This window comes from Garra rufa, chromosome 23 (assembly GCF_049309525.1).
Source record: "Garra rufa chromosome 23, GarRuf1.0, whole genome shotgun sequence".
Lineage (NCBI taxonomy): Eukaryota > Metazoa > Chordata > Actinopteri > Cypriniformes > Cyprinidae > Garra > Garra rufa.
Window position 1 is genome coordinate 9,868,068 of NC_133383.1, and position 61,981 is coordinate 9,930,048.

Consider the following 61,981-nt stretch of genomic DNA (forward strand, 5'->3'; position numbering starts at 1 on the left):
GATAATGCATTGTTTGTTTTGCTTACGGCCACATGTGAATGAACGTTGCGTACACCGTACATTTGTACTTTTTGCAACATGACAACATTTTGACATCTTGGAATGAGTGATAAACATCTGCGCATGTACTCTGACGTAACATTAGGAATTAGCGACAACGTATGATGACGTATAACAGTGTTGTAGTGGTGTCCCATTTCTTAGGGGAAATATTTTAGCCCTTCTCCTTTACACTTTGTTTCAAGGGACAAGGGGAAGGGGCGAGGGGTAGGCGGAAGGGTAGAAAATAGAATTGGGATTGGGCCTTTGAGTGGTGAGAGGATCGTAACATATCCGCCTCTGATTGGCCATTGCTATAATGTAATCAACAGAAATGTCTATGATTGGCTATTGAATGCTGTGAAAACACGTTTCTCCACATATGACTAGTGGATGAAAAGACCCGAACCGCAAATTGAAAGGATTTTTGTTAAGTGTTTTTGTCACGGATCTAAGCGTTAACAGACAGCATCCCAGTCTATCCGTACAGCATTTCCGCATGTTAAAAACTGAGGTATAAGCTGGCCTGCTATATGTTTTTATGTCCGACGAGAAGAACAAGACTGGTACCTTTCTTCAAAGCGCATAGAAGGATTCAGTGTGTTTTAGTTTTGTCATCTTAACCCTCTGGGGTCTGAGGTGTTTTGGGGCCCTGAAGAAGTTTTGACATGCCCTGACATTTGTGCTTTTTTCAGTATCTTAAAAACATATGAATGGTTAAAGTCAGATTACATTGTAATCAGCACATATTGGGCTACAATAATATGCAAGCAACATTAATGTGCATGTTTGTGTTTTTGAGAAAACTATGTTTATGCGTGGTTATTGAAAATCTAAAGTTTTGAAGTCACTGAAATAAGGCCATGAACGACTTATAGGACATTTCTTTACAAGACTTTAGATAATTGGATGTCGTAGGTTAGAATTTTTTCAACCAAATGATGTGAAAATCATCTCGTTCACTCGTTCAGAGAAAACAATATATTGATTTAAATTTTATAAAACATGTTTTGTGATCGAAAGGGATTATTCATAGGTGTGGCAATGGCCCATGAATATTTAGCAATTCACACCTGAGAGACAAAAGAGCCCTCCCTAATGGCCCCATCAATGCCTGACTTCACTAGCAGAACAAGAAACAATGTGAGAAGATTCAGAGAATGGAGTTTTAGATTATTTTTATTTTATTTACTACACTGTATAAACAAAACATACATAATGAACGTCAAAGACACATTATTGAGCTCCCTCATCTAACCACACGGATGTGCACAGACTTTGTGGCATTTCTGAAAACTTCTTCTGAATTCTGTTCAACAAATGAAACAGGAAAAATCTTACCTGCTATTTTGCATGCACACAAAAAAAGTCAAAAACTTTTTTTACACTAGAATATCAGTGTAGTTGAACATCTCAAGTTTCTAGTGCTCTCACAGGAAAACAGTTTGAAGGGACTCAAGGGAAAGAGGGCAGGATTCACTTTTGAGCAGGTTTGAGATCACTACAAAAACAAAACAAATCAAAAATCATATCAGGATCATCTGTCAGAATACAGTCTATACTCTAGCATTTGTACTAATGTAAAAAAGGACATGTAATATCTGAGAAACTAATAATTATCGTTTAGCACTATATTACTAACAAACGTGATGTAAACACACATTCAGTGTAAGCACTCATATTATATTATATATTATATTTCACCCTACTGTTGTACAATAAAATAAATAAATTAATAAGTATGATTCTACAGTCATAAAGATATCGTCATAAATGCATCTCACAGTCATAATCACATCGTTTTTCTAGAACATTATAAATATCCTGCCATTGTGTGAGATGCAATCAAACGTACTTCATAATGTTTCATTTGATTAAGTCAGGAATTTTAGTTTGGAATAAGTCTAACTAGTAAAATGTGTACATGTTTTGCCAAAGGAAACAACAGCGAAAGCTAGTAGGAAAATGAAAGTAAGACTTACTCATGTAAATGTCTCCTCCTGTTGGGTTTGCGTCGCATCACGTCCTTCTTATGATCGTGGTAAATATAAGTCTAATTCCTCACAGCATATCTTAATTCAGGAACAAACTGTAACCAAGATGAACTTGAAGTCATGTTGCTTTGTTGCGGTGATGTGGGAGTTTCCTCGCATACAGATACTCCGGTCCTTGCCGCGCCTGCAGCACATGGCTAATTTGCATGGCAAAAGATTTCGCGATAGTGGGCGCGGTCACATTAGAGATAATTAGTTGGAACTGGATAGACTAGACATCTCCTTGGTTTCATATAGATTAATTTATCACAGATTATTGGTTTTTGATCAAACTTACTTCGTTTAAAAGCATAAATCTCAAGCTTTCAGTAGATACCACTTTTCTGTTTGTGTGCTGAGTATTCACCGAGTTTGAATGATTTAAGTAACGCATTTCTAAAAGCAGTTCGCGGAGACAGAGAAAACAGAAATCACCCTGTTTGTTTTCTTTATTCTAAATAAAAAAGCACAACTTTCTGCTGTTCCTGTGAGTGTGCACAAATAAAAGTACACACTTTACAGTTTCCAATGATGTATATCTCTAATTTGTATGACTAAAACTGACAGAGCATTTTTAGTGTCTTTTGCGCTGATCTTAAAAAAAGTAGGTTGGTCACGCCGGCGTGACCGTCGGCCCCAGAGGGTTAATTAGGTAGTTATTATTATTATTATTATTTTTACATATTTAGTGTAGGCCTATTTATATTATTCTTTTTTTTTTCATTCTGATTTTCTCTGTTCTCAGAAGCGCTGTTCATGCGTGATAATTTGAGTATATGAATGCAGTTTTTGTTGTTGCTTTGTATGCTGCTGTTTGCACGTTAAAATAAAACATTTGCTTGTATTTTTATGTATCATCACAGATGCTCGTGCATTCTATTTTTAGTTTAAACTAATTTATTATTCTAATTTTATCAGTTAATATATAATATTAATATATAACGAGCAGCGGTTGTCGGTCAGGAAAATTTACCGAAATGATCATCCCTGAAATATATTTACCATCAGGTATGCCAGCAAAAACACTAACTTTTAGACAACTTAAATGTGCATGCCTTCAATTTGTGTCCTTTCACATTGGTGTCTGTCTTTTAACTGAAAAGTTTCAACAATAACATGAATACACAAATCATTTATATATTTTTTCATATTTAAGTAAAATATCAGTGATTTAAAAGTAAATAGGGAAGCTTTGAAAGCCTTTGAAGCCTGGAAACAAGCCATGTAGATGTTTTAGTATGAGTTTAAACATTGTTGCTATATGATTGGTTTTAACTAGTCAGTTTCTAAGCAGTAGTACTTGGGGCAGTCGTGGCCTAATGGTTAGAGAGTCGGACTTGTAACCCAAAGGTTGCAGGTTCGAGTCTCAGGTCCGGCAGGGATTGTAGGTGGGGGAAGTGAATGTACAGCACTCTCTCCACCCTCAATACCACGACTGAGGTGAGTCCCTTTGACCGAACCTCGCAGGGCTGGGTGTGTGGGTGTGTGTTCACAGTGTGTGTTAGTTCACTACTGTGTGTGCACTTGGATGGGTTAAATGCAGAACACAAATTCCTAGTATGGGTCACCATACTAGGATCTTAAATCTGGCCATTTAAAATGCTCGCGTGACGCCGGTGTATTCCAAGGGAACACGGAAAATACATTGACATAGGAAAGACATGATTAGTAGGGGGCAGTCATGTAAAGCACTGAACTGAAGCGGCAGCAAACATCTCTCTAAGCTAAATTTGTAGCTTGTTTGTACGGTGACCTGGGGTCCGTTCTTCGTACCTCGCTAACTAAGTTAGCTGGATTTGATTGTTGACGATTTGGCATGATCTTGGATTGTTTGGTTCTTCGAAGCTCATCCTGGACTTGCTGTCATAGCAACAGCTCTGCAAGCTTAAACCTCCTCTGGAGCAGGTTTATTTCATGTAAACAGGATTTAGGCTGCGCTCCTGGCGGGTTATGATTGGTTGAAATGGCGAGGTCACATCTGATTGGTTAAAGAGCACGACTGACGCGGACTTACTCACGTGGGAAAAGAAAAGTATCTTGCAAGAAAGTGTATATATATGACAGGTTCCAAAAAATATTTGCAGCACAACTGTTGATATTATCCAACATTGATCATTCTAATAATAAATCAGCATATTAGAATGATTCCTGAAGGATCGTGTGACACTTAAGACTGGAGTAACAGCTGATAAAAATTCAGCTTTTCATCACAGGTATAAATTCTATTTTAAAGTATGTTAAAATAATAATAAAAAAAACATTATTTTATATTGTAAAAACATTTTGCACCATTGCTGTTTTTTCTGTATTTTTAATCAAATAAATGCAGCCTTGATGAGTATAAGAGACTTTTTTAAAGACTATTACAAGTCTTACTGACCCCAAACTTTTGAACAGTAGTGTATAAAAAAATAAAAATATAAATAAAATAACATATCAAGGAAAAAACATGTAACACGGGCAGCATTAACGCATTTAATGTGTTCACAACTTTTTGCCAGCCCTCTCTCCTTGCTTTTCCAGCCTTTGCAGTGTTCCCTTGCGTTTTAAATAAACTCTGAAACTCCTGAAATCCCTCAATCAAGAGTTCTTGCTCTGCTGCAGAAAAATACTGAGCGCGCTCCTTCGTCATGTTCGCCGACCAATCAAAGAGTTGCCGATCAATGTTTCTACTATCGATACGTATCCCCTTTTAAGCCACCCAGTGATCTCAAATAACTTCATCCAGCTATACTAATCATCAACAACAGGTGCGTTCGGAGAACCGGAATAGCGAGCTCATAGTTAGCGCGATGATTTGATCTTAGATGTGTCATTTGATCTTGGATGTAGTAAGCGAGGTACGAAGAATGGACCCCTGGAGGGGACATCTTCTTCGGACATTATTCGCTTATATTCGTTAATTTTCCTTTCATTTCGATAATTTTAACATTCAGAATCAAAAAGATAAATGCTGAAATGCCATTAAAGCTTTGATTAAGCTATATGGCTGGGATTTTTACTGGAATGCAGTTATTAGGTTGAATATAACATATTCAAATATATATATATATATGTATATAATATTCATTTTATTTCATCTAATTAATAGATAACCTATAGTGTTTCAATGACGAGTGAATCATTAGTTCCATTTGTAAATCGTTTATGGTCACACAGGGGCATAAATACAATCAAAAAGTCAAAACTTTATTGGCATAATTGTCGTTTACAATAATTGCAAAATAAATGGCAAATAGCATATATACATAAAGTTATTTATATTAAGCGATTCAAAATAAAAACATTCAGAATGTTTTGTAAAGAGATCAAAATAAAGGTGAAAATAACGAATATAAACAAATAATACAAATATTATGGAAAAAAAAGGATGTCAGTTAATGGACAAGACTCTGGGATGCATAAAATGTTGCTTGTGAGGCTATTAAATTTTAAGTAATTTATGTAGGCTAATGTTTATTCATGAGAAACTTGTGAATGCTGTCTACATTGCGCACAGACATCATTAGCATATACAGCATCGCCTATGTAATTATTTAATATTGTATTAATTTCTACAGATATGATAATCATATCTATAGGAAGCTTTAATTTATTACTTAACGAAATAAATTGAAAACAAAAACTCGTTTATGTAATCCGTAAAGATACATTTCTCTCTCAAGGCGAGTCCAAAAAGGTTTTGTACTCGAGGAGCGGATATATTATGCTTGATACTTCAAACTTCAAAATCCCCCAAAATTTTGTTTGCCTATGTCACAATAAGAGATAAATCCAGCCCTGTAAATGATGCTGATTTTTGTTGCCAAATTGGTTTGGAAGCGTTGTTGAATAAACAAGTAAACTGAATTTCTATGCCTGTATGACTGACAATTTTATTGACCACTGAGAAAGCATTGATTTGGTATATTGATGGTTCATACCATGTAGAAAAATTACATTTAGAAAAATAGCTAGTAAACTACTTTTGCCGTGTTGCTGTAGCTTAGCTTAGTTAAGGAATGGGAAACCACTACAACACTGTTATACGTCGTCGAGCGTCGTCGCTAGTTCCTAATGTTACATCAGAGGACATGCGCCGATGTTTATTACACATTTCAAGATGTTGAAAAAATGTTCTAGCGTTGCAAAAAGTACAAATGTACAGTGTACGAACCGTTCATTCACATGTACACATCTGGCCGTAAGCAAAACAAACTAGGGCTGTCCCCGACTATGAATTTTCATAGTCGAATCAGAATTTTCGAATCTTTCTATAGTCGACCGATAGTCGAATCATCTAGGCTTATGTGCGTGTGTGAATGGGTTGGGAGGGGCACGACACTATAGTCTTATTTTATTTTATTTTATAAGCGACCAAAACTGCCTGCCAACTGACAGACAAACTTATTTAGGTTTAAATAAAAACACAGAACGCGTCTTTTAGTTCTAAAAACGTGAGGCGCACAGCACTGCCTTTTTTGGTGACTTTTAATGAAAGAGCAGTGTGCTGCGGTTTTTTTATGTTGCTAAGCAACGACCAAAACAGCGGTCCTGTCAGTCAATTCAAAGGATTATAGCACTAGCGCTCTAAAATCTTAGTTTTTTGCTGTTAAGTAAACTGTCATATTAGCAGAAACCCTAAATAATACAGCTCCGGGTTACCCACGATAGACACCAAAGGTTTCTCCACCGCGAGGCGCAGCAGGTGGCGAAAACGCGAGGCGCCGGGCGCACATAAACAGCGTGCAGAACGCTCACTGCCAACAGAAAACCATTCAAAAGACGCGCCTCCAACTGCAAAAACGCGTTCGGTGTGATCGTCGCCATCCCTGCCGTCAAGATGGTCCTCAATCCTCATCTCGTTATGCATCAGGGAAAGTGAAAATTAAATTAGTCACAGGGGTGGTTGGATTTATTCACAAACACGTTAAAAATATTTACTGAAGGCTTCTTTCTTTTCACTTTTGTTTTTACTGCATTATCATAATCAAAGGCTGTATATAACTTAATATAACCGTACAAAACCAGTAGTTCTGTGTGCAATTAGACATTGAGCACCCCCGTATTGGCAAAATGGTATGATGCTCGTTTCACCCGCGAAGATTCGACTGTGAGATCGGTGGTCGAATCAGGCTCCGCATATCGATGCATCGAATCTTCGACTATTCGGGGACAGCCCTAAAACAAACAATGCGTTATCACATGCACGGCAAATTGCAAATCTGTGGTGCCTTGAGAAGTGGGTAAATGCTTCATTTGTGAATTTCCTTTTGAACTTTTCATTTGAGCGCATTCGTTTACTGGATCCTTGGACTGAAATGTCTACAGGGGTTCACTGGTTTAAGAAATTTCTGATTGTAAAAATCTTCTTTTTAATTGTAACGTATTTTTTTCAACATTATGTACTGATTTAAATGACTGGGGTGTGGGAGACAAGGCGGGGGCAATTATCAAATACATTTCAAAGCAAGCTGGCACCAAGGTCCTGATTGCATCATCGCTGTCTTTATTGGGTGTTTTAAGCAATTGTTTCGATTTATTCACATATGAGTGGATGTGGTGGACCGCCATGATTTTGGTTAATGCAGGACACTACTGACTAATGCGCATCATAGGGGATTTAAAAACTAGGTGTACGCAAAGAAGCCTGATATAGGCCGTACACTGTACCTGCGTATACGTCCACTACACACCATTGCAAATTCCCGCGCCACATGGCCTTTCATGTTTCTAACTTGCAGTCAAGTGTATATGACATAAAAAATATATTTTGTAATATCAATCAGTGCAATAAGTGCTATCTGCTAGCAAACTTTAGCGATTTTTTGCAAACGTTTATTTACAGAACAACACCATAAACACAAACACAAAATTGATTTATACATATAATGAAAAAATTTCATAAAAATCCTTATAAATGGCTTAAATTACCTATAGTAATGAGTCTGCTTGCTCGAGTGAGCAGGCATGTTGGAAAATGGAAATTTCTCTTAGCCCTTCGTTTGAAGTGAGGTCCCGAAAAATCTTTGTTTGGAGGGCTATCTGGCCCTTCCCCTTCCCCCTACCCCTCCAACTAAACGAGAAATGAGACACCCCTAGCACTTCACGTAAATGCGCCAAACGGAGGGGAAGGGCAAAGTGTAAGAGGGTAAGGGGTAGAATTGCAATTAAGCCTTAGTGTAGTGGAGCTTCATTTAATGAAGAGTAACTGTAAGCTTAGCTCACTACATTTTCTAAGTAGCTTGCCCAACACTGCTGGCCACTGCTGAAGCATTTTATTTAATGCATCCGGTTTTAACACCCCACACCCCCCACCCCTGGAGCCAAGCCAGCTCTTCTCACCTTTATTCATATGTTGGGGGGAAGGTGAAAGGTGAAATGGCAAGTTTAAAAGTGACACGAATGACCCTCATTAAAAATTGTGCGGTTAGATGTTTGAAGGGTTGTGAAAGCCGTAAAGTCCAAAACACAAGAAATATCTGTGCTGAGTTACTCGTTTGTTGCGCTGAATCACATGCAATTACAAAATACAATGCTCTCCAGTTTTTAATTTAATTTAATTTGTTATGCCTTTATTCTCAAAATACACTATTAGGATCTAATATCGCTACAACTTTGCACACTTTACGGCAACGACTTTTTATTATCTTTTTTGGTTTTTGATAACAGATTCTTAACAATGCCAAAAAAAAAACTTATTTATTCAAGTGGTCAGAAATGTACATTCTATTTTCTTTTTACTCTTTAGCCAATGCTTAGACATTTTTAAACAACTTTAGACATTGACTACGTTTACTTGCGCACGAATAATGCGATTATTTCCAATAATACTACAAAATAATGTTGATTTTGTTTGTGAATGCACACAAATAAACGTAGACCCTTTACAGTTACGAATAATGTAGCCTATTATTCTTACCTTTACGAGCAAAAAAGTCGGCATATTTTAAGATGTTTGCAATACAACATGTCCTGTAAGGCGCGCGGTAGTCTCCTCTCTCCGCACAAACAATATCCTATAGGATATTAGTCTAACAGCGCACATCTATAGGTTTAACGTTTAAACTAACATTTAATTATGCTTGAACTGTTTAATATTTATAGATTATATTTTAGGCAAGTAGCCATGATTTAAGAAGTCTAAATTGATCAAGCATAACAACTCATGTTCTGCCGCTGGTCGCTTGGTCTAAAAAAAAACGTATATTTAACGTGGAAAAAATGCTCAATGTTTTTCTAAATTAACTTAATAAAAAAACGAAACGAAAAATAATAGCATTTCTATTAGGCCTATATATAAAACTATTTTACTAACTATTTTAATAGCTGAAAAGAAGCATAAGCTGTTTTGGGAGAAGTGGACTAAAAGACGGACTCAGGTCGGAGTCAGTCCAGACTCTTACCAAGAATTCTAATAAGATGTCAGCAATTTAGGGCTCTACACAAGACAACGACAAAACCTTTGCAAAAGGAAAAAGACAAAGGAAAGGAAAGACTCCAACACTGGACAGCACCATGCGCTCCCTGAGACAAGATTGCGCGCTCAACTTTAATGAATGCATAATCAGAACTGTGCATACTTTAACCTTAATTTAAACATTAAACGAATTAACACCACATCATATCAATCTTAGTGATGTTTTAATGAATTAAATGTAGCCTAAACTGCGCTCACATGACGCGTGTTGCAGATTATTGTGACAGATAGGCCTATGTGCAAACAGCACGGGACAGCACTCTTCCATCTCAGCTGCTTGTGGGGCAAAACCGGGGATAATCAAAATTCTAAAGGGGCTATAGCCCCTGTGTAGCACCGTCCCTGTCTGCAGGTGCGTGGCATGTCTTCGTGTAAAGTCACGAGCACATGCGCACTCTGGTCAAAGCAGCAATACTGCGATTAAGGTACTTACATGCCTGTATATTTCGATTAAAATCAGCGTGCGCCACCTATGTTAATCCGATTATGCTTGCTGTGATTATGAGTTTAATCGCATTATTGATCGCTGCTCACACAAGTTAAAAGAAACTGAACTGAACATTACATGAATCACAGGAATGAACGCACCCAATTTACACCCCCAATGTCTAAAAAATGCGGCATGTTTAAACTAATTAGCTTTAAATCCTCTTAAAGGTTGTATCAGCGATTTCTAGCCTGAAACATAAAGTGTCAAATTCAGCTGACCTTTCATCACGATCCGCTCGCTGCCTGCCCCATAAATTGTCTGTGAAAAAAACGTGTCTCTCTGGTCAGCCTAGGGTCCGAGATATGCCAAAAAAAAAACAATCGGCACTACCAACCTTTCCACAGATAAACAAACAGTGTTCCAACCAATCAGCGTCAGGGGTTTGGTCTTGTGGACTTTCGCTCCGCCTCCCTCACATCCCTGCACCAATAGGAAAGTCCACAACACCAAACACCTGACGCTGATTGGTTGGAACACTGTTTGTTTATCTGTGGAAAGGTTGGTAGTGCCGATTGTTTTTTTTTTGGCATATCTCGGACCCTAGGCTGACCAGAGAGACGCATTTTTTTTCACAGACAATTTATGGGGCAAGCAGCGAGCGGATTGTGAAGAAAGGTCAGCTGAAATTGACACTTTATGTTTTAGGCTAGAAATCGCTGATACAACCTTTAACTTGGAGTACCTCATTTTGCAAACTGGTCTCTGGCTCATGACAGCGGCCTGCTGCTAAGTCTAAACACAGCTGATGTTAGCACTCCGATGTTATAGAATATACAATATTATTCTAAATGTTAAAGGGGTCATCGGGTGCAAAACTAACTTTTCCATGTTGTTTGAACATTAATGTGTGTTGGCAGTTTGTGTACACAACCACCCTACAATGATAAAAATGGGGCCATGTTGCAATGCTGATTTTAACAAGATAAAAGGCTTTTTTTACACTACTGTTGAGAATTTTTAATCAAAGTATATTATAGACTTTTCATTAAGACCATAAAGAATCATGTGAACTTGTGGAAAATGGGAAAAAGTTTTACACTAATGTCTTTTGTGATTGGTCAAAACATCCCCACACAGTGCATTGTGGTATCATGAAAAACAGTAGTTAAACATATTTTCTTGTAGATTGGTGTTGATGGTTTGACCAGAGATTTTAAGGTATGCTTGCTAGGTGATTTAGCTTTGGAACATTCAGAGGACAATTTTTTTGGTCAAAATCAAATTTGGTGAATCTATCCACTTCAAACAGTTTAACTGAGTTGAGTCATACATTTTGAAGTTTCCATTTAAAATAGTGAACATTGTGAAGATAATTATTTATTTTTGTAAATTTGCTCATTTTGCTCAGCACAGGTCACACATGATTGAGCTCTTTTGATGGGGTTGGGAAAATTATTTCACCAGCAATGAACAGTGAACAAAAATGTTTGAAAAACAACTTCAGCTTTATAGAGGGGATGTAGACTGGTAAGAGAGAGGTGAACCAGGAAGGTGCAGAGCCTGTGGAATGCTAACATAAATGTCTTTAATTGGTGCAAAATATAACTGGTAGCTGTTGCAGAGCTGCTACATTATGAAGCATTTGTAGAAGCTTTATTGCACACAATTTTGAGAATTTAGCAAGATACTTTAGGAATAAGAATACACAGCATACAGTATACAAATGCCAGATAAACAAACCATTTTTAGTGACATTGAGCTAATTTCTATTTCTGCATTCACTGTTTAATGAAATACATTTATATAATTACTATCAACATTTATATTAATTTGCAAGTTCAAGTTACATTTTTTATATCGCACCTAAAAAGCAGTGTGTGCCAACCAAGGTGTTGCAAAATCTAAACATAACAAAAAAAAAAAAACAAACATAAAAAATAAAAGCATTATTTATTTGGTAAAAAACAAAAAAACAAAACAGGAATAAAAGACTAATTTGTCCACTTATTGGATTTCCCTTTTCACATTTTTGTCTCTTTTATAAGTTTTGCGCTGCCTTGGAAAACAAGGCATATTAGACATTATCTAAAAACACCATTTTTGTTAAGTAAAAGTAAAATGTGAGTTAATAACTTTAATATTACATTTACATTGATAATTGAATGGTATTCCTATACCTGAACACATGAATATATTTCACATAAGCTGTAATTTTCTGGTATTGATCTCAGAGGTTGTGCTTGGAGTTCAAAAAAAAAAAAAAAATTAGAAAAATACCCACCCCAAATCATGAATGATCTGTAATAATGTCCATCAGAGAGGATGCTGGCTGAAAAATTCTAAGAGTTACAATGTGTTTAACTGATATTTTAAACCAGCGGTAAAATAAAGCATAGACAATTGGATTCAGACTTGAGTTTATATAAAAGGTCCATGTTAGAAATGTCATTATATTAGAAGAGATTGCTGTGGGTTTTGTTAGAGAACAGATGTAGAATGGAATCCAGCAAAGCAAATAAGCTGTCACAATGATTCCTAATGTCATTGCGGCTTTACTTTCAGATTTCCTCTTCAAGGAATCTTCATTTACACATTTTACACCATTCATTTGAGCATTAATAACTTTCACTTGCTGTTGCACAACATAAAATATCCTCAAATATGCAGTGATGATCACAGTACATGGAAACAAAAAGGAGAAAATCAAATCAATAAATTTCCAAGTGTTAGTAATCAAAACAATACTACTGGCCGTAACACAGTGTTCTGTCTGATGTGATAAAATATCCATTACTAATTACATACCAGGTATTGTAAACTAAACAGCAAAACCAGCTGAGACAGATGCTTATTAAAGTTTTAGTCACTGTTATTTTTTGTGGGTATATTAGAGAGTAACACACAGCCATATAGCGATCCACAGCAATTAAAACTAAATTACAAAGAGATGTAGAAATAAGCAAACTAACGATAATCACAAACAGTCCACAGTTGGTGTCACCGAAGTACCAACATGTCTCAATTTGCTTGATACCCTCTATGGGTATCACAATAAGTCCAACAAGCATATCAGCCACCGCCAGAGAGAGAATGAGCAGGTTAGTTGGAGTGTGAAGCTTCTTGAAGTGAGAGATGGAGATGATCACCAGCAGGTTCAGAAACACAGTCCATGCTGACACCAATAATACAAACATGTAGATGATATTGTATTCATGCCTAGAGTGCTTCCCCTTTATACAAGATGAGTTGATGGAAGGAAAGCAGTATTGATTCCCATGATTGTCTGTCTTATAGGCCATGAGTGGGTCTCCTCCTGTTAGGGAGTATTTCTTCTCTCCTTTCTGTTCTTTCATTTATAAAGTGTCTGGCTCATACTAGCCCACCCATCTACCGCCCACTCTGATGCTGCATAATTATATAATAATTTTCTTTCAACGCATGTAAATTCTAAGGGTTAACAATTTTTGGAACCTTATAACTCTTATTCTGTGGGCATCATATTTTTATAATTTATTTAAAATCCTCTCAATCTCTTTGACTACACTGTTAATTATTTCCCTGTTAAATAACAGGAAATTACTGGCAGTAGGGTTACCATTATTTTCCTGTTACTTTAACAGTCAATTACTGGTAATGTTTTTTACAGTGCACTCCCCGTAATGTTTTTCAACAGGAATTTACTGTGAATCACAGAATAAAACAGGAAATAACTGGCAGCAGTGATACCATTATTTTCCTGTTAAATCACCATTTATTTTGTTTCCATTAAATATTAATCATGTTTAGCATAGTAACGTGTACCACTGATTGGTAGACATATTCTAGCTTGAGATAATACAATAGGCATAATCCATCAGATACAAGTGAAAGAAAACAAATAGTTTTGTTGAAATTAACTTTTTTTATTTTAATACAAACACAGAAAGGTAAATGCATACAAATGTAGGCACACATGGATCAGACCAATCACAGATATCATTTTCATTGCTGACATCTGTGGTCGCTGAACGGAAAATAACAACTGTGTCTGTCTTAAACTAGCAAAGACACTTGCGTTTGGCTCTGCGCTGCGTCGGTGCAAGATAGGGCCCTAAACCTCAACATTTAATGTTCCCTGAACTGCTGCTAAAATTCAGCTAAAAAACTCAAACCAAGGATATACACTGTGACTCCTGGTCACATAAAAATGTTACACATAGGCTCAGATTAATCACAAACAAATATCATTTTCTCATGTTCATGGCTTAAAAAGTAGCAAATACATTTTTAAACCCAAATACATTGTTCATTATAACAAAATACTGAACCTCAACACTTACTGTTACCTAAACCACTAAAATTCAACATGTATGAAAACATTCAAATAGGGCTGCAACTAACGATTATTTTAATAATCGATTAATCTGTCGATTATTTTTTCGATTAATCGATGAATCGGATTAAAAAAACCAAGGGATTTACAACCCTTTATTCAAAAACAGAACTAAAATCTTTAGAAAGTGCACGAACATGTTGCTCCTTGAACTGTTATAATAATAATAATAATAATAATAATAAAATAAAAATGGACTAACACAAAAAACATACACATGTATGCTTTACATCTGCCAAATATATAGACTAAATAAACTAAAATTACTATCCGTAAAGACAGCGGCTTGCTTTGGTGTACATGCTCCATTTCCCATCAAGAAGCCTCTCAAATTAAATTCCTCAGTGCGCATTAAAAAAGTCATATGACTTTGCACGCTGGAACGGGATAACTTGACTAACTTTCTGCTACATTCATTCTGCCATGGCGGTGTTTAGTGTCCTGCCATCAGCAGCGACCAGCTGGAAGAGTTCCGCATTCAAATGCACGCAAAACTGGCCTCAAAGCCCAGGCAAAAGTAATTACCATGAATGTGTCAAGGCAAAAATTAAGAAAATATTCGAATTACTTATTAATAAACTAGTATTTTCTGATTCAGTGTTGCAAAGATGAAATTGACGATCCTGCCATCTGCTCATTAATGCCTAATGCATCTTTATGGATTAGCTAATGAAAGAGTTTTGTTTTCGATTTTAATTATTTCGTTTTATAGTAAAATAATAACTTAAAGCTTTCTATAGATATTGTGTTTGTGAGGGGTTTGATTACCTGGGTTACGGTTAATTATTGTGAAGCGCTCCTGTTTAAACCAAAGATATCAAGCGTATTCTGTTTGTTTTCTTTAAGAGCACATTTTGTTGATACTGTTAGCACACACAAACTAAGGTAGACCCTTTACAGTTCCGGCCCGGGTGGTAAATTACTCTTACCTTTATGAGCAAAAAAGAAATTCCACATTGCACTGGCGTCTCCATGCGCTGCAAAGCACGCTTCTCTCCGCACAAACTTTGGATTTATATTGATTGAATGATTAAACTAATATTGTGATATGTTTTAAGTTTTTTATATCAATGGATTTTAATTTAAATCGCGATGAATTAAGCAGGCTTTTGATCTGTCTGCCGATGTTTGCTAGGTATAACTTTAAAAAACAAAAACTTGAATTTAACAAACAAAAAGTGTTCCAAATATATCTCTAAATTAACTTTATAAACTAAAGGAACGAAAATAAATGTAATCAGTTTGCTATTAAAATCAGCAGCTGTGTAATGAGGAAGAGAAAGAGAAAAAAAGACAGTCGGACTGGAAATTCAGTCGGCCAAAAATTGATGTCGGACATTTTTTACAAGGAATGTTTGTTTAATAACCTATATAATATTCTTAGGCTACTTTCTTAATTAAATATATTATTTCTTTGATTTATTTTAGCGTTTTAAGGCTGCTTGTTAGCTGACTGAAGTGTAGGCTATATATAAAAAACAACGTGCCACCGTCACAGCCCTATTCAAAACTGAGACGATTTCACCTCAGCAGAGCTACTCTTTCTCCTTACGGTTGTGGTATGTACAGACAGTGTTACAAAAACTATAGAAGTAGTTTTCTCCATCTCCACTATCCAACGACCCGTACACCAGCTGTTTTGCGATCGAGCATGGGCAGCATTGGCTGCCAAAGTAGGCTTAAATATCAAACATGTTTGATATAAATCGGGGCAGCATATATGTATAATGTAGAAACGGTGCTTTATGCTCAAATGTTTTGCGCATAAGTTAAATTCGCATTTTTGGATGGAAACACAGCTTATGAGGTGCCGAACTCTGCTGGCATCAGTGCGGGAGAGAGACCGAATGTGTCCACTCCGCTCTGCGCTCAATTTTTTTTAAATATATATAATAACAACCAAATGTCTCTGCGTCGCGCGACACAACGAATCGATTATGAAATTCTTTGCCAACGCTTTTAGTAATCGATTTTTGTCGATTTTATCGATTCATTGTTGCAGCCCTACATTCAAACCAATACTTAAAGGATAACTATTGCCAAAATGCAACCTGGGCAGTTTTTCTTACTGTAAACGAGACAAACTTGTATCTAAAAGCATAATTATGACAAACGAGCCGTTTTTGAGATTGACCGTGATTTAGTTTTGTAGCCAGTGGCCGGTGAATGGGAGAACTAGAGGCATATTTTTGAGCGTCTCAAAATCAATATTTTTACAACACCAAGAAGGCTGGACACACCATAAAACTTTGCTTGAAGTATCGTCTGGGTCTCAGACAGTGTTCGTGTATACAGTTTACTAAAAAGAACGTTTTTGAACAACTCACTTTCACTGTTTGAGTCTCCATCTTGCCAGTCAAAAGGTATCGATCTCAGAGTGTGAGATTCTTATATGTTAATGTTTCTTATATGAGGCTCTTTTTACAACTAGAAGGTTAATATTGTTTTTCACTTATGACAAAACAACGAATTTGCCGTGCTTTTATATGGAAATATGCTTTAGGAGCTATCCATGTTTACTCTCCTCAGTATTACATCGCATTCGGAGATCGATACTTTTTGTCTGGCAAGACGGAGACTCAAACAGTGAAAGTGAGTTGTTCAAAAACGTTCTTTTTAGTAAACTCTGTGTACACAATGTTGTCAATGCTCAAGTTCATGTGTAGAGGCCCAGGCGATACTTCGAGCAAAGTTTCATGGTGTTTCGAGCTGCCTTAGTGTTGTAAAAATATCGATTTTGATAAGCTCAAAAATATGCCCCTAGTTCTCCCATTCACCGGCCACTGACCAAGAAAACTACATCACGGTCAATCTCAAAAACGTCTCGTTTGTCATAATTATGCTTTTAGATATAAGTTTGTCTCGTTTACAGTAAAAAAAAAAAACAGCCCAGGTTGCATTTTGGCAACAGTTATCCTTTAACACTTAATGGAACTCTTCATCAATAAAGAGCAATAAACAATAAAACTTGGGTCTGTATAAGAGAGAGAGAGAGAGAAAGAGAGAGATGAGTTCCATAATTTCACATTTTTAATCCAAAATTATATCACATGACTTGACCTAACTAAAGCTAATTTTAGAAACAGAACACAAAACAGACAGAATAACATAAAATAATAGAAAGTGTGATGAGTACAATTCATTGTAGGGGTGTGCATTGGCACTGCCCTCACGATTCGATTCGATTACGATTCACCAGGTAACGATTCAATTCAATTCGATTCTACGATGCATTACGATGCATCAAAATTCTACTGCACACAAGGCAAATTTTTCATCAGTCATGAGGTAATACAAGCCGAAATGTGCCCAGATGTCCGCTTTCCAAGCTTTGGGCGCGTTTCTAACCTGTTCACACATGAGTTTCAAATATTAAAATAAGGCCATTATTTTGGAATGTTTCGCATTACTGTTTCCATGGCGACGCGTCATGTTACACACCGCAGCCACAACAGCACTGTGAGACACATGGATCGCTTTTATTTCGTTTTCCCTTTTTTATTATTGATATTCACAAGCATGCTCGCTATATTATGAAATATCTGATATTCCGATTTCGAAATATGTGCAAGGAAATGTATTTAAAAGTTGAAATACTTTTATAATGACCGCGTTAGTTAATCTATACCGGGTGATGGGCGCCACCATGTTTGTTCGCGCTGAATCCGAGCTGTGGGATTTGCAACACGCAAATGTATTCTCTCCTCCCGAAAGACATTAAAGTAAGTCTCTGGTGATCTGGGACAAGAGGAGAGTGAACGTTATAGTTACCTACATTATCTGTTTATGATATCAATAAAATACGTTGTCAGAATATTTTTGTAGGATCATTATTGCTTCTTCTATAGACATCAGTGTGTGTTTTACAAACTATAAATGTATGGTTTTGCTAGTACTTGTGTATTTAAATGTCTGAAACCTAAAATAACCATCATATGGTTGAAAACACTGAATAGTAGCGATAATATGACAAGCGCTCAACGCGTTCGATATGGCTCAGCGCCAGCCAACGTGCCAAAACCGATTTGAATTTAGCAGCTGATGACGTGATGCAGCAAACGTTCGAATCACACCGGTGTGATCGTATGCTTCAGGGACCAGCCAAGACAAATCACACTGGTGTGATCGTACGTTCTAAATGGTTAATTACCCGTCTATCGCAGTCATCTCCCTCCGCCTCAGCCATCTTGCTCGTTGTTTTTGTTTTTCCCAGGAACCGGAAGTATTTGAAACTTCACAACTTTATTTTCCGCCAGAAAATAAACAGTGACATAATCGATTATGCAACTTTGCCGCATCGATGCTGAATCATTCATGCCCTGCATCGCGATGCATCGCCGAATCAATTATTGTTGACACCCCTAATTCATTGAAAGAACAAAAAAAGAATGGCAAAAGAGCATGAAAGAGGAGTTCAGCATTCTAACTTTGAAAGGCAGTTGAGAATGAACATTAGAATGAATTTCCCCAGCCTCCTGAGTCATTGCTGTTTGAACATGTGTGCAATGTATACATCTTACTCACCATTTTCAAATGAAATCCCACTGAAAGTCTATGAGCTTGCGCAAGAGGCTGTTGACGTGTGAATTGACGGTTCAACAAAGACAACAAATGTACATGAACTATCCTCAACATGCACTATCTTCTTGCCTCTGTGAATATTGTAAGCTGCACTAAAACTTTCTAACTTTTTCGGGATGATTTCAACTTTCTAAATCAAAGTTAATTGCTAAATCCCATCACCAGACCTGTTGAAACCATGCTTGAGCCACAGCTAGAGGCCAGAAAAAATGCAGGTGTTAACAGACAATATCTTATCTCTGGATAAATTCAAGCGTGCAGGCTGCCTCCTCCTGCTACTGTAGGTTAAAGATATAAAAACGGGGGAAAAAAAATACGCCAACCCTGTCACAAAGGTGGACTGGATCCCTTCGCAAACGATTTGGCCCTCAAGGCTGGTGAACATATGCTCACTAGAGTGCGGATTGAGCCGCATTTTTCTGTCCGAGCCCGGCCTGCGTCCGACAGAGCAGTAACCGAGCCCGACAAGCATTAAGATATTTATGTCCGAGCACGATCCCAGCCCAACACAGTTAAAATCTCTTTTTTTTCTCATACTAATGACACATGCACTTTTTTTGTGGGGAAAGCCCGGTTTTATTAAGCAACTGCAGGAGAGCGTTCGGAAATGTCAACAGATGGGAGCATCAGTGGACACTGGGCAAAAAGCGCCGTTATAACACAGGCATGCGCCTGATGTGTTTCGCGCTGATGTGACCGAGCCCGAGCATCATTTCTAAATATCCGGCCCGGCCCGGCCCGGCCTGTCGGGTTTCGTCTGGTACGGTCGGGCTGGGCTCGGGTATCCATCCTCTAATGCTCACTGAATACAAACCCAGCAGACAACTCAGATCGCTAGGATCGAGTCAGTTAGTAATATCAAAGGTTCACACAAAATAAGGGGAAACCGCTTTTAGCTATTATGCCACCCACAGTTGGAACCAGCTTTCAGAAGAGATCAGATGTGCTAATACAATAGCCACATTTAAATGCAGACTCAACTCATCTGTTTAGTTGTGAATTTATTGAATGAGCAGTGTGCTATGTCCGAACAGATTGCATTATTTTATGTATAATCAGTTCTACTGTTTTAATTAATTTTAAATAAATTTTTAAATCATTTTAAATGTTCTTAAATCTTCTGTTTTTATTGTTGTGATTATGATTTTTATATTATGATTCCAATTCCTCTTATGTACAGCACTTTGAATTACCATTGTGTATGAAATGTGCTTTATAAATAAACTTGCCTTGCCTAAAACCGATTTATCTGAATTGAGCAGTTTAGTCCACATTTTTTGACAAAACACATTGACCTTATATAATAAACAAATAAAATTAGGCTCTTATTCACAAACACCATCAGCAAACTAACAGTTTCTGTGAAAGCTCAAATGATACTGCATAACACACCGATCTCTTGATGAAATTTTGGAAGCATCATTGCTGTTTACCAATGAAGGGACAAATCTTTTATTTAATTACATTTACTTTGTCTTTAAAAGATGAACAAAACTCTTAAGTGTTAGGAGGGTTACAGGAGGGTTGATTTAGGTAAAATAACCCTTTAATCAATACAAAAAACAAACTTTGCAATAGTATTGTGAGTTTACCTTATGGAAGTGCACAAGCCCATCGTATCCTTATTTTCTTCTTCATCATTGGACTATTTTTGAAGGGCATCTTGGACAATCTGATTAAACATGACAACAAAACAGGTGAAACTTTAGACTAGTAAAATGATAGAAGAAAATTTTTACATAATCAAATGTTAAGAAAAACATGCAGACGTACTTATTTGCCTATCTATGGTAAAGCTTTCCGTTGGCCAGTGCTTATTGATTTTGTCTTGCTCTTTCCCTTTATGGTCAGCTGAAGAAAATGAAGGAATGATTATTTGTGCTGAGGGTTGAGAATCTTGTGGGTGACTAAAAGAGAAAAGCAAAACATGTCATGCACGTCTCTGGTGTTAGAACGATTCTTTTAATACGCGGCCACTAATATAGCTACGCAAAACGCTGCATTTGATGATCGTTCTCTGCACTTTAGTTTGGAGTATGGTGCGAGTGTAACTGCTTGTATTGACTATCAGAAACGGAGTGCGCGTTGTCCAAAATATTCCTGCCTAACCGTTTGCTGCTCACACAAGTTAGCAGAAGCTGAACTGAACATTACATGAATCACAGGAATGATTCTGTAATTTACACCCCCAATGTCTAAAATAATGCCACATGTTTAAACTAATCAGCATTTACTCCTCTTAACTTACCTAATTTTGCAAGCTGGTCTCTGGCTCATGACGGTGGTCTGCCGCTCAGTCTAAACACAGATAATGTTAGCACTCCGATGTTATAGAATATACAATATTATTCTAAATGTTAAGAAATGTAAACTTAATGTATAAATTTATAGAATGAAATGGTTAAAAATATGTTATACCTGTTTTTTTAGGAAAACTCCACTTCTCGCGGTTATCCCCCATTATTCAAAATGGAAATAATGTGCAAGGACTGGAAATACGATCAACTCATCCACAGTGTCAATTGTTAAACTTGCTGAAATAACACTGTCTCTGAACACTGATTTACACTGCAATTGTTAATGTCATTCAAATCAACCCCAGAATCAACACTTTTTAACACCATAAAAACAACTCTATTCAACACTAATAATTTTGCTGTGTACACATAATCGATTAAATCCTTTTCGAAACAAATAGTAAATCAGAATAACTCATTCTTGTGAGCATCAAATAATCAGTTCAAAATAATCAGCAGGGGCACCGCTACAGTTTCTGGGCTCCCTTGAACAGCATTTGTGACCTGTGCTGCCAAAATGAGTCGCAATGCACAGAGCAAGAGCTACAGGCAAAAGAAGAAAAAAAGTTTTACACTAACTTCTTTTGTGATTGGTCAAAACACCCCACACAGTTTACATGTAAACTTAAAGATATATATTTTTCTTGTAGATCGGTGTGTCAAATCTGATGGTTTTACCAGAGATTTTAAGGTATGGTTGCTTGGTGATTTAGCTTTTGAACATTTCAGAGGACAATTTTTTCAAAATTTTCACATTTGGTGAATCTATCCACTTCAAACAAGTTTAACTGAGTTTTTTTTGTTGTTGTCAAAATCCAAGTCATACATTTTGAAGTTTCCTTTTAAAATAGACATTGTGAAGAAAATCATTTATTTTTTAAAATTTTTTCATTTTGCTCAGCACAGGTCACACATGATTGAGCTCTTTTGATGGGGTTGGGAACATGATTTCACCAGCAATGAACAGTGAGCAAAAATGTTCGAAAAACAACTTCAGCTTTATAGAGGGGATGTAGACTGGTAAAGTGAGGTAAAGCAGGAAGGTGCAGAGCCTGTGGAATGCTAACATCAATGTCTTTACATTGATGCAAAATATAACTGGAAGCCGTTGCAGAGCTGCTACATAATGAAGCATTTGTAGAAGCTTTATTGCACACAATTTTGAGAATATCAGTTAACAGCAAGATACTTTAGGAATAAGAATACACAGCATACAGTATACAAATGCCAGATAAACAAACCATTTTTAGTGAAATTTAGCTAATTTCTATTTCTACATTACATGAAATACATTTATATAATTACTTATCAACATTTACATTAATTTGAAAGTTCAATTTATTTATATAGCACCCAAAAAGCAGTGTGTGCCAACCAAGGTGCTTCAAAATCTAAACATAGCAAAAAAATATTTAAAAAGTAAAAGCATTATTAAGACGCACAAAATTTAATAGCAAATACTAATTGTATTAAAAAAAAAAAAAAAACAGGAATAAAGCAATAATAATTTGTCCACTTATTAGATTTTCCTTTTTTTTTCATTTTTGTCTCTCTTGTGCAAGTTTTGCGCTGCTTTGGAATCCAAAGGCATATTAGACATTATCTAAAAACACCATTCATGTTAATTTTTTCTGTAAAATAAAAGTAAAATGTGAGTAAATCTCTAATATTACGTTAACATTGATAATTGAATTGTATTCCTGTACCTGAACACATGAATAGATTTCACATAAGCTGTTATATTCAGGTATTGATCTCAGAGGTTGTGCTCAGAGTTGTAAAATAAAAGTAAAATAAATACCCACCCAAAATCATGAATGATCTGTAATAATGTCCATCAGAGAGGATGCTGGCTGAAAAATTCTAAAAGTTACAATGTGTTTAACTGATATTTTAAACCAGCGGTAAAATAAAGCATAGACAATAGGATTCAGACCTGAGTTTATATGGAAGGTCCATGTTAAAAATGTCATTGTATTAGAAGAGATTGCTGTGGGTTTTGTCAAAGAACAGATGTAGAATGGAATCCAGCAAAGCAAATAAGCTGTCACAATGATTCCTAATGTCAAAGCAGCTTTACTCTCTGATTTCCTTTTTACTGAAACTTCCATTACACATTTTACACCTTTCATTTGAGCATTAATAACTTTCACTTGCTGTTGCACAACATAAAATATCCTCAAATATGCAGTTATGATCACAGTACATGGAAACAAAAAGGAAAAAATCAAATCAATAAATTTCCAAGCATTAGTAATCAAAACAATACACTGGCCGTAACACAGTGTTTTGTCTGATGTGTTAAAATATCCATTACTGATTACATACCAGATATTGTAAACTGAGCAGGAAAACCAGCAGAGACAGATGCTTATTAAAGTTTTTGTCACTGTTATTTTCTGTGGGTATATTAGAGAGTAACACACAGCCATAAAACGATCCACAGCAATTAAAACTAAATTACAAAGAGATGTAGAAAGAAGCAACCTAACGATAATCACAAACAAACCACAGTAAGTGTCTCCAAAGTACCAACATGTCTCAATTTGCTTGATTCCCTCTATGGGTATCACAATGAGTCCAATAAGCATGTCTGCCACAGCCAGAGAGAGAATGATCAGGTTAGTTGGAGTGTGAAGCTTCTTGAAGTGAGAAATGGAGATGATCACCAGCAGGTTTAGAAACACAGTCCAAGCTGACAGCAATAATACAAACATGTAGATGATATTGTATTCATGCCTAGAGCGCTTTCCCTTGATACATGATGAGTTGATGGCAGGAAAGCAGTATTGAGTCTCATGTTTGTCTGTCTCACAAGCCATGAGTGGGTCTCCTCCTGTTAGAGAGTATTTCTTCTCTCCTTTCTGTTCTTTCATTTATATAGTGTCTGGCTCATACTAGCCCACCCATCTATGGCCCACTCTGATGCTGGATAATTCTTTAATCATTTTCTTCTTTCAACAATTGTTACACATAATTGTAAAATCTGAGGGTTAGCAATTTTTGAAACCTTTTAAATCAGAGAAACTCTTTTTGTGGGCATCATATATTTCATTCATAATTTATTTGAAATCTTCTCACTCTCTTTGACTAGGTTATTTAGGTTATCGTACAGCAAAAAATGATACTAAGTGAAGTCAAATAGAGTTGTGGTACCATGAACAGACAGTTAATTTTTACATTGTAACATGAGGTCCATGGCAGTCTATAGAACAGCTTGTCGGAAAGTTTGGCACAGTCTTAAAGAAGTTCACTTTGAGTACAAAAATGTATAGATAATGTACTCACCACCTTATCATGTCTTTCTTTTGTCGTAAAGAAATTGTTTTTTGAGTAAAACATTTCAGATTTTTCTCCATATAGTGGACTTGGTGCCCCAAGTTTGAACTTCCAGGAAGAAGGGTCTTATCTAGTGAAACGATTGGTTATAAAAAAAAAAAATCCAATTTATATACTTTTTAACTTCAAACGTTCGTCTTGTCTTGCTCTGCCTGAACTCTATTTTTTTCTAGTTCAAGACCGCTCCTCTACTTCAAAAATCATTTCAAAATCACCCTACATCACTGCAGAAATACTGACCCAGTGTTTGCAAAGTGAATATGCAAAGACCAAGAACACCCTAAACAAAAAAGGTAAAACGGCGATTTATTTGACATACCACAACTCACTTGAACCAGAAAAAACTGTTCAGCCAGAGCAAGACAAGACGAACGTTTTAGATTTAAAAGTATATAAATTGTAATTTAAAGCGAATAACTGATCATTACGATAGATAAGACCCTTCTTCCTCGGCTGGGATTGTTTACAGCAATTTTTGGGATAATTTAAAGCTGCATTCAAACTGCATTGGTGGTCCTATTATGCTTTTTATAAAAATAATCTTTTATTCAATTTATTCTGTTACGGTCACACGTCACGAACACATTTGCATAATGTACGCCCAATTCTGTGTTGCGAGCAGCTTGCCTGCCAACAAACACAGTAACATTTCCATGTGGTTAACATCATGTTGAGAAGACACTGTATTCTACGCTGTGAGATTAAATTCACTTCCAAAAGATGAATCTACAAAGAATAAGTAGTTAACAACACATTATGATTAATAATTGTATTTTCTAGCGATCATTCAAAATACGTACTTGTGTATGTTATGTGGTGTCTTGCTAACCGGCCAACTCACACAGCTATAGTAAAGTTGTTCAGCTGTGGGCCTACTGCAGTCTAAAAATTAGTGGTGGGCATTGATACATTTTTTTAATCTAGATTAATCTCACTGTAATCTTGGAATTAATCTAGATTGATCTAGATTAAAATGGCTAATTTGAATTCTGCTGAAGGCATTCAGAATATGTGTGCTAAATAATGACTAAAAGTAAGTCTTTGAGATCGGGTTTCTCAAGCCAGCCCTTGTCCAAAAACATGAAAATTATACAGAAAGAGTAATCTTTTGACAAAGTCAAGAAACACTAAATTAGAACAAGTGGCTTTTTTGTCTATCGCTTATGGGTATCACTGTCAGTCACCCTTTTTTGGATTTAGTCCGACATATAATTTTGGGTGCCAGTCCAGAAATTGTTGTGTGAAAAATAAAACTTTTATTTAAGTTGTTAAAGCAAGCAGATTCTTTTGTAATTACTGGAGCCGTCATTTCATCATCAATTCAGCATGAGCTTACTGAGCTCTGCACTGTTGCAAAAACATGGCTGTAATCAATGACTGTGTCTACACTGTGCAATGAATCTCTTAAACCAATAATTACCTGAGTAGTTATTGTCTCCTTGTTTGATTATTTAGGTGTGTTATTTATTGTTACTGAGAGGTAGCATAACTCCATTTTACAGAGCAACTGTATACTTTGAACTTGAACTGTATACTTAGAGGCCGGGGTGGGTCAGAGAATGCATACATCTTTAAGTCAAGTCACCTTTATTTATATAGCGCTTGTAACAATACAGATTGTGTCAAAGCAACTGTACAGTATTTAAACAGAACAATAGTGTGTCTGGTGGCTACGGTGACCTCGGAATAAGAATGAAACAGACTAATATTAGCGTAGATGCCATTCTTTTTACGATGCAACGAGTACATCAGATGTTATGGGAGGTGTTTTCGGTTCCGGCTGACTTAATGCAGCCTAACAATCCTTTAACGGATTTGAATTATAGGAATGTGTTAATTTTTTTTATGTGTAAGACAGGTTAAAGAGATGTGTCTTTAATCTAGATTTAACCCTTATGCGGTCTTCGTTTTGGAATCACACTCATGGTCTTTGGGGTCTCTAGAGAGGCAACAAAACTTAAATTTTGTAACAAAATAAAAGGTAACAAAAAAAACTAAAAAAGTTTTTCCTGTTTATTAATGTTTTTACTCCACATTTGTGCAGTTTTCGCAGTTTTTATGCTATTTTTTAAATATATATAAATTATTAAATATATATTTTTAATAGGTTTATATGCAAAAACAGCTTTTTATGTAAAATTGACTTTATAAAATACCCACATTTTAAACTTTCATTCATGGGGATAGCATGGATAATTTGATATGGTTTAGTGTAAGATTTTTGCCCATTTTTTGGAAAATGCCGTTTTAAAAGTAAAAAATATATAACTTTTACCACTAGATGGCTGCAGAGCACTACTATTAACTAATTGCTATTTGACCAACAATAAGATATCTTTTCACAAGTTTTTTCAGTTGAATTCATATCTACATATTATGAAATCACAATTATTACTATAAAAAATACTTTTTGACAAAGTTAAGCATTTTTTGTACTAAAACAAAACCAGTTCTATTCCATATTGAGTTGCAGTACAAAACATGAACATAAGAATGCAACAACAACATCTTTTTTACTTTTTATTTGACAAATTATAAGAGAGCAGTTTTTATGGTCTCCAAATGTAGTCCTGTGTGTTTCATGATATGTAGATATGAACTCAACTGAAAAAACTTGTGAAAAGACATCTTTCAGGTGGTCAAATGGCAAAAAGCATATAGTGGAGCTCTGCAGCCACCTACTGGTAAAAGTATTTTTTTTACGTTTAAAACTGGATTTTCCAAAAGATGGGCAAAAATCTTACACTTAACCGTGTGAAATTATCCATTTTATCTACATGAATGAAAGTTAGTCATGTGAGGTTTTTATAAAAGGGAATTTTACAAAAAAAGCTGTTTTTGTGTAAAAACCTATACAAAATATTTGTTTATAAATTTATATATATTTTAAAAATATCCTAAATCCTCCAAAAACTGCACACATGAGGAGTAAAAACATTAATAAACAGGAAAATAACATTTGTTTTGTTTTTTAACTATTATTTTATAACAAAAATTGTATTAAAAAGACCACGAGTGTGAGTTTTTTTTTAACACCAAGATAAAATCATGCTATCAATCCAATTTTTTTTTTTTTTGTAGATCTACAAAGTGTTTACAGTTTTACAGAGTTTCATGTCTCTTGGACAAAGAGAACATTTTTTAAATTTTTCCAAACGCCTTTTGGGGTAAAAAATACCCCGAAGACCGCATAAGGGTTAAACTGACAGAGTGTGTCTGCCTCCCGAACAGTGTTTGGTAGATTGTTCCAGAGTTTAGGCGCAAGATAAGAAAATGATCTGCCGCCGGCAGTTGATTTTGATATTCTAGGTATTATCAAATTGCCAGAATTTTGAGAACGCAGCGGACGTGAGGGACTATAATGCGATAGAAGCTCACTCAAGTACTGAGGAGCTAAACCATTGAGGGATTTATAAGTAATTAGCAAGATTTTTAAATCTATACAATGTTTTATAGGGAGCTAATGTAGTACTGACAGAACCGGGCTAATATGGTCATACTTTCTGGTTCTAGTAAGAACTCTAGCTGCTGCATTTTGGACCAGCTGGAGTTTATTAAGCGTGCAGAACAACCACCCAATAAAGCATTACAATAATCTACCCTTGAGGTCATGAACGCATGAATTAATGTTTCAGCATTTGACATTGATAGCATAGGTCGTAATTTCGATATATTTTAAAGATGGAAAAATGCGATTTTGCAAATGCTAGAAATGTGGCTTTCAAAGGAGAGATTGCTATCGAATAGGACGCCTAGGTTCCTAACTGATGACGACGAATTTACAGAGCAGCCATCTAGTCTCAGACTGTGTTTTAGGTCATTACTTGTCGAGGTTTTAGGTCCAATAATTAACACCTCTGTTTTTTCAGGATTTAACAGTAAGAAGTTATTCACTATCCAGTTTTTAATATCAGCTATGCATTCTGTTAGTTTCTCGAATTTATATGTTTTGCCAGGCTGCGAAGAAATATAGAGCTGAGTATCATCAGCGTAACAATGAAAGCTAACACCATGTTTCCTGATGATATCTCCCAAGGGTAAAATGTAAAGCGTAAAAAGTAATGGCCCTAGTACTGAGCCTTGAGGTACTCCATACTACACTTGCGATTTAAATGATACCTCTTCATTTATTGCCACAAACTGATGACGGTCTGATAAGTACGATTCGAACCAAGCCAGTGCACTACCATTAATGCCTACATAATTTTCAAGTCTGTTTAAAAGAATGTTGTGGTTAATTGTATCAAACGCAGCACTAAAATCCAGTAGCACTAATAGAGAGATGCAACCACGATCGGTTGACAAGAGCAGGTCATTTGTAACTCTAATTAGAGCAGTCTCAGTACTATGATATGGTCTAAAACCTGACTGGAAATCCTCACAGATACCATTTTTCTCTAAGAAGGAGCATAGTTGTGAGGATACTACCTTTTCTAGTATCTTTGACAGAAAAGGGAGATTCGAAATTGGTCTGTAGTTAATTAGTTCATTGGGGTCAAGTTGTGTTTTTTTTAAATGAGTGGCTTAATAACAGCCAGTTTGAAGGTTTTGGGAACATATCCTAATGATAGTGACAAATTAATAATATTCAGAAGAGGATCTATGACTTCTGGAAGTACCTCCTTTAGTAGCTTAGATGGAATAGGGTCTAACATACATGTTGTAGGTTTAGAAGATTTAACAATTTTATACAATTCTTCCTCTCCTATAATACAGAATGAGTGTATTATCTACAACGCATTATCTGATGCGATACTGTAACGGGAAACGGCTGTATGGTTACAATTTTATCTCTAATAGTGTCTATCTTGGAGGTAAAGTACTTCATAAAGTCATTACTGCTGTGATGTTGGGAAATGTCTGCACCTGTTTCTGCTATATTTTTCGTTAACTTAAACACAGTATTGAACAAATACCTAGGGTTATGTTTGTTTTCTTCTAAGAGAGATGAAAAGTAATCCGATCTGGCAGTTTTTAATGCTTTTCTATAAGATAAGTTGCATTCACGCCAAGCAGTACGAAAAACCTCTTGTTTTGTTTTCCTCCAGCTGCGTTACATTTTTCGTGCTTTTCTCTTTAGGGCGCGAGTGTGATCGTTATACCACGGTGTTACACTGTTTTTCTTAATCTTTTTTAAGCGCACTGGAGCAACTGTATCTAAAGTGCTAGAAAAGAGAGATTCCATAGTTTCTATTACATCAAGTTTCTCTGAGCTATTGGATATGCTGAGGAATTCAGATAACTCAGGAAGATTACTTACAAAGCAGTCTTTTGTAGTAGAAGTGATGGTTCTACTGTACTTGTAGCAAGGAGTTGAATTTACAGTTTTAGATATCTGGAGTATACAAGAGACTAGAAAATGATCTGAGATATCATCGCTTTGCTGCAGAATTTCAACACCATTAACATCAATTCCATGTGACAGTATTAAATCTAGAGTATGATTTCGGCAATGAGTAGGACCTGACACGTGTTGTCTAACCCCAATAGAGTTCAAAATATCCATAAATGCTGTTCCAAATGCATCTTTTTCATTATCAACATGGATGTTAAAATCACCCACTATTAAGACTTTATCTGCGGCCAACACTAACTCGGATAGAAAATCAGCAAATTCTTTAATAAAGTCTGTATGGTGCCCTGGTGGCCTGTAAACAGTAGCTAGTACAAACATCACTGCGGATTTATCATTAGCACTCATTTCTCTGGAAAATGCTATATGAAGCACCATTACTTCAGACGAGTTATATTGGAAGCCCTTTCTCTGAGAGACATTGAGAATATTGCTATAAATAGTAGAAACACCTCCCCTTTACCTTTTAGACGCGGTTCATGTTTATAACAGTAATCTTGGGGGGTGGAGTCGTTTAAAATAATGTAATCGTCTGGTTTTAGCCAGGTTTCTGTCAAACAGAGCACATCTAGCTTATGATCGGGGATCATATCATTTACAAAAAGTGCTTTCGTAGAAAGGGACCTGATATTCATTAAGCCAAGCTTCATCAATTGTTTCTCTGTATTATATATATTTTTTATTTGTTGAACATCAATTAAATTAGGGCTGCACGATTTGGAGAAAAAATCTAATTGCGATTTTTCTGATCAAAATTGCGATTTGCGATTTAAAATGCGATTTACTACTTTTTCATAAAAGAGCTACAGGTTTGATATGGTGGTTTTAACAGCACCAAAGAAAGACCAAGCATAATCACAAAGTATGCTACACTGTTCTACTGTTTATTTAAAACCTCTTTAACATTGTTGCCTTTTTTAAAATAAAGTTGTCAGTTATCATGACAAATTAAGAAAATAACTACAGTATTTTAAATAAAATTAACAATTAAAATTCTATAATAAAATATTATTAAAATCTTAAACTTTTAGGAATCCAAACACACTGTAAACAATTTTACATCAGTAAAACACTGAAGATAACCTACATTAAGAGACACTTTGTTGGGAAGTTGAGCCGCTGCTCCCGCTCATCTTTTCCAAATGACGTTAACGTTATTTGCTCAGTAAATGCAGTAGAGACCTGCACTCCTACGGGAGTATATAGCGGGACCCGAGGCAACCGACTGCGGCGCGGGACAAAACTTGATGGGCGAGTGCGGCTGTTCGGGACGCGGGAAAATAAAATGATTCGCGGGACCCCCGCAAAATAGAAATATCTAAAAAGCAAAATATTGTTATTCATCTATTGCACAAAAGCAGCAAGAAAAACTAGTATATAACTTACAGCTATGATTAGTAAGCACAAGGATAGGCAGTCATCATCAGAGGTGTTTAAGTTAGAATCCACTCACTGCTCAAACATTCTTGCACAGTGCTGAATATTGCGTGCTCGCGAATTAAAACACACGAAGTGTAGACATTGTGAAAGATTCATTGTGCATAATATTCATTGTGTTAGAGCTTTATGAGATCGCATATGAACTGAGATGTCAACTTTAGCTTTGTCTGCTTGCATTCTGCTATGGATAAACACAGTAGCTCATGCTTGCTCTTCTGTTAAGAATAACAGTGGTTTGTGAATGTTGATGCTTAGCCTATATAACAAATATTTTATCAGGAGCGTTTATGCTGGGGTTTTGTGAAATTACGAGATGTTACAAAACTGTTTCATGTAAATTCAATTGATGTACTGAAAAAAAACTATATAGGTTACTTTTATGCGGGCAGGAGCGGAACAAAACATGAATGTCGAGGCGGGAACTGAACGAGATAAACATATTTCTGCGGACGCGGCACTGAAAAATACGTCCTGTGCATGTCTCTACATGCAGTGTTAAAATGCCCCCTATTGGTTAAACTCTGCATCAAACGTAATATAAGCATGAAGACGTAATGTGCACATGAAGCGACCTGTCAGTAACGACTTAGATAATAAACCACATTTGATAATAAATCAAAATAATCGCAGCTCTTGCGATTTGAAAATCGCACCCTTTCAAATCGCGATTTCGGTTTAAAAACGATTAATCGTGCAGCCCTAAATTAAATTGTTAGTCTTGATTTGATTCAGGCGTTTTTTTTTGTATTTTCTAGCTCGGGGAACAGACACAGTGTCTATAGACCATTTCAAGGACGTAAACAATAACAAGCGCGTTGGAGCCCTACTGCGCATGTCCGGTCCTGAAGCATTTCCGGTAGCGCTATTTCTCCGATCTGTCAATGCGAGCACATTCTTTTAAAATCTAGCGAAAACGCTACAGTTAAGGTAAAAAGCTGCTCATTATCTAATCGATGCTGCGTGCGTGTACATGGGAGATTGCTTAAAGCATATCACATGGATGAGAACGGAAATGTGGCGAACATTTATTCGTACAATGGATGCCATCAGTCTGAAGAAAGAGTGCAACTTACTTCATGTTTTGTTCCTAAGATATCCGGAGAGGTTGTTCGTGATTAATTCACTTGCATTGCGTGGTCAGTCTGTATTTCTGTTTACATATTTGTTTTCATTAGTACATTACTTTTCACAATACATATCGTTTCAATGCAACACTAAATGTATGCTGTTAAACTAAGCGTTCGATGCTGTTATTACGTATTGAATTCATTTCAAAATGTGTTTGGTTTGGTCGTGTTTGTTGCTGTGGAACAGTGCAAGAAGAGGGTATGAATGCTCCGAGTCATCATGTGATCACAAATAAACAAGACGAACGCAATTCAATGCAGGCTACCGTGTTTTGCATTAACCTGTATATCTGCAGATTAATAAATGCCCGCACAAACACACTACATACAGCATTCATAATTGTTTTTATGCACGTATTTATATGTGTGTGTGTGTGTGTGTGAAACTGAATACTGGTGTAATGTAAAGGCTGATGCCAATTCAGCTTTGCATAACACATTTTTTATAACAAAAAATCATTTAAATAATAAATCATGTTAATGAACATAAAAGACTTTTTTTCAAAAACATAAAAAAATACTTTGTCCAAACTTTTGACCAGTACTGTATATAAACAACATTCTCTCACTTTCAACTGTTTTTATTTCCAACACATGTATTGATATGTAAATATTTGTATGAACATAAAATGCTTCAACAAATGAAACAACAACAACTGAAACAACATTTGAACTGAAATGGAGTACAAAGGGGGAACAAATGTCAAAAGCAGCAGTCTGTATCTGGCCTGGTCATCAGTAGCTTTAAGTACTACACTGAATTAGTGAGTACTACACTCAAGTTCTCAAACACATCTGGGTGTTCATATGGTCAGATGTAGTTTGTCACTGCACAGGATGATCAGATGTCCTTGGGTGTCTACAGATGATGGCTCTCCTAAGGATAAAAGTAGAAAAACAATTATTTAATATAATGCACAATATTAAAAAAATAATGCTATTTGCTTAATACGTAAGTATATATTGGAATTAACATTACCAAAGCTTATGTGATGGAAAAAATATTCACCATTAACATTACCTTTTGTAAACTACTGCTGATAACTGTTACACAATACCACGTTCAAGTTCACTTTCATGTTACTCACTGCATTTGTCAACTGACAAGATAACTAGACGACTAATATGAACTTAGTTATAGCCCACATAACACTTAGCAATAAAACAGAAATAAAAAACTTGCCTTTTTTCACTAACGTTACACACGAATCAAAATGCAAGCTGCATATGTAAACAATGACAAAATGCTAATTTAAATTATACGGCATTATACTTGAAGAGTTAACGTGTATATATATATATATATATATATATATATATATATATAACGTATATATGTTAAGATATACATATAATCAGATTAATTAAAAACGACATTTACTTGCCTGAATCGGAATGTGCGCTGTAATATCCTAGAATTGCTTGTTGTTATCCAGCCTTCTCCTTCACTGCCGCAACTCGGGTGCGTTTCTCGGAAATATACCGTAAAACGCGTCTCATAATGTTAGTTCCGACCCTGGGGAAGCACACAACCACCGAACGACAAGAATCTAATTTTAAATTACACATTTAAACAGGAGGGTTGTATATATGACCGCAATCCCACTGTTCATAAAGCGCTTCTCGCCATTGTTTTCAATGCGCTGGATCATTAACCGGAAACATCCTGGGACCAAAGACGTCACTTTCTTAAGCCGCTGAATAGCGCTTGAAATGGTCTATAGTGTGATATATAGGTGAAAGGGTCTCTATGTGCTGAGAATTAACTGATTTCTGTGACGTGAGGCGGCTAGCAGACGGTCGGTTTAGCCAGTCTGTCTGCTTCCTGACCTGGGCCCCAGTTAGTCAAGTGTAAACGCTAAGACTATGTGCCATATTTCTAGATAGGAGAGATGCTCCACATCCGGAGGGATGAAGACCATCTCTTTTCAACAGGTCAGGTCTGCCCCAGAAACTCTTCCAATTGTCTATGAAACCTATGTTATTTCTTTACTAGGGCTTCATGAAAGATTGAAATTACCAACATATTGCCAATGACCATTGTGATATGCATATCACAAGGCCTAGTTACGTTTAGAGATGCAGATATCACAGAAAACTAATGGTACTCCGATCAAGATATTTAGAGCCAATCACAGAAAGCAGTATCTGCCAATACCATCACTGATAACGATTTTTCTGAAGTCTTTCTTTAACATGTAGAATTATTTTTTTAGTAATACTCAAATCAGGATTTTTACAGACATTTGTTCAAGATCAGATTTTTATTTATTTTTTTAATGGGGGGAGTTTCCCTCGTAGGTGACTCTTGTGGGTGCATAAAAAAAAAAAAAAAAAAGCATCACCTAGCTCGAGGTCCATAGGTCCATGAACCCCATCAGCCGAGGTCTGGACAATTATATAGAAACAAGGGCTGTCAAACGATTAATCATGATTAATCACATCCAAAATAAAAGTTTATAATTACATACTATATGAGTGTGTACAGTCGTGGCCAAAAGTTTTGAGAATTACATAAATATTGGAAATTGGAAAAGTTGCTGCTTAAGTTATTTATAATAGCAATTTGCATATATTCCAGAATGTTATGAAGAGTGATCAGATGAATTGCATAGTCCTTCTTTGCCATGAAAAGTAACTTAATCCCGAAAAAAAAAACTTTCCACTGCATTGTTAAGAAGGCTTCAGGGTGTCCAAGAAAGTCCTGTAAGCGCCAGGATCGTCTCCTAAAGAGGATTCAGCTGCGGGATCGGATTGCCACCAGTGCAGAGCTTGCTCAGGAATGGCAGCAGGCAGGTGTGAGCGCATCTGCACGCACAGTGAGGCCAAGACTTTTGGAAGATGGCCTGGTGTCAAGAAGGGCAGCAAGGAAGCCACTTCTCTCCAAAAACAACATCAGGGACAGATTGATCGTCTGCAAAAAGTATGGCGAATGGACTGCTGAGGACTGGGGCAAAGTCATATTCTCAGATGAAGCCTCTTTCCCATTGTTTGGGGCATCTGGAAAAAGGCTTGTCCGGAGAAGAAAAGGTGAGCGCTACCATCAGTCCGGTGTCATGCCAACAGTAAAGCATCCTGAGACCATTTATGTGTGGGGTTGCTTCTCATCCAAGGGAGTGGGCTCACTCACAATTTTGCCCAAAAACACAGCCATGAATAAAGAATGGTACCAAAACACCCTCCAACAGCAACTTCTTCCAACAATCCAACGACAGTTTGGTGAAGAACAATGCATTTTCCAGCATAAAGCACCGTGCCATAAGGCAAAAGTGATAACTAAGTGGTTTGGGGACCAAAACTTTGACATTTTGGCCCAGATCTTAAAACTTGTTGTCAATCCTCAAGAGGCGGGTGGACAAACAAAAACCCACTAATTCTAACAAACTCCAAGAAGTGATTATGAAAGAATGAATTGCTATCAGTCAGGATTTGGCCCAGAAGTTGATTGAGAGCATGCCCAATTGCGAATTGCAGAGGTACTGAAAAAGAAGGGCCAACGCTGCAAATAAGGACTCTGCATGAATGTCATGTAATTGTCAATGAAAACCTTTGAAATGTATGAAGTGCTTGTAATTATATTTCAGTACATCACAGAAACAACTGAAACAAAGATCTAAAAGCAGTTGAGCAGCAAACTTTGTGAAAACTAATATTTGTGTCATTCTCAACTTTTGGCCACGACTGTACTGTGTGTGTATATATATTATGTATATATAAATACACACACGTTTGTTAAAGAAAAATATTTTACATTTTAAATCTAAAATATTTATAATTTTATATAATTTAAATTAAATACAAGTATAACTGTTCATACATATAACTTTTTTAAAAAATCTTTACATGTTTGTGTGTATATTTATTTATACATTTGACAGCCCTAATAAAAACCTATTGATGGTTTTTGCAAGAGTAGGGTATCTGCAGCATATTTAAGACCTGAAAAAAATAAATAAATGAAGAAATAATTTAAATAACTGTAAAAAGCATGATTTACAATTCAGATGCAGGTTTCACAAAAAAAAAAAAAAAAAAAAAAAAAAATCTTAAATTATAAACTTCACATTTCAGCCTTCAGGGGTCAAAAGTATCAATCCTTATATTAATTTAAACAATTATTATCAATCAAGTATTATATTAATTAAATAACATATACATATGTTACTGCCTTTATTGTTTAAATTTGTATAACACATTATTTTGTCAATCCATCAGTTCACATTTAAAACTACGAGTTTGCTGCTTAAAACCATGGATTGATTTTCACGTTGGTTGTTTTTGACAACAGCAGACGTACGAGCTGATTAAAAATGGCAGATCATTCTCTTCCAGCAGGAGGCGCTTTCAGAATGGTAGTACACAAAGCAGCGCCGCAGCTGACTTTGAAACAAGCACCGCTCATATTTATTCAATGGATAGCCTTTTAAAGTTCAATCACAATTCTTGTCTTTCAGTCCCCACATTTAAGACAACCTGAAATCATAATTAAGACTCAACCCCTAATAACACTGCAGTCATCAATGAAAATTAAGAGCTTTATTTCAAGCACCAACTTCCAAAAACAACCCTTACACAGAATACGTTTCTTTTTGTTTTCCCCACTATGTTCGGTGCGCAAAAAAAATATTAGGGGAGTGAATTAATATCAGCACATGAAGTATATTCATCTCTCATTGTCTATGAGAGAATGTGCACGCCAGATGCTGAAAGCGCTGTTTTTACTTTCACTTTAAAATATTGCGCAGTTTTCACGTTGCTTCTGTGATATTCATTCGCTCACCTTCATGGTTTAAAACATAAATATTTATTAAAATACAGTATATTGAAAAAAACTATATTTAAAAATAGAAACTTAACAATATTGCGACTAACCCCAAACATAATGCGTTTTGCATCAACCTTTTTCACTCACTGAAAGCTACATCTGTCTGTACGCAATGCAACAATCTCTGCTCTCATCACTGAATGGAAGATTGCACCCAAACGCCGACCCTGATGTGCTTGATATAAATTTATTTATTAGAAATTAGCGTTTGGTATTTTTTTATTTCATTATGTCAAAAGCCTTCACGGTCCGCATGGACGCATCTCACGGTCCAGATTCGGACCGGAGTCCACCAGTTGACGACCAGGGACCTAAATGTTTGATCAGGCAGTGCATGTTAGTGATATGTAATGTCTTAGAGAAAGAGCAGAGAAAGAAATACAGATGTTTATTAACAAAAGTATAGGTGTAGGAAACCGGAACTTAAGAGAATTAAAAACTGAAGGACTACATATAACAAGACCACAAAGACATAACCATTTTAGTACATTTTAGGGGCCAATGTTTATTGCTACTTTTGAATTGCCCGAGCCACTTTGTGTGCACTAGGCCTCTGACCTGCCATTTAGACAGTGACTTTGCATCTTCATTAATTTGACCAAATTCAGACTGAAATTAATTGCCGAAGGAAATTCACTTGTGTTTCTGTTTGGTAGTTCACATCTGTAAGTAATCCCGAGGGTCCTTTTAACACATGTTCAGTGTTAAAGTTCAGCTGCAATGACAATCTGAGACTGATCTGTTCATTAAGGGTGTGAAGACAAATACATGCAATACACTGATGCTGCATTGTCCTCAGAGGACTGAGAGTTTGTTTTCATGGGTTAAAATTAGCTAAATGTTGACAGTTGGAATCAGCATAAATAATAAAAATAAGAATTAATTCATAATTATATTATTTGATTGTTGATTATGTAATAATGCAGATACAAGGTGTTGGAGATCTTATCATGTGCAGAGGCCTGCCTTTAGCTCTTTGTTAAAGCAGTGTAATGCATGTGTGTCTACTACAGTCTTTGGTTATCATATCTATGGACTACAGGCTGTGACACCAAGCGGCCATAAAATAAATAGCAGTGCAGAGGGCGGCTGGTGTCACCTCGCATCACTAGTGTCTGACCTGAAAGTTGCACTTGAACACACCAAAGAGATTACGGCCAACGGCCGACTAGCATGTATGTTCTGTGCCTGCTTGATATAAAACACCTTTCTATAAAATCAGGTGCAACTAGGACTGAAGATATACAAAGTATGAACAAAGCAAAGTCTACTTCTTTCCAGTCATCTACAGAATTGGGGGCACAATAAAATTTTACCTTGTGCTATATCCACAATTACAGGTCTCAGTATAAAGTCCAAGAACATTGACATAGTGAAACAAAAGCCTACTCGGTACACCTTTAAACCCTTTTACTTAAGTAGATGTGATGCATCCTTTAAACACAAAAGAGATATTGGCAGCCTTCATAATCTTTGCATTTTTATTTTGCACAGTTGTGGGTAAATAATCCCTTTAATATTTAGTTGATCATGAATGATAATCTGTAAAAATGTCCATCAGAGAGGATGCTGGCTGAAATATTCTAAGTGTTAGAATGTGTTTAACTGATATTTTAAACCAGCGGTAAAATAAAGCATAGATAAGAGGATTCAGACCACAGCTAACATATAGAGTCCATGATAGGAATGTCATTGTAGTAGAAGAGATTGTTGTGATATCTGTGAGTGAACAGATATTAAAAGGAATCCAGCAAAGCAGATGAACTGTTACAATGATTCCTAATGTCAGAGCAGCTTTACTCTCAGATTTCCTCTTCACTGAACCTTCCACTACACATTTACCACCCTTCATCAGAGAGTTTATAACTTTCACTTGCCTCTGTACAACATAAAATATTCTCAAATACACTGTAATAATCACAACACAAGGAAATAGAAAGAAAAGGATCAAATCAGTCAATCTCCAAGCAGGCTTAAGCATAATTATACACTGACCATAACATAATCTTTTGTGTGAGATATTAAAATATCCGTTACTAATTACATTCTCAATATTGTAAACTGAACAGCAAAACCAGCAGAGACAAATGCATATTAAAGTTTTAGTTGTGGTTATTTTCTGTGGGTAGAGTAAAGGGTGACACACAGCCACATAACGATCGACAGCAATTAAAACTAAATTACCAACAGATGTAAAAAGAAGCAGCCTGACGAGAATTACAAACAGTCCACAGTATGTGTCTCCAAAATACCAACATGTCTCATTTTGCTTGATGCCCTCTATGGGTATCACAATAAGTCCGGTAAGCAGGTCAGCCACAGCCAGAGAGAGAATGATCAGGTTGGTTGGAGTGTGAAGCTTCTTGAAGTGAGAGATGGAGATGATCACCAGCAGATTCAGACACACAATCCATGCTGACAGCACTGATACAAACAGGTAAATTATATTATGTTCATGCCTGGAGCGTTTTCCTTTGATACATGATGAGTTGATGGCAGGAAAGCAGTATTGATTCTCATGATCCTCTGTTTCATAGGCCATGATTGAGTCTCCTCCTTGAGTTTGTTCTGCTCTCCTTACTGTCCTTTCATTTATACAGTGTCTGGATCAGACTAGACCACCCTTTACCGCCCACTCTGATGCTGAGCAGTGGTTTAATTATTTTCTTGAAGCATAAACACTGCAGATTTGTGAAAGCAACTGTAGACTGAAAATGCAAGTACATGAACAATTTGTTTAAAAGTTTTAGAGATGCACCGATTGCAACTTTCTTGGCCGATTCCGATTTTTGCCAATTCTGATTTTCATATACAGAAATATTTTCTTTAATTCAATTTTTTATTTTTTAATAAAAGAAATTAATAAACATTACAGGATCTTCTCACAATAAAATAACTTTAACAAAATAAAGTGCTCTGTGCCTTTAAAATGTCACTATAAGTACTAACAAAAATCTACTTTTCTTAAATGAATTTTATTATGGAAGAATTTTTAAAACATTAATTACAGGATCGTCTCACAACAATAACTTTACTAACAAAGTGCACTGTGTCTTCAAACAGTTAGAAATAACAATGCTATTATTTAATTCTATTACTAACTATATGCTATTACTTGAGCATTAATGGCAAATTTTTCTTGATAAAGAGAAGCATTTCTGCCTTGTCACCAATTAATCCAGCGTTACTACATTTCAGAACATTCATTCACATATTTGCGCTACGCCACCGCACACAGATGAAACTTAATAAAGAAGTGTGACATACATGCATCTGTAATAATACAATTTAAATTCACGTATCACACGTTTTAATTACCTTCAAATGGAACATATATGCTCGCTGCGAACTATTAAGTTTAAAGCAAGCGTATATGTTCCATTTGAAGCTGTGTGTGAAGTAGGGCTGGGCCGATAAACAATATCATATCGAATCGCGATAAAATTTGTTAATAACGATGATAAGCTCTAGGCATTTTTTGCTCGATATGGATTAATCTAAGAGCCAATCACACAGCAGAAATATGCGATAACAGCCAATCAGCATGCAGCGTGTGTGTGCACAAAGTACAAAGTTCATTTCCTACCGCACTTTGCGAAGCAAACTTAACACCAGGACGAAAAAAAAAACAGTGGAAGCAGCGACGAAAGTGAATCTAACCTAATCGTAGCACGAATTCCATTATATAAGTGGTTTGGCTATCCGAAAAATTTGCCGCAATTGTTAAAACTGAAACCGAAAGCAAAACATGCCCGCGCATTCAAAAGCAATTTTAATACCCCAAGTTTAGAGAGTGACTCCCCAACGCACGCAAATTAGGCTACATGACATATCTAGGCTGTTATTAGCATGTAGGCTATAATGGGTTGTGTATGTGTATAGCTGTGCATTATGCTTGAAATATTCGGTCTCTATTTGCACTTTGAATATTTAGAGGGTAGCCTACTTTGATTATGGCTGAATTGTTTTCTCTTATTACAATTAAGAAAAATTGTCTCGTAATTTTTTTGTTATTTATACTGTAGATTGTTTAAAAATGCAGTGGTTGCCTCTAATTGAAATATCTCAATCTATGATCGAGAAAATGAACAATTGTGTTAATAATAATTAAATAAATAAATGTTACAAATTATGTTTTTACAATAATTTTATGTTTACATTTTGTACATTTACTCTCATTTACTCTGTCACAACTTTTATTTCATTTATTTTAGTAATCTGTTTTAACTTTAAAGGCCAAATCTGTAATCTGTTTTTGTTAATAAACTATAGTTTAAAATGTAATTTAATGAACCCTTTAATTTTTGCGGCTTTAGTCATTGTTGGGATACTATTTTAAAGCTGGCAACATCAGCAGCTTATATAGGAATATATATCGTTATCGTTCAGTATGGGAAAAAATTATCGAGATTACATTTTTGCCATATCGCCCAGCCCTAGTGTGAAGACGCTGTATGCGGTGGCATAGTGCAAATATGTGAATGAATGTTCCGAAATGTAGTAAACTTCAAGGGAGTAGGGTGCAATGACGACTATACAGGGACCATGTTAATGGGAACACAGTTCATTAACAGAGCCTACTTCTAACGAGCTGTTTATCTGAATTAGGTGTGTTAACTAAGAGAGACATGCAAAATATGCAGAGACGTGGGTCGCGATCTACCACATGTCCAGCTAAGCTAAACAAGCGCTCACTTTCAACACTTTGGCGAGCTTTGGCTTGGACTCGGAGCGCTAGCTTTCGCTGCTTTCCCCTTTTTTAAACTGGGCATATTCAGCTGAGTGATGGTGTTTTAAGTGTCTTATTTGGTTTGTTGTTCCATTTTTTTTTTTTTTTTTTGTGGTTGTTTCCCCACGTTGTATTTTGGCATTACAAATGTTACAAAACATCTTTGTGTCATCTTCACTGACAGAAAAAAAACTTCCAAACCAATTAAATGTTTTGACGCGACTGTGAGTGCGTGCGCGTAGCTGTGATGTAATTGCATGATCGGCTCGGAATCGGCAAGACTAGGCATTGACCGGCCGGTCACCGATCCGGGCCGATCATGCAAAAAAATCGTCCAATTCCGATCACTAGCTGGTCAATCTGTGCATCTCTAATTAGTTCTAATATAGGGCAAGCTGTCTGTAGCATTTTAATCACAAGTAGATTGAAAACATTTAAAATGTGCAGTTTTTCATTTAAATTAGGTTGAAGCAAAAACAGAAAGGTCTTGAGCTTTGTGAACATACTACATAAAACATCTGCACAAAACAAAAACAGCAGACGGGCTAAATGAGAATGCAGATTCAGTCTCTGGCAGCAGGTGGTGCTTATTGAAAAGCAGATACAGCATTTTCTCTGGTCGCCACTGTAAACAGCAGCGCTGTGCTTAAACCAAAGTCCCTTTAAGGCAAGTCATGTCACTCGGCGGCCATCTTTGAAACGCCTCTCGGGCATACAAGTGCAGCTCCTATCTGTTTGAATGGGGAAACATCAAATTCTCCTAAACTGTTCACAAAGCTTACGATTAAATTTCATATTTTAAATCTCCAAAGAAATCCAACAAGAACTGCCTCATAAATATGGTTCCTTGTGCTTGAATAGCGTTAAAAAAACGCTTATTTTTCCGGCTAGATGAGCCAGTGCGCATGCGCAATACTGAACGCACGTCTTAGAGCGCCGGCTGTTTCTATAGCAACCGGGACTTCTAACGGCAGATGCTGTGACGCGCTGACTTTACTGATCAACGATTGGCTCTTTCACTAAGAAGGCGGAGCTTCGCGGCCATGATGACCGTTTCATTGTTCCCCATTCAAAACTACACGAGTGACATGTCTTTGGTATTCTATAGTCTTTGGCTTAAACACTACTTTAATATGCGTTATATAGAGGCAAGATGAAAAAAAAAAAAGAACGTAAAGTTTTCTGAAGACATATATTCATATATATTCATAATTCTTACCCTCAATTGAATATTGTGAACAGTGATCTTACTATGCCTGTAAAATATTTTCTAATGTTTATAGTTATTGTTAAATACATTAATTTTTATAGGTTAAATATGCAGCTTGTTAATAAAGATTCTATTTGATCTATTTGAGAATTTGCTTTCGTTATCGCACTCATCAATCCGCTCGAGAGTGGCCTCACCGCGGCCAGATCTTCTGGAATTTACCATTGGCTCTGATGTATCTTTAGTGGTTACACATGAGATATAATTTGTTATGGGTAAATCTAACAGTAGTTTTTAGTCTCTTTAATCTATTATTTGTTCCAGAGAAGATAGTTTTGGCAAAATCACGTGTTTATGTAAATTCAGTGCTGTATATCAGAAAGCTGCCTTCATTCTTGACTGAATTGCCTAGCAACTTTTTAATGGCTGTTTTTGTTGTTGTTGTTGATGAACTATTATTACTTAATAATTAATGTAAATAAACCATATTTTAAACAATATATTTAATAATTGTGTTTAGCATTGAGGAGTGTGACTGAAATACATTTGTATGAAGTCTCGGGTGCTATAGATACATCTGCAACAAACACAATATACAGACTGTGGTGGGGCCTTATATACATTTACAGAGATATTGGGTTCCTTGTTGGTAATATTTGTGATACATTTTTTTTCATTTTATTAAATGAACACACATGTGATACATTTATACATTTGTCATTTGTAAGTTTGATGCTAGCATGTTGATAAGGTAATACCGTGATACTTTAATAAGCATGCATATATACATAACAGACATATTGGTTAAAGCAGTCCATTTTTATTACATGATACTTCTTTGTACTGATTATTTTTAGCAGTGAATTAATTTGATTATTGCGGTGTGCTTTGGGATCATGTCTCTGTGAGGAATATATGTAATGCTTTCTTAGAAGAAAGAACAGATATTGTTTATTGCATCTTTAATCTGCACAGTTCTGGGTAAACAGTTCCTTTAATATTTAGTTAATCATGAATGATAGTCTGTAAAAATGTCTATTAGAGAGGATGCTGGCTGAAATATTCTAAGAGTTATAATGTGTTTAACTGAGATTTTAAACCAGCGGTAAAATAAAGCATAGATGAGAGGATTCAGACCACAGCTAACATACAGAGTCCATGATAGGAATGTCATTGTAGTAGAAGATATTGTTGTGATTTCTGTTAGTGAACAGATATTAAAAGGAATCCAGGAAAGCAGATACACTGTCACAATGATTCCTAATGTCAGAGCAGCTTTACTCTCAGATTTCCTCTTCACTGAACCTTCCACTACACATTTACCACCCTTCATCAGAGAGTTTATAACTTTCACTTGCCATTGTACAACATAAAATATCCTCAAATATGCAGTAATAATCACAACACAAGGAAATAGAAAGAAAATGGTCAAATCACTAAATCTCCAAGCAAGATTAAGCATAATAATACACTGACCATAACATAACCTCTTGTGTGAGATATTAAAATATCCGTTACTAATTACATTCTCAATATTATAAACTGAACAGCAAAGCCAGCAGAGACAAATGCTTATTAAAGTTTTAGTTGTGGTTATTTTCTGTGGGTAGAGTAAAGGGTGACACACAGCCACATAACGATCGACAGCAATTAAAACTAAATTACTAACAGATGTACAAAGGAGCAGCCTAACGAGAATTACAAACAGTCCACAGTAAGTATCACCAAAGTACCAACATGTCTCATTTTGCTTGATGCCCTCTAAGGGTGTCACAATAAGTCCAGTAAGCAGATCTGCCACAGCCAGAGAGAGAATGATCAGGTTGGTTGGAGTGTGAAGCTTCTTGAAGTGAGAGATGGAGATGATCACCAGCAGATTCAGAAACACAGTCCATGCTGACAGCAGTGATACAAACAGGTAAATTATATTGTGTTCATGCCTGGAGCGTTTTCCTTTGATACATGATGAGTTGATGGCAGGAAAGCAGTATTGAATCTCATGATCCTCTGTCTCATAGGCCATGATTGAGTCTCTTCCTGTTAGGAGTTTGTTGTGCTCTCCTTACTGTCCTTTCATTTATATAGTATCTGGATCGCCCATTTACCGCCCACTCTGATGCTGAATAATGACATAATTATTTAAGTTTAAACACAAATGTGGATTTAAACTAATTTGTAACATAGGTTGAAGTCCTTCCTTGTATACTGCTAAGTGTGCTTGTAAGCTATTTGTTTGTAGCTATTAATTGTCAGTTTTTTCTTCTTTAAGACCTTCATGTATCTTCAGCAGCAATGAGTATTAGTTTTCCTTAATGGAATTAATGTTCCTTGATATGATTGTTTACATTTAAATTAAGGTAAATAATAACATTTATTATGGCATTGATAAACCAGTTCTAACCTGACTAGTTCTTGTCATGGCCAATGTTATTTGTTTGTCTGAGGTAATTCAACTGAATGAAAATGGAACTTTGTGAATACTTGCTCTTTCTGGGTACCACTGGGTAGAAAATGTGTTAATTTAAAAGAAACACTCTGATTGGGGGATTTAAACTTTTGAAATATGGAAGCTGCAGTCATGAAAGCTTGTAGAGGCCAATGATAATGCAAATGCTTGAAATGCTTTCAGGGTACATAACATGGTAAATTTATTGAGAGCTAAAATTATTATTTATCATGCAGCTCTGAATGTTAGTGTAAAGTCTCTTTCAGGATATTTTGGGGGCTGCACTGTAATTTATCCTCCATTTTTTTCACAATGCACTTAGATAATTAAGAAAGAGATCGACAAACAAATGTTAGAGATTTTGGCAGTACAAATGTCAATTGTGAGCCTTTCTTTTTTTGCAGTAAGTATTTCACCAAATAAAGAACATTGTCATTTACTCATTTACTGTTTCACAGCTGTTCTTTTTATTTTGGGGGCAGTCATGGCCTAATGGTTAGAGAGTCAGACTTGTAACCTGAAGGTTGTAGGTTCGAGTCTCAGGTCCAGCAGGGATTGTCAGTGGGGGGAGTGAATGATCAGCGCTCTCTTCACCGAACTTACTTTCTTTTCATTATTCTTTTCTTTTGTTCAGTAGAGTATTGATCTATGTATGCATGTATGATGACAATATGTCATGGTCAATATGCAAATGTTCTTGGACTTCATTGTGGATATAGCATCAAGTAAAAGCAACATTTTAGTCCCATGCCTTGATTGTTTACTTATGTGCACAGTAATTTGACTACCAAGTTTGGAATTATTAAAAGAAAGCAATTACATCATTTTGCAGCATCAGAGTGGGCGGTAGATGGGTTGTTCAGTCTGATCCAGACACTGTATAAATGAAAGGACCGTGAGGAAAGCAGAACAAACTCCTAACAGGAGGAGACTCACACATGGCCTATGAGACAGAGGAACATGAGACTCATTACTGCTTTCCTGCAATCAACTCATCATGTATCAAGGAAAAACGCTCCAGTCATGAATACATTATCATGTATGTGTTTTTTGCATTGCTGTCAGCATGGACTGTGTTTCTGAACCTGCTGGTGATCATCTCCATCTCTCACTTCAAGAAACTTCACACTCCAACCAACCTGATCATTCTCTCTCTGGCTGTGGCCGACATGTTTGTTGGACTTATTGTAATGCCCGTGGATGCTATTAAACTGATTGAGACGTGTTGGTATTTTGGAGACACCTTCTGTGATGCGTTTATGATAATCATGGGACTGGTTATCTCAACATCTATCTGTAACATAATTTTAATTGCTGTTGATCGTTATGTGGCTATTTGTCACCCTATACAGTACCCACGTAAAATAACCATGACCAGAACTTTAATATGCATCTGTCTCTGCTGGTTTTTCTCCTCAACGTACAACATTGGCTATTTAATTAGTGGCAGATATTTTGAAGCATCCCAAAGACAAGATGTATGCTATGGAAGATGCTTTTTAGTAATAAATTTTTCATGGACGTTCACTGACATGTTCTTTTCCTTCTTGTTACCCTGTACTATAATTATAACTTTGTATTTGAGGGTATTTTATGTTGCACATCAGCAAGTGAAAGTTATAAACTCTCTGATGAAGAGTGGTAAATGTGAAATGGAAGGTTCAGTGAAGAGAAAATCTGAGAGCAAAGCTGCTCTGACATTAGGAATCGTTGTGACAGTTTATCTGCTTTGCTATATTCCCTTTTATATATTGTCTGTAACAGGGACTACTATAATCTCTTCTGCCACAATGACATTTCTAATATGGACTTTGTATGTTAACTCCGGTCTGAATCCTCTTATCTATGCTTTATTCTACCGCTGGTTTAAAATATCAGTTAAACACATCTTAACATTTAAAATACTCAAGCCAGCATCCTCTCTTGTAGACATTTTTACGGATTGTTAATGATTAATAATGATATATTAGATAGCTAGCATACAATTCTAAATTCTTAGATTGGGTGTTAAACTGGACAGGCAGACATTATCAGAAGAAATAAATCAGTACTTACCATGACTACTTTTGTGTGTTTTTTTTCTTTTCTGTGTTCTTGTCATGGCCTTATTTTTAATTTGGCTGAGATCATTTTTAACATGAAACATGTTGATGGTTTTGTTTGTTAAATGTTCATTCAGTGTGCATTTATAAGTAGTCAACCATGTGATCACTGAACATGCAGTGCAGATATTCTCTTTTACTGTGCCTACAGAACATGGTCATCAATTTTAATGATAAATGCATTAGAGAGAGAGAGAGAGAGAGGGAGAGAGTGTGTGTGTGTGTGTGTGTGTGTGTGTATAGTCAGGTCCATAAATATTGGGACATTGACACAATTCTAACATTTTTGGCTCTATACACCACCACAATGGATTTGAACTGCAGACTGTCAGCTTCCCACTGCGCAAAGATGTGAAAGACACGTCCAAACAACATCTAGTCAGACATCTAGTGGGTTTAATTTCAAGGGCATTTACATCCAAATCAGGTGAACGGTGTAGGAACAGTTGGTATATGTGCCTCCCACTTGTTAAGGGACCAAAAGTAATGGGACAATTGGCTTCTCTGCTGTTCCATGGCCAGGTGTGTGTTATTTCCTCATTATCCCAATTACAATGAGCAGATAAAAGGTCCAGAGTTCATTTTAAGTGTGCTATTTGCATTTGGAATCTGTTGCTGTCAACTCTCAAGACGAGATCCAAAGAGCGGTCACCATCAGTGAAGCAAGCCATCATTAGGCTGAAAAAAAAAAAAACATCAGAGAGATAGCAAAAACATTAGGCGTGGCCAAAACAACTGTTTGGAACATTCTTAAAAAGAAGGAACGCACCGGTGAGCTCAGCAACACCAGAAGACCCGGAAGACCACGGAAAACAACTGTGGTGGATGACCGAGGAATTCTTTCCCTGGTGAAGAAAACACCCTTCACAACAGTTGGCCAGATCAAGAACACTCTCCAGGAGGTAGGTGTATGTGTGTCAAAGTCAACAATCAAGAGAAGACTTCACCAGAGTGAATACAAAAGGTTCACCACAAGATGTAAACCATTGGTGAGACTCAAAAACAGGAAGGCCAGATTAGAGTTTGCCAAACGACATCTAAAAAAGCCTTCACAGTTCTGGAACAACATGCTATGGACAGATGAGACCCCCATCAACTTGTACCAGAGTGATGGGAAGAGAAGAGTATGGAGAAGGAACTGCTCATGATCCTAAGATTACCACCTCATCAGTGAAGCAGCAGCAGGATGAATTCTGAAGTGTTTCGGGCAATATTATCTGCTCATCTTCAGCCAAATGCTTCAGAACTTATTGGACGGTGCTTCACAGTGCAGATGGACAATGACCCAAGGCATACTGCAAAAGCAACCAAAGAGTTTTTTAAGGGAAAGAAGTGTAATGTTATGCAATGGCTAAGTCAATCACCTGACCTGAATCCATTTGAGCATGCATTTCACTTGCTTAAGACAAAACTAAAGGGAAAATGCCGCAAGAACAAGCATTAACTGAAGACTGTTGCAGTAGAGGCATGGCAGAGCATTTACTGTCAAAAAATTACTGTCACATAGAATTTAGGATTGATAGTATGCACATTGGGGCACAGGCAGAGTTACTCTTGGAAGCAAACTAATCAGTTGCATGACTTGTTAACACTGCACTGCAAAAATGTAACTTTTTCCTGTTTTGACCACAAGATGGAAGCTACTTATGCAAAACACAACACTTTAGAGATGCTCTTTTTGTCAACAGGTGCGCTCTTGGACTGAAGTCTGCTCCAAAAGGCAACTTAATTATGCTGCCTCATAAGATGACTCATTTCAGCTAAATTGTATCACGCATTCAAGGAGAAGGGAATTTTAAAGTATATTAAGACAAGTTCATGATGCATTAAAAATGTTAATAACAAACATTTCATTAAATCAGTGTTAATTTTGACAGGAAATTTTGATTTACTTTTAGTCACAGTCTTTTGATTAAAATGCAGTTTAGTTTTAGTCATCTGAATTGTTTAGTTTTATGCTAGTTTTAGTCGACTAAGTCCCGGTTTCACAGACAAGGCTTAGACTAAGCCAGGATTAGGCCATAGATCAATTAGGACATTTAAGTAATTTTTATAAACATGCTTAGAAAAAAAAACATTACTGGTGTGCGTCTTAAAACAAAAAAAAGCACTGGTATATTTTTAAGGTCAGTCAGTGCAAGTTTATTTCAGTTGAAACAGCTCAGACTTAAATTTTAGTCTAGGACCTGTCTGTGAAACTGGGGGTAAATATCATAAGATTTAAGTCGACTAAATCTACAGCAGATTTAGTTGGCTAAAATCTAATGGGTTTAGTTACAGTGTAATGCATTTATTAAATATTTCTCTAAAGTTACCAAACTCATGTAGGTTTCATATTTAGGTTTTATCATGATATACTCAAATTTAAATGCTGTGACATGCAACATGCCTTTATAATTAAAATTAAATGAAACAATTTCTCATAAAGAAACAAGAACACATAGGCTAATTATGCATTCTTTACAACAACTTGTTTACTACATTCTTAATTTTTTCAAGCAGACATTTATTTATATAAATAAATTTAGATTAATCTTTATTAGGGCTACTAAAGTGACTGAGTCAAGAGCAGTGAGTGTCTTTTGTTGCTTTATTAACATCAATGCCACAGACAGTAGCAACTAAATTATGCTTTAAAATCGAATGCACAGGTGCAATGTACTGATACACGTCTGATAGTCTCCCAATTGTTTACGTTCACCTAAGATGTAACCTAGTGTGTTTACGTGAATACTCATCAAAACTGACAATTTAACATAATTTTTGTGTTTCTCCGTTCATGAGATGTGAAAGTGTACTTGTGTGCTGTGTGAGAGGTGCTCAAAAAATGCACTGAATTGAATTATCTTTTGCGTCGTCAAATTTATCCATATGTCTGTTCTTCTTACTCCGAGATATTTAAATTTTTTAACATTTTATGAAACGTGCAGCAAATGTATGCCAGCTTATGTCCCACAGGAAAGATCAATAGGCTAACCTGCTTACTGCAGCAGATTCGTTCTGAATGAATCTCTTCCTAAATCATCCAACTAACATTTTCATCTCGTTTTTATTTGTTGACGAAGATGTCAATAGAATTTCGTCATAGTTTTTGTCATTTAAAACAAGTTTTTTTTTGTTATCATCTCGTTTTCTTCGGTGTAAAAACATGTTGTTGGTGAATATTGACAAATTATTCGTCAACTAAATTAACACTGCATTAAATACTGTGTGAAATTCTATTGAAATGAAGTCAAGTCAAGATAATTTATACAGCACTTTTTACAATACAAGTTGTGTCAAAGCAACCTTACAGTATTAAAATAAAATGTAAAATGTCAATAATAATGCAAGAGTTCCATAGTGCAACAAAGTCAAATTGGGGAGGACTCATCTGGTTCCCATGGCCTTGTGCCGGTGGCCGTTTGGGGTAGGAGTTCTTTCTTGATGATCTGTCTGTGGGGCTCATCTAGTTGACACGGTATCCGCTGACATTCGGCTGTAGGTGTTGATTCACCATCTGCTCTTGGTTTGGACTGGATCCAGGGGACTGCAGTGACCATCTGATCTGGATACAGACTGGATCTGGTGGCTATGGTGACCTGGGAATAAGAAACAAACAGACTAATATTAATGTAGATACAAGAGTTCCAAGTTGCCACAAAATCAGATTGGAGAGGACTCACCTGGTTTTCGCTGTCTTGCGTCGATGGCCGTCTAGGTGATGAGGTCTTTACTGATGATCTGTCTCTGGGGCTCATCTAGTTGATGTGGTCTCTGCTGACATTCAGGGCTGTAGAGGATATCTCTGGGTGTTGATGGGCACGGACTAGATCCGGGAGACTGCAGTGACCGTCTGATCTGGATACAGGTGGCTGCGGTGACCTCGGAATAAGAAGGAAAGATACTAATATTAGCGTAGATGCCATTCTTCTTCTGATGCAACTAGTACATCAGGTGTTATAGGAAGTGTCCCTGGTTAGCAAGATTTTAAAGTCTATACGATGTTTAGTAGGGAGCCAGTGCAGTGTTGATAGAACCGGACTAATATGGTCATACTTTCTGGTTCTAGTCAGAACTCTAGCTGCTGCATTTTGGACCAGCTGGAGTTTGTTTATTGAGCGTGCAGAACAACCACCCAATAAAGCATTACAATAATCTATCCTTGAGGTCATGAACGCATGGATTAACGTTTCTGCATTTGACATCGTGAGCATAGGTCGTAATTTCGATATATTTTTTAGATGAAAAAATGCGGTTTTGCAAATGCTAGAAATGTGGCTTTCAAAGGAAAGATTGCTATTGAATAGCACACCTAGGTTCCTGACTGATGATGACGAATTGACAGAGCAGTCATTGAGTATTAGACTGTGTTTTAGGTTATTAAAAGTGGAGGTTTTAGGTCCAATAATTAACACCTCTGTTTTTTTTTCAGAATTTAGCAGTAAAATATTTCTTGCCATCCAATTTTTTATTTCAACTATGCATTCTGTTAGTTTTTCAAATTTGTATGTTTCGCCGGGGCCGTGAAGAAATATAGAGCTGTGTATCAACAGCATAACAGTTAAAGCTAACACCATGTTTCCTGATGATATCTCCTAAGGGTAACATATAAAGTGTAAAAAGTAATGGCCCTAGTACTGAGCCTTGAGGTACTCCATACTGCACTTGTGATTGATATGATACCTCATCATTAACTGCTATGAATTGATGCCGGTCAGATAAATACGATTCGAACCAAGCCAGTGCACTACCACTAATGCCAACATAATTTTCAAGTCTATTTAAAAGAGTATTGTGGTCAATAGTATCAAATGCAGCACTAAGATCCAGTAGCACTAATAGAGAGATGCACCCACGATCGGATGACAGGAGAAGATCATTTGTTACTCTAATAAGAGCAGTCTCAGTACTATGATACGGTCTAAAACCTGACTGAAAATCCTCACAGATACCATTTTTCTCTAAGAAGGAACACAATTGTGACACTACCTTATATACATTTTTAATTTGTTGAACATCAATTAAATTGTTACTCTTACATTGCTTTGGACGTTTATTGTATCTTCTAGCTCAGGGAACAGACACAGTCTCTATAGTGTGATATCTAGGTGAAAGGGTCTCTATGTGCTGAGAATTAACTGATTTCTGTGATTTGAGACAGCTAGCAGACGGTCGGTTTAGCCAGTCTGTCTGCTTCCTGACCTGGGCCCCAGTTAGTCAAGTGCAAACGCTAAGACTATGTGCCATATCTCTAGATAGGAGAGATGCTCCATATCCGGAGGGATGAAGACCATCTCTTTTCAACAGGTCGGGTGTGCCCCAGAAACTCGTCCAATTGTCTATGAAACCTATGCTATTTCACGGGCACCACTTTGACATCCAGCCGGTTAACGATGACAATCTACTATGTATCTCGTCACCACAGTAAGCAGGGAGGGGACCAGAGCATATTACAGTGTCTGACATCGTACTTGCAAGTTCACACACCTCTTTAATATTATTTTTAGTGATCTCCGACTGGCGAAGTCGAACATCATTAGTGCCGACGTGAATAACAGTCTTACTGAATTTACGTTTAGCATTAGCCAGCACTTTTAAATTTGCCAAGATGTCAGGCGCTCTGGCTCCCGGTAAACACTGGACTATGGTGGCTGGAGTCTCTATTTTCACGTTCCGTACAATAGAATCGCCAATTACTAGAGCACTTTCATCAGGTTTCTCAGTGTGTGCGTCACTGAGTGGGGAGAAAATTGTTTGATGTTCTGATTGGAACGGAAGAGAGGTGTTTTGACCCACGACTATGCCGTCTCACAGTCACCCAGTTGCGCTGCTGCAAGGCCGCTGTAACTACCGGAACCGAACAATTTGCATGTCTCCCTGAGCTAGTCACATCCAAAGCCGTATATAAGTCCCTCACATTCTTACTATCCTCCATTAAAGTTTGGATGTGTATCTCTAGTTCTGAAATCTTCTCTGTCAGCCTAGCTATTTCCTTGCATTTATCACATGTATAAGGCTCACTGCCGACAGAGATAGATAAGCTATACATGTGGCAGGTGGTGCAGACAACAATAGCAAGAGAAGAAAAAGCCATTACTCACCGTTTTTGTAGAATCGTTCCAACTTACCACTGTTGTTTTTGTGAACTCTTGAAGAGAGGGGATGGGAGGAGGAACAGCGGAGTGAACAGGACATAAAAGAAATCGCGATTTGCAAGCTAATCGGCTAACGGAATGCTAACTTGTTGCAAAATCGTGGTTGTGGAATAAAAGCGAAACGGTTCGCGAGAGAGAAAGGAGAGCGGTAGTAGGCGCGAGTAGAAAACGTGAATGTAAATGCAAGTCGCCAGTGGCTAGCTAAAATATCTAACCCACTGCAATCGCGGTTAACGGGTAAAGTGAGCGGTCAGATTAGTCTGACGGATAATTTCACAAGTCTGTTGGGAGTAAAGCTGTTTTTAATTATTTTAAACAGCAGAGAGTAATAATAAGATAGAGATTTGTAAAGAAAAACAAGCTCCAGAAAGCTACAATCACAGAGAGCTAAAAACAAACCACACGGCAGCTCAATTGTGAGTGAGCTCTACTCCATGAAGTACTGGCAGTTTCAAGGCAGCTGTCTATGTAGGCCGCTGTACTTAAATCACAATATTAACTTGCAAAATGGATCTCGGTTAGGAAAGGTTTGTTATCATTGCATTTGTCATTTATGTTTGTGACAAAGTGGACAGTAGATGGGTGGTCCAGTCTAATTCAGACACTGTATAAATGAAAGGACGGTGAGGAGAGCAGAACATACTCCTAACAGGAGGAGACTCACTCATGACCTATGAGACTCAATATTGCTTGCCTGCCATCTACTTTTCCTGTCATCAACTCATCATGTATCAAGGAACAATGCTCCAGACATGAATACAATATCTTGTATGTGTTTTTTTTTTTTTAATGCTGTCAGCATGGACTGTGTTTCTGAACTGCTAGTGATCATCTCCATCTCTCACTTCAAAAAGCTTCACACTCCAACCAACCTGCTCAATTCTCTCTCTGGCTGTGGCTGACATGCTTATTGGACTTGTTATGCCTGTGGATGCTATTAAACTGATCGAGACGTGTTGGTATTTTGGAGACACGTGTGATCTGTTCATGATAATCATGACTCAAGTCTTAAAGACTCAAGTCTTTAATTAGCATTTGTCAGCTTAACCAACAATATTGCCTTTCTAATTAGTAGCAGATATTTTGACACTTCAAAGAACAGACATGTGTTATGGAAACTGCTACTTAATTGAAAGTTTTCCATGGACATTCACTTACATGTTTTTATCCTTTTTGATTCCTTGTTCCCTAATCATTACTTTATATTTGAGGATATTTTATGTTGCACATCAGCAAGTGAAAGTTATAAACTCTCTGATGAAGGGTGGTACATGTGTAACGGAAGGATCCGTAAGGAGGAAATCTGAGAGCAAACCTGCTCTGATATTAGGAATCATTGTGACAGTTTATCTGCTTTGCTTTATTCCCTACTATATAGTGTCTATAGCAGGTATGACTGTAATCTCTTCTACCACAATGTCATTTCTAATATGGACATTGTATGTTAACTCATGTCTGAATCCTCTTATTTATTCTTTATTTCACCGCTGGTTTAAAATATCAATCAAATATATCTTAACTCTTAAAATATTGGAGTCAGCATCCTCTCTCTTGGACATTTTTACAGAATATTCATGATGTTTGTGGGGGTTGATTTTATTTTATTTTTTTAATAAGCAAAAACTAATTTACTGTGTAACATTTATTACATATGTAACATTTTCTTCATTATAGGTAAAGTTTCAAGATGTTTTACATTTAAATTAAGGTAATTAATTAGGTCTAATCTGTTATGGTTAACACTGCTTTAAATAAGACATTACTTCTTTTTTTTTTTTACACATCTATAGCAGATCTATAAAGGTGGAGCTGGGGAAGGTGAAGGGTTTCTGAAGCATGCTGCAAACTGCTATGACAAACACTGGCCAAATATTTGAACATTTGAACAACATTTTTTTTATTGGCGCGTTATTTGCGGTACACATAAGGGGTACACGAGTGGAGCATTCATATGGGCCGTGAGCAACTCACATTCATAGAGCGGAATACTGATCTGAGTGTCACACATTGAACAGTGTGCGCTGCACTGCCGGGCGGCCCCCTTATCATAACTCCATGCCCCCCGTAGGGGTCACGCCCCCCAGTTTGGGAACCACTGCACTAGAGGATCTCAGACTTCTGAAGGGGGAGTGTAGATACGAAGTTGTGAATGGAGGTATGCAGGTGATGAGCTGGTGGCTGTCCTATAGGCCAGCATCAGAGGATGATTGGATAGGGGATACAATTGGATCCCCTAAAGGGATTTTCTAATTCCTAAAGGTTAATAATAAAAAAAAAACTGTTAATAATTGGTTACACAGAACTTTATTACATTAATTTAACACCATATACAACAGCCTACTCGCTGCACAGTCTGCAACTTTTGTTAGGGCACCTTATTTTGCAGGGCTTCCTAAAAAAAGATTATAAAGGCTACTAGGATCCAACTAGGCTAGCCTACATTTTACCGCAAACTTCCAACTAGTTAACTTTCTAAAGAAGGCGCAATCGCTTTTGCTAAGGGTCGGGACTTACAGTAACATCAACACACTGAAACTATTGTATTCAGAATATAAAATATTTTATAGCACTTTTTAATCTGTGATTGTGTGTTAGGTGTTCACGAGATGCCAACCTTTCGCCAGCCGTCTTCTCTCCACAGATGATCCAGACAGATGTGGTGTGCATGGAGGGGAGGGGCTGTGTGCGTGTGAGAGAGAGAGAGAGAGAGAGAGAGAGAGAGAGAGAGAGAGACGCGCACGCACGCACGCACAAGTGACAGAGAGATGAAGAGAGAGAAGGGAAAGGAAATGCAGTTGAACGAATTCACTGCGTGTTTTAAATAGCGTACAAAAGCATAACAAATGCTGTATGTGACGGTCGGTATTTATTTATTTATTTATTTTGGTTGGTGTTGATTAACACAGATTCGTCTGTGTGTGGGAAACACTGAGCCTGGAAATGACCAGGGCCCGGTTGCATGAAAGTCCTTAAGCTAAGAAATCCCTTAGTTATAAGGTTAAGGGTACACTTAGTGAAACTTGGGTTGCAAGATAAAACCTAAGGGTCAACTTAAGGAACTTTAAGGCTGTGATTAAGTATTTCCCTTAATTATCTAAGTGTTCACTTAAGTGTTGCTACAAAGGCCTTAGTAACCATTTCACCTTAATAAATTTAAGGGAGCAAAACAGTTCCCTTAAATCATCTCTAACTCAGTATCTGCAGGATTTTTAAGCTCAAATGTACATTTTTTTAAGCTCAAAGACTTGCAAAAATAAAACGAATACCATATGAGCACAGTAGGGCAATGTCTATAGTAACATATTAAACTGTAAAATGACTATAAGAAGTTTGACTTTGGATGAGTTGTATCAATTATTATATTAATTTAAATAACTATTATAAATCATTATATAAATTAAATAACAATATAAATATGTTTTACTGTCTTAATTGTTTAGATTTTTATAATGCATTATCTTCTTGTCAGCCCACCAGTTTACAACTGCGTGTTTGCAGCGTGAAAACATGGTTTGATTTTCAGTCATTGGTCAGCAGGTGGCGCTTTCATAAAGACCTAAGAATAGCGTTTTTGTCGGTAATGACTGTACTCAAAGCAGTACAGAAACGTGTAGCGCTTATTTTGAATAAATAAACGGTTTCTATTAAGTTATGTTTCTATTTTATGTTCTGTTTATTGTGAGATGTAGTAACTATAGCAACCGCGGCGCCCATTGCCGTATGTTGTCAGAAACTACAGTGAAACACTTAGTGTAAACACTAAGGTAAGTGTGACAGTTAAGATGTTTGTTGCAACGCTCCTATAGAAATCCCTTGCCTCAGGGATTTTTTCCCCCTCAGGGATACTGTTAAGTCCAATTACTTAAGGACTTTCATGCAACCGGGCCCAGGGCCTGGACGAGGAGTTGTGCAGCATGCTCTGTTAGGAAGGGCCTAATCTTTCTGATGTTGTGCAGTGCAAACCTGCAAGATCGAGCAGTTTTAGGTATGTGGTCTTTAAAAGTCAATTAGTTGTCAAAGATTACACCCAGATTTCTGGCTGAAGTCGAGGGGGTAATTGTTGATTAACCTAACTGGATGGAGAAGTCATGCTGTTGAGTTGGAGTGGCAGGAAAGACAAGGAGCTCATTCTTTGCAAGATTGAGCTGTAGATGGTGTTCCTTCATCCATGCAGAGATATCTGCCAGGCAGCCCAAAAAATTTGCAAACGCTACGATTCAATTAAATATATATGCGATGCATGTTTAAAATATGCATGTTAATTATTTACATGCGTGCAAGTTACTTACGTGCGTCTCAGATCGGCTCCGTTCTAGGGGTGCAACGGTTCAACTTACTCCCGGTTCGGTTTGTATCACGGTTTTAGAGTCACGGTTTCTGTACGTTTCGGTACATGTGCTATGTTTAGGGGAAAAAAATTGAAAGTAAAGAAATACGAATAATCTAACTAGAAGCAACAGCACAAATAAATACAATAGAGTAAAGATACAATAAAATAAACTGATTTTTCATTTTTTTTTTTTACATAGGTCTAACATTAGTTTTTACATACAGAAACTGTATCGGGCCCACCTCCTTCTCGGGTCAGTTTTGCAAGGCCCCCCTAAGCCTGACATTTCCTCTAAAGGTGTTTATTTTTAAACTTTTTTTATTAACCAAAACTTTTGTTTTGCCTTTTTATTCTTCTAATGCATGTTATAAAAAAACTCAAACAAATAAACTTTAAATTAAAACTATTCTTTTGAATTGAAAAGAAAACCCTCTGCTCAGTTCTAACTTTTTAACATATGTACAGATTTAAATCTCCTGAATTCTTTGATTCAGAGATTCTTTACAACTTCAGAGTATTTTTTAAGTAAGTGAACCTGCCAAACAGAACAACAGGGAAATGCCAAAAGACCACTCACTAAACCTGTCCTTTTGAACTGGACTGACGGAATATCTTCTGTTTGTATCCATTATAAAGTAAACATACAAATGAAAAATACAGCAAATACATTCTAAATCTGTTGATGCTGGTGCTCATATGTGCATAAACACCACTGACCCTTACAAGATTCACCTTTATGGGTGAGCATTCATTATAAAACACTCACAGGACATTCATTTCGACAACTATGAAAATACTTTAAAATTTCACGCAAAAAATACTATGGATCAGACCCCGAAAGCATGAATAGTTTGTGAATCAATAGCGAACTTATGCGTGCCTAGACTCCAATATACAAGAGTGTCATACATTACGCACGAGTTCGTTACTACCATTACTCTGATCGTAGCTTTACATTAGCGCGAGGGTTTGTTTCATGCAGCCAAGAGATGAAGTAGAGACCTGTTTTCCCGCGGGGGAATAGGAAATAACATATATTTCTGCGGGAGTAAGATTTGCGCGCGCACTGAGGCGCGGGTTTGCGCTCTTCGGATGAGCGCACACAGATCTTCTCACTTCTCACTGCACATGCGGGTTTGCGTCTTATGGCTCTTATATGTTGAAACTGGCAAAGGTTAAAGGAACACTCCACTTTTTTTGGAAATAGGCTCATTCTCCAACTCCCCCCGAGTTAATAAGTTGATTTTTACCGTTTTGAAATCCATTCAGCCGTTCTCCTGTTCTGGCGATATCACTTTTAGCATAGCTTAGCATAAATCATTGAATCCTATTAGACCAGTAGCATCGCGTTCAAAAATGACCAACGAGTTTCGATATTTGTCCTATTTAAAACTTGACTCTTCTGTAGTTATATCGTGTACTAAGACCAGCGGAAATGTAAAGCAGCGGTTTTCTAGGCTGATAATATTAGGAACTACACTCCCCTTCCGGCGTAATAGTCAAGGAAGTTTGCTGCTGTAACATGGCCGAAGCAGGCGCAGTAATATCACACAGCGCCTGAAATTAGTTCCCAGCTAGGTAACTTCCAATGTGACCGGCGCTAAGTTTGTGTAATTCCGGTTGTTGCAGCTGTCAGAGTTGCAGCTGGTAAATTGTTAGTGGCTGGATTTACCTGTGTGTGATTAGCTATGGTTATGTGCATTGTAAGGGGCTGTGATAGTAAGTCGAAGACGTACTCTACTACCATGTTTCATAGAATTCCCACGAAAAAAAAACAATTTCGACTAATGAATCAATGGCTGGCTGCTCTGAACATGGATCTCAAAACACCGTTAGAAACGATCAAGAAATGGCGTGTTTGCTCCGTGGATTTTGAACCAGATGACTATTTGGATAGTTTTACCGGTACTACAGCACGGCGTCTAAAGGACACGGCGATCCCAACAATCTTCAAACTAACGTTACAGACAGGACAACGAGGAGCATCGCCCATGGCTGTAAGTGAAACATGATTAATTGCTATTGTTGGCTAACGTTACCTGTGAAATGCAACCCCTGAAGAGTAGTTTTGGGCGAACAGTTGGCTTACAGTATTTGCTATGACTAAATTCCATCTGTGCTTGCAAAAGAAAGTTATTGCGAACAGTCGGTGGTGTTTTAAAGTCAGTTTTGAGTAAAAGTGTACATCATGAATATAAACCTGAAAATGCAAACTGACAGTATGCATTTCAAATCTTTATATTATATATTGTAGTGGTTGCAGGAATAACTTACTCTTGCGATAGCTGGCCATTAGGTCCACTCGGCGTGTGACGTTTTTTCTAGTTTATTTTGTCAAACCGGAAAAAAATCTACTACTGCAGGATGCAGCATTGCATCCAAGTCCTCGGATGTTGCGACACATGCCACTTCCTCATCAGGTAGATCGACCCTTGCCATCGATGGCAATACCTGGTCCCACTCGCGACAACACAGGCACTCACTTTCAGTTGGCATGGGTTGGCAAGCCCCACCAGCTCGAATCTGCTCTCCTCATCCCTTCTGTCCCATGCAGTTCAGACACACTTTCTTGTCTTTCGCGTTCCAAAACCTTAGCTTCAGTGAATTCTGGTTCAGATTGATACGGTTCAGGATCTGCACCAAAGTAAATATCTTCTAAATCGTCTCTCACAAATGTCTCCATGGCGAGGAACGCTGCCTGTGCTGTGCATGCACGTTGGATATGTTGACGGAAGTAAACATTTGCACATGTGCTGTGTGATATAACTGCGCCTGCTTCGGCCATGTTACGGCAGCAAACTTCCTTGACTATTACGCCGGAATGGGAGTGTAGTTCCTAATCCTATCAGCATAGAAAACCGCAGCTTTACATTTCCGCTGGTCTTAGTACGCGATATAACTACAGAAGAGTCAAGTTTTAAATAGGACAAATATCGAAACTCGTTGGTCATTTTTGAACGCGATGCTACTGGTCTAATAGGATTCAATGATTTATGCTAAGCTATGCTAAAAGTGATATCGCCAGAACAGGAGAACGGCTGAATGAATTTCAAAATGGTAAAAATCAACTTATTAACTCGGGGGGAGTTGGAGAATGAGCCTATTTCCAAAAAAAGCGTGCCTTTAAATGAGTTTAGTTTAAATCCAGATAGCAATGTGTGCTGTTCAGGTCTCACATGCACACTATCAGCACCCGGGAGATGACGGAATAAATGACTGCTCATATTCCAGCATGCGGCACTCGCATTGAACAAGAATGGTTTGTCCACGTTTTTTATTTAGTCGCTTTTGTTGTTACATGTTGGGAAGCCAGTTTTGCGCATCTATCAACAGAAACATGCATTAGCTGAACTCTACTTGTTTTAGCCTACTTGTTGTTATCTAAAACATATTACAGATGCGTTGTCAGTTTTAAGTTGAACCGCGGTCCTGGTGCGCACCGAACCGTGGGAGGAGAACGGGACGGTTCCGGTTTTTACCGAGAACCGTTGCACCCCTACTCCGTTCACAGTAATGTTGCTAAATAAGAACTGTTATCATTTACATGTGTGGAGCGTAGAGCTGTGCAATTAATCGAAATCCAGTTTCGATTTCAATCTCTGCTTTAAACGATCATGAAAATGCAGTAATCAAGGTGAAACGATAATTGCGCTCCTTTACCAGTGGTGCGCTTTCGCTCCTCCATAAAAGCCTAATTTCACATGCAAATCAGCTAAATTATGTAAAGCGATT

General features: G+C 36.9%; 2 protein-coding genes and 4 pseudogenes across 2 annotated transcripts; 2 read left to right on the forward strand and 4 right to left on the reverse strand.

Annotated features, from left to right (window-relative positions):
- Positions 1-12,248: 12,248 nt before the first annotated feature.
- On the reverse strand, positions 12,249-13,314 carry LOC141299752 (trace amine-associated receptor 13c-like; annotated as a pseudogene).
- Positions 13,315-23,022: 9,708 nt separating this feature from the next.
- On the reverse strand, positions 23,023-24,087 carry LOC141299807 (trace amine-associated receptor 13c-like). Its single transcript, XM_073830177.1, has one exon. The coding sequence runs from the start codon at positions 24,085-24,087 to the stop codon at positions 23,023-23,025; it is 1,065 nt and encodes a 354-aa protein (XP_073686278.1).
- Positions 24,088-38,823: 14,736 nt separating this feature from the next.
- Positions 38,824-39,858, reverse strand: LOC141298893 (trace amine-associated receptor 13c-like). Its single transcript, XM_073829206.1, has one exon. It carries the CDS (start codon positions 39,835-39,837, stop codon positions 38,824-38,826), a length of 1,014 nt encoding a protein of 337 aa, XP_073685307.1. The 5' UTR covers positions 39,838-39,858.
- Positions 39,859-44,243: 4,385 nt separating this feature from the next.
- LOC141298894 (trace amine-associated receptor 13c-like) lies at positions 44,244-45,653 on the reverse strand (annotated as a pseudogene).
- Positions 45,652-47,629, forward strand: LOC141298895 (trace amine-associated receptor 13c-like; annotated as a pseudogene).
- A 6,963-nt stretch (positions 47,630-54,592) lies between these two features.
- LOC141298897 (trace amine-associated receptor 13c-like) lies at positions 54,593-55,497 on the forward strand (annotated as a pseudogene).
- The last annotated feature ends 6,484 nt before the right edge of the window (positions 55,498-61,981 follow it).

Excerpts from the sequence above, each read along its gene's own strand:
- LOC141299807 (XM_073830177.1), bottom strand. The coding sequence starts at position 24,087 with ATGAAAGAACAGAAAGGAGAGAAGAAATACTCTCTAACAGGAGGAGAC.
- LOC141298893 (XM_073829206.1), bottom strand. The coding sequence starts at position 39,837 with ATGGCCTATGAAACAGAGGATCATGAGAATCAATACTGCTTTCCTGCC.